Raw genomic sequence first — 72089 nt, forward strand, 5'->3', positions numbered from 1 at the left:
CAGCGGATCCTAAGGCTCCTGACGTCGGCCATCACAGCCTTTGCTCGTTCCATGTAAAGCACGGAGATGGATCCCTGCCAGCAGGATGTGCTGGCACTGATGTGCAACACACAATTTGAGATCAATAATCTCCGACGGGATATCATAAGACCTGCCCTCAATCCCAAATTTGCGGGGTTGTGCAAAGCCCCAGCTGCAGAAGCAGACGCTCTACTATTTGGGAAAGACCTCAACAAGAAACTGAGGGACATAGAGGAGGCAGCGAAAACCTTTGGCCTCATGAGGGCAGGCCCCGGGACGAGCAAACCAAGGCCAACAATACCCAAGCGGCAGCACCCCACGGCATCCACCAGTCGACGTCCTCAATATGGGACTGGTGAAAGCTCGGGGACCGCATATTACTACCCCCAAAGGTCTTTTTTAGATCAGGGCCCAGAGCGGACCCCATGGAAAATGCGCCACCCCCCAACATCGCCAGCACGTCAGGCAAACAGAGCCTACAAGAAGAAACAGAGGAGACGCCAATAACCATGGAGGTAGGTGGGTCTGGTTCCTGCCAGCATATAGAGAATAAGGGTGCTTTACTAACAGGGGGGCGATTACACTTGTTTAAAAAAGCATGGGGTACTGTCACGAGTGACAAGTATATACTCAACAGCATTAGTGGATACAAAATTCAGTTTATATCAGAAAAATCGCCGCCAGTTCAACATTGGCCCCAAAGGGTATTTTCTCCCTCCGACAAAGACAAACGTGAGGGACAGGCTGAACTGGTGAGGCTTATCGCAAAGGGGGTCATCGAAAAGACCAAACATGAACCTTTGGAATTTGTATCAAATATATTCACTAAAACTAAAAAAGATGGTGGATGTCGCATCATCATTGACTTAACATCATTAAATAAGTTTGTTAAGTATATACATTTCAAAATGGAGACATTTGTTACTGCCAAACAACTGATTTCCAAAGGATACTTTATGGCAAGCATTGATCTTAAAGATGCTTACTATCTAATACCCATACACAAGGATCATTGCAGATACCTAAAATTTATCTGGTTGGGGCAGCTGTGGCAGTACAAAGCATTGCCCAATGGCCTAACTTCAGCCCCAAGATTATTCACCAAAATCTTGAAAATAGCCATGGGAATACTAAGGAAACAAAAACATATTGTCATGGCATATCTGGATGATATTCTGATAGTAGGGAAAACGAAGGAATTGGCTGTGGCAGCAGTATCAGCTACAAAACAGCTCCTCGAAACTCTGGGGTTCGTCCTACATCCAGATAAATCTAAGTTGAAGCCATCTACTATCATGGACTACCTGGGCTTCACAATTAACTCAGTCCATATGACTGTTACCTTGCCAAAGGGGAAAATGGTTGCATTAGCACAAGCATGCAACACTTTAATGGTCAACAAACGACCAACTATTCGACAAGTAGCAAGAGTGATTGGAAAAATGGTAGCAGCATTTCTGGCTACACAATTCGGACCTTTGCACTATCAAAATTTACAAAGAGCAAAGGTACAGGCAATAAAACGACATACAGGTCATTACGATCGGGTCATGAAATTACCCACTGAAGCAATATCAGAGCTACAGTGGTGGGCTGAAAATGTTTGGCATAGTTTCAGCTCTATCATCATCACTAACCCTACTTTAGTTATTCAAACAGATGCCAGTGCTCAAGGCTGGGGAGCAACTAACTCCATATCCAGCACAGGTGGTAGATGGACTAACCCAGAGTCATCATTACTACTTACACTGGGCATCAACTATCTAGAGATGTTGGGCGCCTTTTATGGTTTAAAAGCATATGTATCTAATTTGCAGCACTTGCATGTTCGGTTACAAATTGATAATACTACGGTGGTGGCTTATATTAACCATATGGGCGGCATAAAATCATTATCATGCGACAAATTGGTCAACGTGATTTGGCAATGGTGTGTCGAAAGACATATTTGACTATCAGCTACTTATCTACCAGGTAAGCTAAACATAGTGGCAGACACCAGGTCACGCAAATTTAATGATAACATCGAATGGATGTTAAACCCTAAAGTATTTGCTAAAGTTGTTAAGCAATATGGAACGCCAGATATCGATTTATTTGCATCAAGACTAAATCACCAGTTACCTATGTATGTCGCTTGGGAACCAGACCCAGAGGCAGCAGCGGTAGATGCCTTCACGCTGGATTGGGGAAATTTCTTCTTCTATGCTTTCCCTCCCTTCTGCCTCATCGGTCGGGTACTTCGCAAAATACAGATGGACTCTGCTTCTGGAATTTTGATGGTGCCCGACTGGCCTACACAGCCATGGTTCCCAGTTCTACACGACATGGTGGTTGAGTCACCTATGGTCTTCCCCAGTGACCCAGGATTATTAACTCACCCAGTATCAGGCATAAGCCACCCATGCCATGAAAAAATTAAACTCCTGGGTTGCAGGTTTTGAATAGACCTTACCTGGGACTGGGATTGTCCGAACGAACCATCACCACCATGTCGGCATCCCTGCGAGCATCCACCAGGAGGCAGTATTTAACCAGCATAAGAAAATGGGAGAAGTACTGCCAGGAAACAGGGACAACATATGCAACTACCACAGCCACCAACGTACTGGAGTTCCTGGCCCATCTACACCATGATAAAGGGATCAGTTACAGTGCCATCAACACAGCGCGGAGTGCCCTTTCTGCTTATCTCAAACCAGCAGGACAGCAGGCAATGGGATCCCATCCACTGGTGGTAAAACTGATGAAGGGCATTTATAATATCAAGCCCCCTAAACCCAGGTATACCCATATTTGGGATATCAGTGTGGTACTGACATACCTCAGGGAATGGCCACCAGCCAGATCCCTCAGCCTCGAGCAATCTACATTAAAGACGCTCATGTTGATGGCACTCGTATCCGCTCAGAGGGTCCAGTCACTACACAAGTTAAGATTGGACAACATGGTGATCACCCCAGACCAGATCACGTTCATCATTCAGGGTCTGGTGAAACAAAGCAGGCCAGGAACAGCTAATCCACTGGTGGTATTCCGGGCCTACCCACCAGAGCCACGGTTGTGTGTCGTGACCCATCTACAACAATACATAGACACAACCCACAATATCAGAGGGAGTGAAAAAGCCTTATGGGTCAGCCACAAGAAACCTCATGGCCGGGTAACGAGCCAAACCATTTCACGATGGCTCAAACAGGTACTGAAGGCTGCCGGAATAGACACTAATACATTCAAATCTCATTCCACTAGGGCAGCATCTACATCAGCGGCCGAGAGAATGGACGTACCGGTTGACCATATTCTCAATACAGCAGGATGGTCGAGGGAAACGACATTCAGAACTTTTTATAATAAGCCGTTGATGAAGCCTGACTTATTTGCAGACACAATATTACAAGCTGCAAATATTTAATTTAAGCCCGGGGGAGCAATTTAATTTTTTGTTATTGTTAATAAATACCTTTTGTTTCTTGGGAAAACAGATTCATTGGTTGATTACGATAACACTTCCTCCCTCAAGAACTTCGGCAGTGAGTGAAATAAACTGTTACACGGTTTGAAATCACAGAGCTTTGAAGTCTTCACGTAGTCACTCACGTGACTCCGAAGTAAAATAGTAAGATTAAACGAGAACTTACCAGTTTGAAGTTTGATCTGTATTTTATGAGGAGTTACGATGAGGGATTACGTGCCCTCCGCTCCCACCCTCATTATATGGATCAAACTAATAAACTGATGTCTCCTTGTCTTTACTATGTTTACTTCAAATAACTGTGTCTATCTGTGATTCCACACCGCTGCTTGGAAGTATGCCGCGCCTGCGCACTGAGCGGGTTCTTCACGTAATCCCTCATCGTAACTCCTCATAAAATACAGATCAAACTTCAAACTGGTAAGTTCTCGTTTAATCTTACTATTTTAGGGTAGTGCTCGTGTACGGGGTTATCGATGGTTGGCGCGGACGCAGTGGGCCGAATGGCCTGTTTCCACGCTGTATCTCTAAAGTTTAAAGTAAAGCCTAACGCATGACCACCCAAGACTTTGTCTGACCATTCTCTCTACAGATGCTGCCTGACACGCTGAGTTCCTCCAGTACTTTGAAAGGAGAAGAATTAGGCCATTCGGTCCATCAAGTCTACTCTGCCGTTCAATCATGGCTGATCTATCTCTCCCTCCTAACCCCATTCTCATGCCTTCCCCCCATAACCCATGACAACCATACTAATCAAGAATCTATCTATATCTGCCTTAAATATATCCACTGACTTGGCCTCCACAGCCTTCTATGGCAAAGAATTCCACAGATTCACCACCTTCTGACTAAAGAAATTCCACTTCATCTCCTTCCAAAAAGAAGGTCCTTTAATTCTGAGGCTATGACCTCTAGTCCTAGACTCTCCCACTAGTGGAAACATCCTCTCCACATCCACTATATCCAAGCCTTTCACTATTTTTGTACGTTTCAATGAGGTCCCCCTTCGTTATTCTAAACTCCAGCAGGTACAGCAGGCCGAGTGCTGTCAAACGCTGATCGTATGCTAATCTCCTCATTCCTGGGATCATTCATGTTTGTATAAAGCTGGTAATGCAGCCAAGCACCATGGGGAGGAGTGCTCGGTACAGGAAGGGAGGCTTCACTTAGTTTCACCTCGAGCTGTGAGATAACAGGGCAAGGCGGTGGATTTTACAGAGTGAAACAATGGTGCCAGATAGAGACAAAGTGATTTGGGAGGGGGAGAGATTTTCCGATGCTGGGACTACTGCCCTACTGCATTTCAGAGTAGGGCAGCAGGGCAAAGGAATCCTAACAGGCATCAAGCTATTAAACACTACAACCTCCAAATAAGCTCTGAACTACATAGATTTGAGTGCAATGGCTTTGTCTTTTTGCACGCTTGTTAGTTTATATATATAAATAAAATATATATATATAACACACACATAAAAACTAATATGTATATATACTGTCATAAAAACTATATATATATATACTGTATATACAGATGTATAATACACATAATATATTAAAACACATAATATTTACAGCATATATATAGTGTATATGTGTGTGTGTATAAAGTATATATGTATGTGTACATATATGTGTAGAAATATAAATATATTTAAAAATATACACACACACACATATATACACACATATAAATATCTTTCTATATTTAACATTTTTCATTTATGATATTGTGTACAGTGTACTATGTTTACTATGGTGGGCGGCGCGACTTTCGTCAGCAGCGGCCTCTGCAGTCCGTCTGCGTTTTTATTATTTTATGTCTATGTTTTTATGTAGTTTTTGTTATTTTTTGTTGGGGTATGTGTGTGGGGGGGGGGGGGGGGGGGGGGGGGGGGGGGGGGGGAGGGGGTAACTTTTAAATCTCTCCCTGCACGGGAGACCCGACCTTTTCTTTGGACCTCAAGGGGTCCAAATGACAATAAATTGAATTGTATTGTATTGTATTGTATTGTATTGTATGTTTCCATATTCTGTTGTGCTGCTGCAAGTAAGAATTTCATTGCTCGGTTTGGGACAGATGACGATAAAACACTCCTGACGCTTGACGTAGACACTAGGAACTGCAGATAGTGGAAACTTGAGTAAAAAACAGAGTGCTGGAGTAACTCAGAGGGCCAGGCCGCCTGACCTGCTGAGTTTCTCCAGCACTTTGTGTGTTAGAACAAAGGAAGTGGTGAATGAATCCAAGGTGGCGGTTGGACGGGGTGTTGAGTTCTTGAAATCTGGGTCGGCACGGTGGCGCAGCGGTAGAGTTGCTGCCTTGCAGTGCCGGTGACCAGGGTTCGATCTTGACTACGGGTGCTGTCTGTACGGAGTTTGTACATTCTCCCTGTGACCTACGTGGATTTTCTCCTGGTGCTCTGGTTTCCTCCCATTCTCCAAAGACGTACAGGGTTGTAGCTTGAATGGTTTCGGTAAAATTGTAAATGATCCCTAGTGGGTGTAGGATAGTGGTAGTGTGAGGGGATAGATGGTTGGCATGGACTCGGTGGGCCAAAGGGCCTGTTTCCGCACTGTATCTCCAAACTGAACTAAACTAGAATTGCATAGTTGTGGAATGCTAAAGCTATTTACTTAACATAGAAACATAGAAAATAGGTGCAGGAGTAGACCATTCTAATAATAATAATAATAATAATAATAATATCTTTTATTGTCATTGCACGTCAGTGTAACGAGATTTAGTATGCAGCGCAGCACATCATCGGTGCCCCGCTCCCTGCCATGGATGCCCTCCACCGAAAACGGTGTCTGAAACGAGCTGGGAAGATCATTAAAGACCCCTCCCACCCCAATCATGGACTGTTTGCCCTCCTCCCATCAGGGAGGCGGTACAGGAGCCTCAGGTCTCGTACCAGTAGGATGAGGAACAGCTTCTACAATCATACCGTCGCATTGCTGAACTCGGAGTCCCGCCGATAGATTCCTCCGGACCCTCCGTCCCCATTGTTTAATTATTCTGCATTTTCTATTGTTCTGTATCCTCTTTTTTTTTAAAATCTCTATATTGCACTACTACGGACTGACGCAAAACTGCATTTCGTTGTACCGATACTCAGTATTTGTGCAATGACATAAAAGTTGAATTGAATTGAATTAAAAAAAGCTCCAACCGATGAAAAAGAAAAGTAAAATAAATAAATAAGCTGTGCGTCGTGACCATCCGAGGGAGACAGTCCAGGGGGGATGGGGGGCACTCAGCAGGGCCGGTTCAGAGCCGCTATAGCTCTTGGAATAAAGCTGTTTCTGAGTCTGGAGGTTCGGGCGTAGAAGGCCTTGTAACGTCTGCCGGAGGGAAGTAGTTTGAACAGTCCGTTACACGGGTGTGAGGAGTCTTTATGGATGCTGACGGCCTTCCTGAGGCACCGTGTGTGGTAGATGCCCTCCAAGGCTGGTAGCTCTGTCCCAATGATCCTCTGCGCTCTGTGGACGACGCGCTGAAGAGCTCTCCTCTCCGCCTCCGTGCAGCTGAGATACCACACAGAGATGCCATACGTTAGTATGCTCTCTGTGGTGCAGCGGTAAAACGTTGTCAGCAGCTGTTGGGGCAGACCAGTCTTTTTTAATGTCCTCAGGAAGAACAGTCGTTGCTGTGCCTTCTTGACCAGCGCAGCGGTGTTGGTAGACCATGTGAGGTCCTCTGAAATGTGAGTGCCCAGAAACTTAAAGCTGGACACTCTCTCCACACTTTCCCCGTAAATGGAGATTGGGGCGTATTCTCCATTATGGGACCTCCTGAAGTCAATAATCAGCTCCTTGGTCTTGGAGGTGTTTAGTGACAAGTTGTTACGTGTGCACCAGTCCGCCAGGTTCTGCACCTCCGCTCTGTATTTTGTTTCATCACCGTTGGTGATCAGCCCAATCACTGTTGTGTCGTCTGCAAACCTCACGATGGTGTTGGTGTCGAATGCAGGAACACAGTCGTGAGTGAAGAGGGAGTAGAGCATGGGGCTTAGTACACAACCCTGTGGTGTGCCGGTGTTCAGGGTGATGGTGGAGGACAGGTGCGGGCCCTGTCTCACTGCCTGCGGTCGCTCCGTCAGAAAGTTCAGGATCCAATCGCATATCGGCGAGCTGAGGCCTAGCTGGTGGAGTTTGGTGGTGAGCTTGGTGGGGATGACCGTATTGAATGTAGAGCTATAGTCAATGAAGAGCATCCTCACATACGTGCCCTGTCTGTCCAGGTGAGTCAGGACAGTATGAAGAGCCAGAGAGATGGCATCCTCTGTTGATCTATTTGCCCTGTATGCAAATTAATGAGAGTCCAGTGAGGCAGGGATGCTGGATTTGATATGGGAGAGGAGCACTTCATTGGGATTGGAGTTAGGGCAACCGGGCGGTAGTCGTTCAGGTTGGTGACTTTGGACTTTTTCGGCACCGGCACTATGGTGGCTGTTTTCAGGCACTTGGGGACCGTTACCAGAGATAGAGATAGATTGAAGATTCTCGTGAATACCTCCGCCAGCTGTACAGCACAGTCCTTTAGTGCCCTTCCCTGGACTCCTTCCGGGCCTGCAGCCTTGCGTGGATTGATCCTACGCAGAGCGCACTGTACCTCCTGAGTGCTCAATGTTAAGGACTGTCCCTCCGCCTGCCCTTCAAACCAGCACTGCCATTCAATATGATCATGGCTGATCATCCAAAATCATTATGAAGAAGGGTTTCGGCCCGAAACGTCGCCTATTTCCTTCGCTCCATAGATGCTGCTGCACCCGCTGAGTTTCTCCAGCAATTTTGTGTACCATCCAAAATCATTACCCTGTTCCTGCTTTTCCCCCATATCCCTTGATTCATTTAGCCCTAAGAGATAAGTCTAACTCTCAGAGAATTAGCCACTAATTCTTAGCATTGTCTTAGCATTTTGGACATCTCCACTGAGAATTAGCAGCACATTGAGGGAAATAAATACTGCTTGTAACATCATTGATTCGTTACAATTTCAGATTTAACCCAGTGGATCTTGGATCGTTTTGGTTTTAAACGCTCACGTTTCCTCGGGAGTGTGTCTGGACACGGGAAGGGAAGCTTCCCACCAGCCCAGCTCTCCCCACCGCTGCCTGCAGCAACCTGTCAGCCTGGAAGCGGCGCTGCCTGCGAGACACCGCATCTCTCCTCGCATGATCCGAAACAAAGAAAGGCTGTGAGATCATTCATCCCATCTCTCCGGAAAGAAACGAAACACAATACCCGAATGAGTCTACACAGCAGTCCATCTCTGCAGGCTCCGCCACTCGGAGGTTGCAGGAAGCCACAACCCTGGCATTGTTCAAAGTCACGCATGCAAGAACACTTCACCTCCACCCTCCCACCTCCCCCACTATTCCTTCCACCAAATACTTTCGACACTACACTGGAGGAATGGGGTGGGGGAGGAGCCCCCTGTACTGACCACTTTAAACATTTCATTCACTCTCTGCTTCAGGCTGTGGGATCTTTGCTTCAGACATGCAAGATGGGCAGGGGGGGGGGGGAGAGAATTAAGGTCACGCCAACAACTCCTTATCTTTCACGTTCAGTTTATTTTCCAGACTCACCGTTTAAAACATTTCATTTAAAAAAAATCCAACTGCATTATTTAACGCAAATAATGATTTGTTTGTTCTAGCGATGTTTTAATTAATAGAATGATTTTCAATTGTAAAAGATCTGCACCCACTCTCTCTCTCTCTCTGTCTTTCTCACCCCACTGATATATGAAATTATATATTTGCTTGTAATTTTTTTTTGATACGGTTACAAAAATTGAGCAATTTTGCAACATTCTGAAACTTTAAATAAAAACACGCCTTTGTTTGTGCATCATCTGATCACGGTGTAGAAACAAAGAACTGCAGATGCCGGTTTACACCAAAGATAAGGCACAGAGTGCTGGAGTAACCCAGCTGGTCAGGAAGCAGGTACACAAAATTGCTGGGGAAACTCAGCGGGTGCAGCAGCATCTATGGAGCGAAGGAAATAGGCGACGTTTCGGGCCAAAACCCTTCTTCAGACTGATGGGGGGTGGGGGGGGGACGGAAGGAAAAGGGGAGGAGGAGGAGGAGCCCGAGGGCGGGCGGATGGGAGGGTGGGAGGAGACAGCTAGAGGGTTAAGGAAGGGGAGGAGACAGCAAGGGCTAGCAAAATTGGGAGAATTCAATGTTAATGTCATCCGGACGCAAGGTCCCCAGACGGAATATGAGGTGCTGTTCCTCCAATTTCCGCTGTTGCTCACTCTGGCAATGGAGGAGACGGAAGCATCTCTGGAGAAAATGGCTGGGTGACGTTTTGGGTCGGGACTCTTCTTCAGATTGAAGGTAGAGGATGGTGGTGGTGGTGGCGTAGGGGGGGGGGGGGGGGGGGGGGGGGGGGAGGGGAGGCTGAAGAGATCAAGATGCTTGTTTAGATGTAAACAAAAGAGAAATGTGTCTTTTAAATTAGCTGTTTAGCACCTCTATTTTCTTGGACTCTGTCTAAGCATTTTGGGCATTTTGAAGACAAGGGAAGCTGGAGATTGCTGCAATCCAATGGCCACCAAGGATACAGCAAATGTATCCTTGAATTGGTCCCTCATCAATCACAAAATACACCCCCATCAAAACAACATCACAGGAATGTGAAGTGGAAATAGATGAACAGAATGTAAGGCTGCAATTAGTGAGGAGAACGAGTTATCATTCGGTGCCTTAAAAAAAACTTGAGGCAAGAGAAATGTTTACAATTTTGGGATTCAAATTTAGGTGGCACGGTGGCGCAGCGGTAGAGTTGCTGCCTTGCAGCTCTTACAGCGCCGGAGACCCAGGTTCGATCCCGGCTACAGGTTCTGGGTTCTTGGTTTCTTGGTCCTCCAAAATATTCCAAATGGAATTTACACTGGAGGTGGTGGAGGGAGGGCTTAAGCCAGAACGGGATATTGGGAAGAAAGAGCTACTTTAAATTTAGTTGCATCTGGTTGGGTAACTATAGTTGGGTGGAGATTATTCCATGCTTTAATTGTGCGGGGGAAGAACGAATTGCTGTACACATCTGTCTTTGTAGCTGGGATCGCAAATTGGATCCAATGCCCTCGTCTGTCTGTCTGAATGGAGCTGTCTGTACGGAGTTTGTACGTTCTCCCCATGACCTGTGTGGGTTTTCTCCGAGATCTTCCGTTTCCTCCCACACTCCGAAGACGTGCAGGTCTGTAGGTTAATTGGCTTTGTGTAAGCGTAAATTGTCCCTAGTGTGTGTAGGATAGTGTTAGTGTGCTGGGATCGCTGGTTGGCACAGACTCGGTGGGCCGAAGGGCCTGTTTCCACGCTGTATCTCTAAACTAAACTGAACTAAATTAAACTAAACAAATTTACAAAATGTACAAAAAATTTGAATCGTCCTCTGCTGGCGTGAATTGAGATTTCAACGGCAAACCTGCATAATCTTTGCACAAAACAGGAAGACTATCTTGCCCGGCCGTTGATTTGCATCGACTGAATGGCAGTGACAGTGGAGGAAGGTGTCAGCATTTTCTTAGTTGGAGTTTGTTTCAATATGGAAAAGGAACAGAACTCCAATCTCTCGTGCTATCTTTACTTCTCCGAGATTCTCGCCCAAACGCTTGCTGGTCACGGCTGTTCCTGCTTTGGCACGACAAATAGATGGAATTTTTTTGCAGCATTTTAATTGGGATTGTTCGGAGACGAGAGGCAGTTTAGCGGGCATGGGCCAACAGTGAGGTGGCAGGTCACACAGGGGAGAAGAGGCTTGAGACAGATTCAAAGTGTCCTCTAATCACCAGCTATAATTAAAGCAAAGTGGACTGTCAGATTCCCTTGGTCTGGGTGGGAGAGAGATATGGGGGAGGGGAGAGGGGAGTGGGGGAGGGGATGGAAGCTGATGTTGGGGAAGGGGGTGTTCAGGAGGTGGGGGGAGGGGAAGCCAGCGATGAAGGGATGTACTGGGGGCTGTTCATCTGTGGTGATTTTCCGTTCTCAGATCTTGTCTTTGTCAGCTACAAATGAAACGAGGGCCTCAGGATGAAGCCTAGAAACAAAAGCTGTAATTTGGAGATTTCACAAGGGAGCAGCTGTACATTGCATGTGAGAACAAAGTGTGTGTGTGTGTGTGTGTGTGTGTGTGTGTGTGTGTGTGTGTGTGTGTGTGTGTGTGTGTGTGTGTGTGAGCGTGTGTGTAGGTGTGTGTGAGCATGTGTGTGTGACGTGTGTGTGTGTGTGTGTACAGGGAAGTGTGTGTGTGAGCGTGTGTGTGTGTACAGGGAAGTGTGCATGTGTGAGTGTGTGCGCGCAGGGAAGTGTGTGTGTGTGTTTGTGTGCGCGCAGGGAAGTGTGTGTGTGAGCGTGAGTGTGTGAGCGTGAATGTGTGAGCAGGGAAGTGTGTGTGAGCATGTGTTTGTGCGTGTGTGTGTATGTGCGTGTGAGTGTGCGAGTGTGTGAGCGTGAGTGTGTGAGCGTGAGTGTGTGAGCGTGTGTGTGTCTGTGTGAGCGTGTGTGTGTGAGCGTGAGTGTGTGTGTGCGCACAGGAACATAAAGGTACATGGTGTTTACAGGTGGAGGCATTTAGATTCACACTTGTTTTGTGCATATGGAAGAGTAGATTAGTACGCGTGGCAGGGGTTATGGGCAGAAGGCAGGAGAATGGGGTTAGGAGGGAAAGATAGATCAGCCATGATTGAATGGGTTGATGGGTCGAATGGTCTAATTCTACACTTATTCATGTCTTATGAGTCGAGCACAGGAACAGGCCCTTAGGCTCACAATGGTTTTCCATTTGCAGTCAAGAAAAAAGGGAAAGATAGCGGCCCAGCGGTGGAGTTCTTGCCTTACACAGCGCCAGAGACCCGGGCTTGATCCTGACTACGGGTGCTGCTGTAAGGAGTTGGTACATTCTTCCCGTAACTGCGTGAGTTTCCACCGGGTGCGCCTGTTTCCTCCCACACTCCAAAGACGTGCAGGTTAGTAGGTGAATTGGCTTTGGTAAAAAAATGTACTTTGCCCTCAGTGTGTAGGATAATGCTCGAGATCGCTGGTCGGCGCGGACTCGGTGGGCCGCAGGGCCTGTTTCCGCGCATTATCTCTAAAGCAAAGTCTAAAGTCTAACCAGTGCAACTGCATTATAAAGTGAGCATTCTGATAATCTAAGAACCAGAGGCCTTAAAATACCAGGCAGCTAAACAAAGTTAAACACAAAATGCTGGAGTAACCCAACGGGACAGGCAACATCTCTGGATTAGGACACAGCTACCAGCGTTGGAGGGCATCTACAATACACGGTGCCTCAGGAAGGCCATCAGCAAAGCATTCACAAAGACTCCTCACACCCTTGCAATGGTCTGTTCGAACCTCTACCTTCCGGCAGACGTTACAAGGCCTTCTACGCCCGCACCTCCAGACTTAAGAACAGTTTCATCCCCAGAGCTATAGCTGCTCTGAACCAGCCCTGCTGACTGCCTCCCCCCCCCCCCCCCCCCCCCATGAACTGTCTCCCTCGGATGGTCACGTCACACATCGACCCGGCACAGACATATTTGCACTTTATACTGTATTAACTGGGGTTTTTTTTAATCTTGTTTCTCTGGGTATCTAAATTTTTAGCTAAATAAGTTATTACATCGGTTGGAAGCTGCATACCAAATCTAGTTGTACCTATGCGCAATGACAATAAAATATATTATTATTATTATTATTATTATTAGAAGGAATGGATAATGTTTCGGGTCGAGACCCTTCTTCAGTGTCTGAAGAATACTGAAGAAGGCATTAAAGAAAGGTCTCGAACCCGAAGCGTCACCCATTCCTTCTATCCAGACATACTACCTGTCCCAAGGGTTTCGGCCCGAAACGTCGCCTATTTCCTTCGCTCCATAGATGCTGCTGCACCCGCTGAGTTTCTCCAGCATTTTTGTGTACCTTCGATCTTCCAGCATCTGCAGTTCCTTCTTGAATACTACCTGTCCCACTGAGTTACTCCAGGTGTAAGCCAGCATCTGCAGTTCCTTCCTGCACAGCTAAACAAAGTTTGGGTCATTGAACAAAGTTTGCCTGGTAACCAGTGCTGGCCAATGAGCGTGGTTGTAAGTATAGGGACCAGTACACAATACCTGCACATAGCATTTAAGAAGGAACTGCAGATGCTGGAAAATCGAAGGTACACAAAGATGCTGGAGAAACTCAGCGGGTTCTCCAGCATTTTTGTGTACCTGCACATAGCAATCCACTCCAGTACGGCCATGCGCGGAAACTGTTCCAAAAAGAGGTATGCTTTGCAATAAAACATTTGAAACAACCTATTAACTCCTGCTGGTTACCTCATACAGGAGCCTTGCGTGCCCAAGGTAAAGGTGAGGTTACATACAGCCTGCTCCACCTTTTCCGCTCCACAGCCAACTGCTCTGCCTCTTGTTATTTGTTTCATGCGAGGAGTTGGCAGAGTCCCACAACCAGCAGAACCTGATCGGGAGGTCAGCATTCCACCTCGCAAGCAAGTCACACCTTGCTGTGTCACACACTGAGCTGTACAGGCAAGCGAAAACAAAGACTAAACCTCCTGGTCCGGGGGCAATGTTCCTGCGTCTGCTCTTCCTGACCGACAAAACCCCTCTGTTGACGGCACTTTGGGAGGGAAGAAGGATTGTTGGATCTTTCCCAAGTCGACCATGAGTTTGAGGAGGAAGCTGGTGGTGGTGGGAGACGGGGGCTGCGGGAAGACCAGCCTGTTGATCGTGTTGAGTCGCGACGAGTTCCCCGAGGGCTACGTCCCCACCATCTTCGACACGTACGTGGCGGACATCGTGGTGGACGAGAAGCCGGTGGAGCTGGCCCTGTGGGACACGGCCGGCCAGGAGGACTACGACCGCCTACGACCCCTCTCCTACCCGGACACCCACGTCCTGCTGCTCTGCTTCTCGGTGGACAGCCCCGACTCCCTGTGGAACATCCCCGAGAGGTGGATGCCCGAGGTGAGGCACTTCTGCCCCGGGGTGCCCGTGGTGCTGGTTGGCAACAAGAAGGACCTGCGCCAGGACGAGAGGACCCGGCGGGAGCTGGCGAGGAGCAAGAAGGAGCCGGTCAAGTGGGAGGAGGGACGGGCAGTGGCCGAGAAGATCGGGGCCCACGCTTACCTCGAGTGCTCGGCTAAGACCAAGGACGGCGTGTGGGAGGTCTTCCAGACGGCCACTCGGGCCACACTCTACAACAAAGAGCCAGGGTGCCTCGACTGCAAGTGTACATTGATGTAGCAAAGAGCTAAATCCTTCATCTGGTTAAGACCTGGAGTGTGATGGTGGGATTCATACATTCATGAATCATTGGAGCGGAATTGGACCATTCGGCCCATCGAGTCTACTCCGCCATCTGTCTTTCCCTCTCAACCCCATTCTCCTGCCTTCTCCCTGTAACCTTTGGCACCCGTACTAATCAAGAACATGTCAGTCTCCGCTTTGAAAATACCTCCAATGACTTGGCCACCACCTCCCTTTGTGGCAATGAATTCCACAGATTCACCACCCTCTGACTCAGGATATCCTTCCTCATCTCCATTCTAAAGGTATGTCGTTTTATTCGGAAGCCGAGAGAGGGGGAGAAGGGAGGATCGTTGAAGGGAGCAGAGACTATTGAACAAAATGTGCATTCGGTGTGAAGATAGAGATTCCCGCCGAAGTTCATGGGGCATCAGTCTTGCCCCCCAAACCACAAGGATGCGGGTTCAAGCAGGCACGGAAATCACCCTCAAAACATGGGGGGGTCGGGGGCACAATTTCTTGGCGGCCGCGCGCGCATTCCCACACACGCGAGGTTTTGGCCGTGGATCCTGTGGACGGCATCGTGAGCTGACCTGGTTGGTGACCGACTCCGAACTCCAGCAACAGCAGCTTCGTCCGCCCCGAGTCGTGGGGCTTCAATCGGCCCGTTCGCGGGGGCTTCAACATCGGGAGCCTTGATCGCCTCGATGCAGCAATTTGACCGCCGGGCCGGGCGATGAAAAGCCCCGCGAACTGGCCGATTCAAGCTCCGCTCTATGATCTTTGCTCCAGGGACATCTCCCCCCTCCAATCACCGCGCTGTATACTCAGTCTCACCACCTCTGACCGACACCCCTCTCCTCCAATCATCGCGCTGAATCATCATGGTCCTCCACTGCCTGCTGACCGACGTCTCTCTCGTCCAATCGGCGCCCTCGATCATTGGTCCCACCACCACTGTCTCGCGGAAAGCGGAGATTTTTAATAGATTTTTTTACCGAATTTTAAAATGCGGATTACAAAACATGGGGGGGATCGCCCCCCACCTCTCAAAACCTCTCAAATCCCTCCCGGGATTTCCGCCCCTGAAGTCCCACCTGGGAGACTTAACCACAAAATCAATGCTGATTCTCCAATTAGAGGGCACAGATCTTTCCTAAACGAGAGAATTAACCACTTGTGAGGTGGATCCGTCACTACTTTGAGGAACAAGGCCATTCCCTCCAAGCATCTCCCCAGAACAATGGTTCATCCCAAGCCAACTCTACTTGACATTGAGTAGGAAAGAACTGCAGATGCTGGTTTAAAATCAAAGAGAGACACAGTTACTCCAGCACTTTGTGTCTTCTTGAAAGTGATATGGATTCTCTGGTTATTTATTTAATCTTGTCTATGGGACTCGCTGCACAGAAAATGGCCGCCCTGTTTCTTCAACTTTAAGAGCACTTTAAAATTTCTCAAATGGCGATAAAGGCACTGGACACCATGAGATAGTAGAAATGCAAATATTCCCTTTTATTTTAGCAAATGCTTTAGGTTATACTTCTTGTGGTTAAAATTTTACTCCTGTTAATGCAATAAAATAGTTTGGTATGATGCCAGATTGTTATTATTCAATTGAAGGACAACTTTTCAAGACAGTACAATGACTACATTTTCTCTTAAAGAGACAGACCACAGGTAAACGACTATATTTTTTTGGCTGTTTAACTTTCTTGCCTTTCTCCTTTATATTATCTAAAACATAAAAAGTGAAATGTATACTTGCAGTGTCTTATCAAGCACTTAGTCTTGTAAGTAAAAAATGTGGGAAAGATATAACCAATGGATCTTGGGCATCGCTGGCTAATATTTGTACAAAATTAGATTGCATCCCCATTGATAAATGGTGGGTAAAGCCTGTAAGTTGTTAGATTTTAGACTTTAGAGATACAGCGTGGAAACAGGCCCTTCGGCCCACACCCCGTACACTAGCCCCTTCCTACACGCTAGGGACAATTTACAATTTTCCCCAAAGCCATTAACCTATAAACCTGTACGTCTTTCAGTTTAATTTAGAGATCCAGCACGGTAACAAGCCCATCAGTCCACCATCAACCTACAACCCTGTACCTCTTTGGAGTGTGGGAGGAAACTGGGGTACCCGGAGAAATCCCACGCAGTCACAGAAAGAAAGTACAAACTCCGTACAGACAGCACCCGTGGTCAGTATCGAACCCGGGTCTCTGGCGCTGTAAGGCAGCAACTCTACCACTGCGCCACCGTGCTGTTCCCCGGCTGCCAAGGTGGGATTTGAACTCTCCGCCACCCTCAACAAATAATCCTGAATCCAGGCCCGTACTCGAGTCACACGACCCCTTTGTTACTGCACAGCGGGCATCAGGCCGACAGCTTTGAGGGCTGGAGGAATGGAAGGTTACACCCCAGCGGTATGAATATTGACTTCTCTAACTTCAAGTGGCCCTTGCTTTCCCTTTCTCTCCATCCCCTCCCCCTTCCCAGTTCTCCCACCAGTCCTACTGTCTCCGACTACATGTTATTTCTGTCCCGCCCACTCCCCTGACATCAGTCTGAAGAAGGGCTTCAACCCGAAACGTCACCCATTCTATCTCTCCAGAGATGCTGCCTGTCCCACCGAATTACTCCAGCATTTTGTGTCTACCTTTGAAGGCTCTCAGGGTCGGTAGTGGATGCTGGCTTGGTAAAAAGACCAATCTCGCATGAAGAAGTGAACAGGATGGGGAGGAAATGGAGGTAACAGACTCTGCATGGGGCAGGGGGAGAGGGGTGTATGGTGAGGGGGGAGCTTGGAGGGAAGAGCAACACCAAGTGAGGCTACGAGAGGTGTGATGTATACGTAATGTAATATGTAATGTAAATGCCAGTGCCCCTTGAGGCCAAAAGCAGAAGCTGCCAAATGTACGTGTGCCTCGTGACTGAGGTCAAGTGACCTTCTGGAAGTTTCAGTAATTGCAGATTAAACCTTTCCTACAAGATGTCGGACGTGTATTCATTGTGCTAGTCACAACAAGATCTTAAGGATGACATTACATGATGTCAGAAATGCCTCAGTCACGAGGCACAGGTACATTTGGCAGCTTCTGCTTTTGGCCTCAAGTGGCACTGCCATTTACATTACATTACATATACATCACATCTCCCCCTTCACTTTAATTACATCACATCTCCCCCTTCACTTCACATCACATCACAAGAGGGATACACGGAACAAGAGTGGTGGCTGCTCCTCTGATTTTCTTTACCGGTGAGTAGGGTTGCCAACTTTCTCACTCCCGAATAAGGGACAAAAGGTCAAAATAAGGGCCAAATTCCCGACGGCAATTTGTTGACCGACTCGGCCGTGGCTGGGTGAATGATGAGTTGGCCCGGGTGCTGGACTGCACACAAAGCCCAGCCGGCGGGCCAGCTGAGGAGTTTTGATCTGGCACCCCATCCAACTCACGAACCGACGATCGGCCATGAGAAGGAGGGGCGGTGGTGTCGGCGGTAAGCGAAAGTCGCGAAGGTCGGACAGCTGGGCAGGCTGCCGACCGACGGGGCCACGGGCGAGGCGCTGCTGCTGCTGCACTCCATGGGCTGCACTACGTCGGGACGGGTGAGGCGGGGCCGGACGCGACGCTCCGACCCGAGAAGTAGCAATCAAATACGGGACAAGTGTGGTCCCGTACGGAACAAATCAATTTAGCCCAATATACGGGATGTCCCGGCTAATACGGGACAGTTGGCAACCCTACCGGTGAGGCTGGCATTGGTGGATGTACAGTGGGCTTTGTTCAGCAGTAAAAGTTTGGCCGAGCAGAGGGAGATGACAAAGGTGGGGGGGGGGGGGGGGGGGGGGGGGGGTGTGAATGTGGGGAGAAGAGCAGAGAGTTATGGTGCAGAATTACGTGGTCTTATGTTGACGAAGCACTCGTTCCTCTTAAATAGGGAGCAGCAAGAGTTATGATTAGCCTGTTTACTTTACAGGGATTATGTCACGGGTAACAACATTCACTGGAAAGTTACACTGTCGATGTAGACTCATGAAGACTCACAGGTTCACAAGTGATAGGAGTAGAATTAGGCCATTCGGCCCATCGAGTCTACTCCGCCATTCAATCATGGCTGATCTCTGCCACCTAATCTCATTTTCCTGCCTTCTCCCCATAACCCTGGACACCCGTTCTAATCAAGAGCCTGTCTATCTCTGCCATAAAAATATCCACTGACTTGGCCTCCACAGCCCTCGGCAGCAATGAGTTCCACAGATTAACTGCCCACTGACTAATGAAGTTCCTCCTCACCTCCTTTCTATAAGAGTGCCCAGATGAAGCTGCACAGTCCAAGGTTCAAGAGCATTTATTTGTCCTCTACAAACATTGTGAACAGGAGCAATTACATTTTCCCTTGCTGCAGTTTTACAGCTCGATTGGATGCAACGACAACACACAAAAGCGATAATCTCCAGGTTATTCTAAACAAGTCTATGATAGCGCAGAGACCAAAGTGCACGGAGCAACAATAGTGGTGCAAAGTCCGTAATGGTTTAGAGGTGTGTAGCATTGTGGTCAGATTTGTGCAATGGTGGTTCAGGAATCTGGGGGGAAGCTGGTCTTGAACTTGGAGTTAACAAATTCTCAGGCTCCTGCATCTCCTTCCTGATGGTGGCAGTGAGAAGAGAACATGGCTAGGGTTGTAGAAACAAGACACTGCAGGGCGAGTCATAGAGTCACACAGATTAGAAACAGGCCCTTTGGCCCAACTTGCCCATGCCGACCAACATGCCCCATCTACCTAGTTACACCTGCCTGCATTTGGCCCATATCCTTCGAAGCCTATACTATGCAGATGCTGGTTAACCTGTTCACTGCCAACATTTTTTTTACACTATTGGCCATGACCCTAGTCTACTCAGGAGTTTCACTGAACAGGTTAATACACAAATGGACACAAAGTACTGGAGTAACTCAGCAGGTCAGGCAGCTCCGGAGAACATGGATTTGTGACGCTTTGGGTCAGGGTGTTGTGATTGTATTTTTTTTAAAATTATATTAGCTGCTGACCTGAGGCATGGGGGGTATTTATAGGATCTGGTCCAGAATTGCAACAGGTTCTCGCTCACCATCAATTTCAAATAATAATGCCTCACTGCGACCATGTTCAATGCAATTCTGCAACTTCCATGAAACACTTCCAGAAATACACTGCAAGCACCATCTTCCAAAATCTGGTCTTAAAATCTCAGAACTACTGAAGATTCCCCCACTTTTGTAGCCAATACATATCTCTCGGCTTACATCTATCCGGAATCCATCTATGTATTAGTTTAAAGGACGACAGATGGCACAATGGGCTAAGTGTTCGGCTGGCGACCGGATGTGGCCGGTTCGAATCCCGCTTGGAGTGCATACTGTCGTTGTGTCCTTGGGCAAGACACTTCACCCACCTTTGCCTGTGTGTGAATGTGTGTGAGTGATTGGTGGTGGTCGGAGGGGCCGTAGGCGCAGATTGGCAGCCACGCTTCCGTCAGTCTGCCCCAGGGCAGCTGTGGCTACAGAAATAGCTTACCACCACCGAGTGTGACTGAGGAGTGAATGAATAATGCGATGTAAAGCGCCTTGAGTATTAGAAAGGCGCTATATAAATCCCATCCATTATTATTAAAGGTAGACAAAAATGCTGGAGAAACTCAGCGGGTGAGGCAGCATCTATGGAGCGAAGGAAATGGTGAAGTTTCGGGTCTTGCATTCCTTCGCTCCATAGGCAATACTCTACTGGATTGTTTGTAAGGAAAGAGCTTCACTGTGCGTTTGCACTTTGCACGTGAGATAATAAAAACACCACTGACCATTTCTGAGCATTAACCACATTTCAACATTGAACTCCATCCCAGTATAAAGGGCCTGTCCCACTGTACCAGGTAATTCAAGAGTTCTCCCGAGTTCTCCCCATGATTCGAGCTCGTGTAATGTACGTAGCGGGTACGTAGGAGCTCGTGGATGTCACGTAGCGGCTCGTACGAGTAACGGTAGGTGCTCGGGAAAATCCGGTAAACTCGTGACGTTTTTTCAACACTGTGAAAAATGACCACGAGTAAAAAAATACTCGTGATGAAAAAAATGGTTACTTTTTACTCGTACGAGCCGCTACGTATCCGCTACGTACATAACACGAGCTCGAATCAGGGGAGAACTCAGGAGAACTCTTGAATGACCTCGTACAGTGGGACAGGCCCTTAAATCACCTCCAAACTTGGAACTGTGTCCCAGTATAAATCATCCCCCCAGCAGTTCCCTTTCCCCAGTATCAATCATGTCACACCATGGAACCATCCCCACTATTAATCATCAGGCAGACAAACACCAACCTAAACCATCTTTCATGAGGGACCGCCACTCGTTTGTGAACAGTTTTTCCCCCCCAATTTTTGTGGAAGTAAAGTATCTCTTTTTAATTCTCTTTTGAAAGTGACAAATGAATCGGCCTCCGTTCATCTTCCCAGGTCAAAAGAGTTTGATGTGCAATGTGTGCCTTATTGAAATTATTCATGACTATCTGACCTCCAGCTGCCCGACATCCCGATCAGTCTCTCATATTTCTTTGTCAAACCCCTCCGTAATTTGGAATAACTCAATTCACTATCATTTAACCTTTGGGACGGCGCGTTGGGGGAGGGGTAGAGTTGCTGCCTTACGGCGCCAGAGACCTGGGTTCGGATCTGACTACTGCCTGGTGCTGTCTGTACGGAGTTTGTACGTTCTCCCCGTGACTTGCGTAGGTTTTCTCCGAGATCTTCGGTTTCCTTCCACACTCGAAAGACGTACAGGTTTGTAGGTTAATTTGGCTTGACATAATTGTAAAATTGTCCCTAGTGTGTGTGTGGGATACTGTTAAGGGCCTGTCCCACTTGCCGATTTTTTCGGCGTCTGCCGGCGTCATATTTAGATTAGATTAGATTAGATAGCCTTTATTGTCATTCAGACCGAAGTCTGAACGAAATTGAAGCAGTCATACATACAATACAATACAATAAAAAACAACAATAAACATCCACCACAGTGAGTCCACCCAGCATCTCCTCACTGTGATGGAGGCAAAAGTCTTAGGTCTGCAGTCTCTTCCCTCCTCTTCTCCCTCTGCGCTGAGGCGATACCCCCCGGGCGATGTTACAACTGTCCCGCGGCTCAAACACCGCAGCCCGGGGTGGTCGAAGCTGCCGCCCACCAGTCCTGCTGACGCAGCCGCTGGCCCACGGCCGAACCCCGGACTCAGGCCACCGCCGCCAGAACACCGTCCCAGCCACCGGAGCACCGTTCCAGCCCCGAGCCGGATTGCCCTCACGTGAGTACCGTTACCGTCTCAGCCTCGCGCCAGGCCGCCCCGACATGGGCGCCGCTCCTCCCTCGGGCTGGGAACGCCGTACCTCCCCGAGCCCGGCCACTCCGACGGGAGCACCGTTCCTTCCTCGGGCCGGCCGCCCTTCCGGGAGCGTCACAGCCCCTCACGAAAGCACTGTTCCAGCCCCGAGCCGGGCCGTCCTCACGGGAGCGAGCCCAGTGCGAGTCCTGGCGGGCTCTGCCTCCTGAGCCTCGAGGTCGCCAGCTCCGCCATTAGGCCTCAGCGCAGACGGAGGCAGAGAAGGGGAATACGACAAAAAAGTCGCATTTCCCCGCAGGGAGAGACAGCAAGCCCCGTTTCAACCCCCCCCCCTCCCAAAACACAAACTAAAAACCAAAACTAGACTAACCAAAACGAAAATAAATAACACAAAAAACACAAAACAAACAGGACTGCCGGAGAGCCGCTGCAGCCAGAGCCGCGCCGCCACTGTAATGTAGCATTGTATCAGTGTCGCCAAAAGATTTTGAACATTTCAAAATCCAGCGGCGACAAAAAAATGGTGTAACACTTGAAAAAACTCCACGTGTCAATACGTCATCACGCCGCGTCATGCCGCATATTTTTCGGTGACCTGATACGTCAGTCAATGATGCCGGCAGTCGCCGAAAAAAATCGGCAAGTGGGACAGGCCCTTTAATGTGCGGGGATTACCGGTCGGTGAGCCGAAGGGCCCGAATTCTGTAAACTACACTAGTTTACAGGAATCACCTGTAAACTGCCCTAACCTGTACCTGTAAACGACACTAACCTATCCTCCAAAGAAGTTATCATATTCATCAGCTGTATATATTTTTCTCAGACAAGTAATCCAGTTCCTCCGGTCTTTCTTCATTCCATCCCATGCTGTTACCATTGGATACATTTTCTCTGCACCCTCCCTCATGATTTCCTTCGTAACATGCGGGGTGCCTTAAATTGGGCACAAAATTCCGCCAGAGGACTGGCATTCGTCCTTGAACAAGGATGTGGGAGGAATATTTTTTCCCTCCATAAAGGGCCTGTCCCACTTGGACCATTAGCGAGCCCCTGGCTCTGTGCTGGAATAATAAAGATACAAAACGCAACCTCACCGGGTGTGGACTTGGAACCTGTTTCCTGCTCTCTGTTCATATCATTGTCAAATTCAGATGTGCTCGAGGGCCCCAAATGCTTCGTGACGTTCGGTATCTGGGCATAGCAGCAACTTGGGGACACAGGAGACGTCAGACGCTGGAATGTTGAGCAAAAGACAAGGTGCTGGAAAAACTCAGCAGGTCAGGTAGCATCTGCGGAAGGAAATGGACAAATGATGTTTCAAGCCGGGAATAGACGCAAAAAGCTGGAGTAGCTCAGCGGGACAGGTAGCATCTCTGGAGAGAAGGAATGGGTAACGTTTTTCGGGTCGAGGCCCTTCTTCAGACTGGTTCGGGATAAGTGAAACGAGGGATAGAGGCGATGATGCAGAGAGATACAGAACAAATGAATGAAAGATCTGCAAAAAAGTAACAATGATAAAGGAAACAGCCCATTGTTAGCTGTTTGTCAGGTGAGAAAGAGAAGCTGGTGCGACTTGGGTGGGGGAGGGATAGAGAGAGAGGGAATGTCGGGGTTACCTGAAGTTAGAGAACCTGGATCCTATTTCAGACTGAAGAACGCTGCTGACCAGAAACGTTGTCTGTCCATATCCCTCCGCAGATGCTGCCTGATCCGTTGAGTTCCTCCAGCACTTTATTTTATATTAATAATAATAATAATGGATGGGATTTATATAGCGCCTTTCTAATACTCAAGGCGCTTTACATCGCATTATTCATTCACTCCTCAGTCACACTCGGTGGTGGTAAGCTACTTCTGTAGCCACAGCTGCCCTGGGGCAGACTGACGGAAGCGTGGCTGCCAATCTGCGCCTACGGCCCCTCCGACCACCACCAATCACTCACACACATTCACACACAGGCAAAGGTGGGTGAAGTGTCTTGCCCAAGGACACAACGAGTAGTATGCACTCCAAGCGGGATTCGAACCGGCTACCTTCCGGTTGCCAGTCGAACACTTAGCCCATTGTGCCATCTGTCGTCCCAATTAACAGCTCTGCAGGTAGCAACAACAGAGGGCATAGGTTCAGGATAACAGGATAGCGATTGAAGGGGATCGGAGGAGGTATATTTTCACCCAGAGGGTAGCTGAAACCTTGGACACACTGCCTGAGCTGATGGTGGTGGAGGCAGATCTCCACACATCAGGAAGAGATACGTAGATGAGAACTTGGATCATCAGTGATTCCTGCTGCTCCCCTGGTCTTCACCCATGTGCTGACCCAGACCCGTTACTCAATCTAACCCCCTTAACTGTATCCACCTATCACTTGTCAGGCTTTGTTCACCCCCCCCTCCCTCCCCACCTCCCCTCACCGCCACCTCTCTTTGTCCAGCTTTCTTTCCCCTACTACAATAAGTCTGAAGAGAAATCCCGACCTGAATCATTGCCTGTCCATTCCTTGTCTAGATGCTGCCCGATTCATTGAGTTGGTCCAGCACTTTGAGTTTTGCTTGTGATTCCAGCATCCGCAGTTCCTCTTGTCTCCATCTTGCCTGTATTCAGAGGAGCCTCAGATCAGAATGACACCAATGAGTGCAAGCAGTGTTGTAAACCTTTGTGATGCACGCAGGTGTATGACATCTGAAGAAGAGTCCCAATCCTTAGGGGTCATAGCATATGATGAGCGTTTTTGACGGCACTGGGCCTCGACTGGCTGGAGTTTAGGTGAGGAGGAACTTCTTTAGTCAGAGGGTAGTTAATCTGTGGAACTCATTGCCACAAAGAAGGCTGTGGAGGCCAAGTCAGTGGATAATTTTAAGGCAGAGATTGACAAATTTGTGATTAAAACAGGTGTCAAGGGTTGTGGGGAGAAGGCAGAAAAATGGGGTTAGGAGGCCGAGATCAGCCATGATTGAATGGCGGAGTAAACTGGATGGGCCGAATGGCCTAATCCTACTCCTATAACTTGTGAACCTAAAACTTCGGCCTATCCATGTTCTCCAGGAATACTGCCTGACCCACTGAGTTACTCCAGCATTTTGTGTCTACCTATGGTTTCAACTGCTGGAGCTCCTGCTTGCTAACCATTTTAACCCCCATTCCCATACTGTCCCTTCTGTCCTGGACCTCCTCCAATTGGCAGAGTGAGGCCACTCACAGAAACTGGAGAGGGTGGAAGATTGCAACCTTCACGTGGCCCGCCCTGTTTCGACTAATGCAATCAACTCGACGTGCAGAAACGGACGATCAAATAGAACAAGTTGTCCAACAACTTTAGGCTGTGCACGCCACACGAAAGAAGAAGAGGAACTGGAGGAGCCTCATGTTCCAATTGGGCTGCTGCTTACTTCCCAAAGGTATTAACTTTGAATTCTCTATTTTTGGTAAACAACCTCCCATCCTTTTTCCCCCTCCTTTCCCTGTCCCCCACCTGGATGCAAGCCTATTTCTCCCATTTCCTCTGTCCTCTGGCTTCACAATTAATGCCTATCTCACAATTCTATCCCTATCTCCTTATCTCACAATTTGCATCCTTTTATCTTGGGTCTTTGTCCAACCATCTGCCAATCTAAACCTCCCCCCCCCCCCCTCCAGCCCTCCTCACCTGTATCCACCTATCACTCTCCAGGCTTTGTCCCATCCCCACCTCTCTTCCAGGTTCCTTCCTGCGGCCCCAGTCAGTGTCAAGAAGGGTCCCAACCAGAAACGTCACCGAGCCACGTTCTCCAGAGCGGCTGCCTGACCCGCTGAGCTACTCCAGCACTTTGTGTCTTCTTTGATATTGGATGAAAAGGCTTTACAGAGCTTAAAGCATACGAGGCCAAGCAAGCCTTTGCTTCTTTCAGCTGTCAGAACCTATTAAGACAGAAGCAAAAGCAGAAATACGACAGCGCAAACAAGTGGGGGAGGTCAGAACAACAGGGGCTGAGAAAGAAAGGAAATGAGTTGACAGGAAATGATGCATGGAGGAACTGCAAATGCTGGTTTAAACCGAAGATAGGCGCAAAACGCTGGAGTAGCTCAGCGGGACAGGCAGCATCTCTGGAGAAAAGGAATACATGATGTTTTGGGTCGAGACACTTCTTCAGACCTTCCTGAAGAAGGGAAAGGTCTCGACCCGAAACGTCACCTATCCCTTTTCTCCAGAGATGCTGCCTGACCCGCTGAGTTACTCCAGCATGTTGTGTCTGACAGGAAATAAAGTTACACAGTATGCATTGCTGGGGCATCAAAGGCACATTTGTCCATTGAATAACATTGCAGTATTTTTAAGACAACAAATAATTAACAATTTGCAAATGATGGTAGTGCATTTATATTTTATAAGTAGTGGCATTGTAAACATTTGCAAAATCTTTGATTAATGTATTTCACCTTTATTTTTATTTTTCTTGTTGACACTCAGTTTCCTGTCCGCCACAAACATGGATTATTGCTGGTTCCTTGTTCCAAAGGTGCTGCTACCCAAACCATTCTCTCCCCCCTGTTGCCCATTCTTATGCAGGGCATCATCAAAATATTTGACCGCAAAGGCCGTCTCCTTGGAGCACCATCACAGCTAAACAGAGGCCCAGTCGGCACAGAAGGCGGACACAACATGCAGGGGGAGCTCAGCGGGTCAGGCAGCATCTCTGCAGACAATGAATGGGGTGACGTTTCGGGTTGAGAAGCTTCTTCAGACTGACCAAAACTGACTGACCCATTCCTTCTCTCCAGAGATGCACAGAGTTGTGAATCTGTGGAATTCTCTGCCACAGAAGGCAGTGGAAGCCAATTCATTGGATGTTTTCAAGAGTTATATTTAGCTCTTAGGGCTAATGGAATCAAGGGATATGGGGAAAAAGCAGGAACGGTGGTGGGGGTACTGCAGACAAGGAATGTCTGAGAATGTCTGCAGACAACTGAATGATCAGCCATGATCATATTGAATGCCGCTGCTGGCTCGAAGGGCCGAATGGCCTACTCCTGCACCTATTTTCTATGTATCTATGCCTGTCCCACTGAATTACTCCAGCATTTTGTGTCTATCTTCCGCGTAAACCAGCATCTGCAGTTCCTTCCGACACATCCCATCTACACTGTCAGGCACATGTACAGAATGATTAGTACGGGTGTCAGGGGTTACGGGGAGAAGGGCAGGAGAATGGGGTTGAGAGGGAAAGATCTGCCATGATATAATGGCGGAGTAGACTTGATGGGCCGAATGGCCTAATTCTGCTACTAAAACATATGAACTTACATAAACAGTTGCAAAGCAGAATTGTCCCTGGAATCTGGGCCAATATCTCAGCCTCAATCAACCTCACTAAAACAAATAATCTTATCTCGACGGAGACACAAGGAACTGCAGGTGTTGGAATCTTGAACAAAACACAAAATGCTGGAGGAACTCAACGGGTCAAACAGCATCTGTGGAGGGAATGGACGGATGACATTTTGGGTCGGACCCTTTCATAAGTGATATCAGCAGGATTAGGCCATTTAGACCGTCAAGTCTACTCCGCCCTTCAATCACGGCTGATCTGTCTTTCCCCATCTTAACCTCATTCAAAGGTTCAAAGGTTCAAAGGTTGATTTATTGTCACATACACCTAGATGTAGTGAAATTCCTTTTGCCAATGCAGCACATAAAAAAAGAATACAAACATAACAATAATAAATAGCTTTAACACTATGAGGGAAGGCACAGAGTCCAGTCCCATCCCCAATGTCCACCCATAGTCAGGCCTATTGAGGCCTCCACAGTTGCCTCTACGGAGGCCCGATGTTCCAGGCCGTCCTCGCTGGGTGATGATGTTCCGGCGTCGGGAGAGTCCTCCCAGCGGCCTGGGAACCCTGGAATGGCCGCCTCCCTACTCGAGACCGTGGCTTCCGGAGCCGACAAGGCCGCGCCGAATGGAGCTCAACTGGCGATCTCGTCGCGAGATCCCAGGCTCCCGATGTAAGTTCAGCGCCACCGCCCGCAGCTCCGCGATGTTTTTAACGCCGGACCCAGCTCACCGGAGTTCCAGCGCGGCGACTCAGGCAAGGCACCGCCCGCCCCGCAATGGCGCTCCAGCGCTGCACCGCCGTCCTCAGACCCGCAGCTCCGCCGCCGCCGATGCCGGTGCCGCCGCCGCCGATGCCGGTGCCGCCGATGCCGGTGCCGCCGATGCCGAGGCTCCCGATTCTGCTGCCTTCTCCCCATAACCCCTGACACCCATACTAATCAAGAATCTATCCTAGCCTTAAAAACATCCACTGACTTGACCTCCACAGCCTTCCACAGTAAAGAATTTCCACAGATTCACCAGACCCTTCAGACTAATCGAGATGTTGCCACGTTCATATTTGTGAGACTACTACAGTGATTGGGCCTCAAAAGTACTTCATTGGATTAAAATGCCTTGGAATGACCCGAGAGGAACATCATAGGTGTGATATAAATGCAAATCATTCTGTCCTCATCCAATTCCCACAAATTGCACTTGTTGCTAAGGTCACTAGGTGGAGTTGAAAGGCAGAAATGCCAGCTGATATCATGTTCACTCTAAGTGGAGCTTCTGTGGTGAAAGTCCTCACTTGGAATGGAGGTGGAGTTTGGCAAAGGATGTTCTACTCCATGTGCCAACAATCTCTGGCATCAGCCCGAGAGGTATTTGACACTGACAGCGCAGGTCTGCAGCTCGTCCAATGGGTCCTAATGCAGGCACTCAGTCGGATTATCAAACCAGGCAAACTCCAGGTGGTGAGAGAGGGCAGCAGTCTGAGGAAGGGTCTCGACCTGAAACGTCCAGAGATGCTACCTGCCCCACTGAGTTACTCCAGCATTTTGTGTCTATCTTCAGGAAAATCTCAGATGGGTTCGATTTACAGCTTCTGGTGAACAGATTAATATTCACACCCTCCATCTCTGAAGAAGGGTTTCGGCCCGAAACGTTGCCTATTTCCTTCGCTCCATAGATGCTGCTGCACCCGCTGAGTTTCTCCAGCACTTTTGTCTACCTTCGATTTTCCAGCATCTGCAGTTCCTTCTTAAACAGATTAATATTCTCAACAGGAGTGCAAGTAGGGATGCTGTTATTGGCCAGAGCTCAGCTGGACTGATGCAAGGGGGTCAATTATTGGCCGTGGAGCTGGAATGCTGGAACAGGGGCTGCAATTATAACCATATAACCATATAACAATTACAGCACGGAAACAGGCCATCTCGACCCTTCTAGTCCGTGCCGAACACTATGGCCAGAATACCCAGCGTTGGAGGGGAAGAATTAGGCGGCGCGCGGTGGTAGATTTGCTGCCTCACAGAGCCAGAGACCCCGGTTCGATGCTGACCATGGGTGCTGTCTGTACGGAGTTTGTACGTTCTCACCGTGACCTGCGTGGGTTTTCTCCAGGTGCTCCAGTTTCCTCCCACACTCCAAAGATATCCAGGTTTGAGGGTTAATTGGCTTTGGTAAAATTGTAAATTATCCCTAGTGTGTGTAGGATCGTGTTAGTGAGTGGAGATCGCAGGTCGGTGCGGACTGGGTGGGCCGAAGGGCCTGTTTCCGCGCTGTATCTCTGAACTAAAACTAAAACTTAACTAAGTAGACTCTGCTCCTGACACAGTTCACTACTGAGTGATGGTTGTAAGTGTGGACGTGTGAGCTGGTCTTTAGTGGTCACGTCAGCCAACCCCACCCCACATTCTTGTTGGATGATTAAGGACAAATTATAACTATAAGATTGTGAAGCAAGTAAAGAACTTCATACGCCTTGAAATAATATAGAGGGGCAGTCTTTTAATTTAGTTTAGTTTTGAGATATAGCACGGCAACAGGCCCTTCAGCCCACCGCGGATAGTGCTGGTGTACCGATGATCGCTGGTCGGCACAGGCTCGGTGGGCCGAAGGGCCTGTTTCCATGCTGTATCTCCAATCTAATCTGTGTCTGTCGGCTCCACCCATTCTAGCTTGGCATAGAACCACCTCCTGTCTCATGCCAACCGGAAACCTTCAATCTCAACCCATCCGGCAGAGAACCGCTGTGGCCACAAATGAGTAGCCACCCCCAAGTAAACAAATGGCAGGTTCTAAAGGTCAAAGACGTCTCACATAATGGGTAATAATTAACACAGTCTCAATACAGCGACCACAAAGGAGTCAGGGGACCCGAACAAAGAGCGAAGCACGTTAACATAATCTATAGAAGCAAGGAACTGCAGATGCTGGTTTACACAAGTGGACACAAAGTGCTGGAGTACCTCAGTTTGGTCAGACTGCACCTCTGGAGAATATGGACAGGTGACAATTTGGGTCAGGACCCTTCTTCATTCATGTTTTAATATAAATTAACACTGCATTGTGAAGTAAACAGATCAATATTGAATGGGTTCCACTCTCCTCATCATACAACTCCTCACACTGCTAGGAGATAGGATTCATGATATTGTGCACACTGTGGGTCTAGCCTTTCTGTCGGGAAGGATGAAAGTAAGAGGAGGTAAAGAAAGTAAGAAAACCCCGTGACTGCGTGGGTTTTCTCTGGGTGCTCCGGTTTCCTCCCACAATCCAATGACGTGTGGGTTTGTAGATTAATTCGTTTGTGTAAATTGTCGCTGGTGTGTAGGATCATGCAGGCGTACTGGTGATCGATGGGCGGAGTGCTCTGTTGGGTGATCGGCCTGGAATTTAGGAGATTGAGGGGGGATCTTATAGAAACTTACAAAATTCTTAAGGGGTTGGACAATGCAGGGGTTAGATGCAGGAAGGTTGTTCCCGATGTTGGGGAAGTCCAGGACAAGGGGTCACAGCTTAAGGATAGAGGGGAAATCCTTTAGGTCCGAGATGAGAAAAACATTATTCACACAGAGAGTGGTGAATCTCTGGAATTCTCTGCCACAGAAGGTAGTTGAGGCCAGTTCATTGGCTATGTTTAAGAGGGAGTTAGATGTGGCCCTTGTGGCTAAAGGGATCAGGGGGTATGGAGAGAAGGCAGGTACGGGATACTGAGTTGGATGATCAGCCATAATCATATTGAATGGCGGTGCAGGCTCGAAGGGCCGAATGGCCTACTCCTGCACCTATTTTCTATGTTTCTATGTTTCCAGGCTGCACCTCTAAACTAAACAAAACTACTCTCTTCACACAGAGAAGGTGATGGCCCCCATTTTCTCAAGGGTAGGTCAGGGTGGGCAATACATGACGACATCCACATCCCAAAAATAATTTTATTCAAAAGCACATCGCATTCTTTTGGAAGAATTTAATAATTTCTTCGATTTAGTCCCGATTCAGTTTATGTTTAGTTTAGTTTAGAGATACAGAGCAGAAACAGGCCCTTCGGCCCACCGGGTCCGTGCCGACCTGCGATCCCCACACATTAACACTATCCTGCACACACTAGGAACATTTTTTACATTTACCAAGTCAATTAACCTACATACCTGCACGTCTTTGTAGTGTGGGAGGAAACCGAAGATCTCGGAGAAAACCAGCGCAGGTCACGGGGAGAACGGAAAACTCCGTACAGACAGCGCCCGTAGTCGGGATCGAACCCGGGTCTCCTGCGCTGCATTTGCTGTAAGGCAGCACCTCTACCGCTGCGCCACCGTGCCACACAAAACTCATGCCGATGGCCAGGTTTGGTCCTGTGCCACATTTCTCTCACCATCACTCTCTCTTCTCATGTCTGGCTTCCTGCCCTTGCTTGGCAGGAAGTTGAAGCACACTTCCAGACAGCAATCCCACTTTTATCTCAGCCATATTGTCCGTTATGTTCAGCCACACAGCTCCTCAATAGGAGAGTGGTCAGAGAGTCAGCCAGTACGGAAACAGGCCCTTCGGCCCAACGCATCCATGCCAACCAAGATGCCCCATCTGAGCAAGTCCCATTTTGCCGCGTTTGGCTCATATCATGGTAGGAGTAGGGTTAGAACATTCGGCCCATCCAGTCTACTCTGCCATTCTATCATGGCTGATCGATCTCTCCCTCCTAACCCCATTCTCCTGCCTTCTCCCCATAACCTCTGACACTTGTACTAATCAAGAATCTATCCCTTAAAAATATCCACTGATTTTGCCTCTAAAGCCTTCTGTGGCAAAGAATTCCACCGATTCACCACCCTCTAAAGAAATTTCTCCTCATCTTCTTTCTGAAAGAACGTCCTTTAATTGTGAGGCTATGATATGACCTCTAGTCCCAGACTCTCCCACTGGTGGAAACACCTTCTCCACATCCAAGCCTGCACAAGACATCCGGTGGCGCTGTTGCTAGCTGACTGCACCCACGGTCTGGTTGTTTTTTTAAATTTTGGTATGTTTAGAGTGTGTTTTTTGGGGGGTTTTCGGTATTTTATGTGGGGGGGAAGCGGGTAGGTTACGGGGGAAACCGTCCTTCAGTCCCTTCCTGGCGAGGATGCGGCTATTGTCCGAGTCGCGTCCTCGCCCCCCCCGCCTCCCCTCCCGCCTCCCCTCCCGCGGCCTACCAGCTGGATTGACACGGCCTTTCCTGCCGGGACCGGACCAGGGCTTCAGCAGCGGCGGCGGCAGGGCGCTGGAAACATCGTGGAGCGGGCGAGGCCCTCCTGGGATCGCCGCTTGGAGCTCCGGAGTGTTTGGCCGCTGCTCCAATATCGCGGAGCTCCCAACTGCGGGCGGCGCTGACTTTAACATCGCGGAGTCCTGGGACCCTTTGCCGGGGGTCGCCAGCGCGAATCTCCACCCAGCGCGGCCTGTGGACATCGGGAGCCGCGGACTCCGGTGGAAGGTGGCCGATGAGAGGTTCCTGGCGAGAGGGCGTGAACATCGGGCCACCCGTAGCGGCGACTACGGGGTGCTCGGGAGGCCCCGACCACGGGTGAACATTGGGGAACATCGGTGAGGAGGTTGACTGGACTTTGGTTCCTTCCCTCACAGTGGGGAACTTTGGTGCTGCTGTGGGGATGTTTGTGTTGTGGACTACTGGGTTCTGGGTTTTGTGTTTAAAAAAAATTTTTTTGTATGACTGCAAGGGAAAAAGAATTTCATTGTCTCTTCATTGAAGACAATGACAATAAATTAAATCAAAATCAAATCAAGACAGACACCATTGTATGCAGATGCCGAGATGTGTGTTCAGCTCCGGCTGAACAACTTCTAATCTTGTGTGTGGACTCGATAAGAAGACTATTCTGTACGTTTCAATGAGGTCCCCCCTCATTCTTCGAAACTCCAGTGAGTACAGGCCCAGTGCAGACAAATGCTCATCATAGGTTAACCCACTCATTCCTGGGATCATTCTTGTCAACCTCCTCCAGACCCTCTCCAGAGCCAGCACATCCTTCCTCGGATATGGTGCCCAAAATGGCTCACAATATTCCAAATACCTGCGGGCCTGGAGCACCGTTTCCTGGCGGGGACAGCACAGCGTTGGAGCGGAGTGGAGCGGAGCGGAGCAGGCGATGCCTTGCCTGGGTCGCCGCGCTGGAGCTCTGGCGAGCTGGACCGCCGAGAGCAACATCTCCGGGCTGCGGGTCTGCGGAGCGGAGAGGCGGCGTGCGGAGAGGCGGCAGTGCGGCAAGGTGGCAGTGCGGAGAGGCGGCGCCGTCTTTTTCATCGGGAGCCTGGGAGCTCCAAACCGGCGCGGCCTTGTCGGCTTCGGAAGCCGCGGGCTCCAACCAGCAAGCGGCCGTTCCAGGTGGCCCAGCCGCTGAAAGGACTCTTGGAACGGCCGGCTTGGAAGATGCTGCCTGATCTTTGGGGTTGAAAGATGAACCGATTTTTCTGAGCCACAGTGAACCTGGTAGAGAACAGAATAGGATACTGGCCCATGTCAGGGAAGGATACGATTGAGTCTGAAGAAGGGTTTCGGCCTGAAACGTTGCCTATTTCCTTCGCTCCATAGATGCTGCTGCACCCGGTGAGTTTCTCCAGCATTTTTGTCTACCTTCAGGGAAGGATAATGTGGCTCCCTTTGTCTTTAGGTGAAGGTGTGGGTCTGTTGTGATGGAGGGTGGGGGATGGGGGAGATGGGTCGACCAATGTTAGTGGCATTCAATGTCCAGGCACCAGCTGCAGGCAAGACTCGTTTAACTTGAACACCCGCCATGCCCAGTGCCCAGTGCCAACGGGCAAGTAACAAAGAAAAAGAACAAACAAGACAGGAAATGGGCACAAAGCGTAACTCTGAAAGGGAAACATTAAGGGGGGAGATGAGAGAGCAGTTGGATGATGCTTCTTCCTGTCGGGGGAGGACAGTGCCTTGTTTGTTTTACAGCGCGGTGGGTAGTTTTTGCGCTTTCCGAGGTTCACAGCATTCACTGAATACTTCCAGCTGGAGAGGAGCTTTAGAGAGAGCTGCAGTGGAACAGTAACATCACATCAGGAGGAAGACATCAGGGCAAAGAGACTTATGCGACTGGCGAATGCTGTCACTTTAGCTCAGAATTCCTGCTTAGTTCAGTTTAGAGACACAGCATGGAAACAGGCCCTTCACCGAGCGCGCATACACACACACACACACACACACACGCGCACACGCACACGCACACGCACACGCACACACACACGCACACGCACACGCACACGCGAATCAATTTACATTTACAACAAGACAATTAGTCTACAAACCTGTACGTCTTTGGATTGTGGGAGGAAACCAAAGATCTCGGAGAAAACCCACGCAGGTCACGGGGAGAACATACAAACTCCGTACAGACAGCAACTGTAGTCAGGATCAAACCCGGGTCACTGGCGCTGTGAGGCGGCAACTCTACCGCTGCGCCACCGTGGCGCCATTTTAGACGTTTCTTCATCTCGTAACATAGAACAGTACAGCACAGGAACAGGCCTTTCGGCCCACGATGTCTGTGCCAGCCCCGATGCCAAGACCAACTCCTATCATCCATACCCCTCCATTCCCTGCACATCCATGTTACAAAGCACGGTGCAGGAAGGATCTGGTTTAAACTGAAGACAGTCACAAAATACTGGAGTAACTCAGCGAGACACGCAGCAGCATCTCTGGAAAGAAGGAATGGGTGTCGTTTCGGGTTGAGACCCTTCTCTCCAGAGATGCTGCCTGCCCCGCTGAGTTACTCCAGCATTTTGTGTCTACCTTACAAAGCACTGTGTGTGATCCATTGACTGCAGGCAAGAGGGGTGATAAGACTCAGCTTCCCCGGACAAGATGGTTGCTGCACTAGGGTATGATGAGATCAGCCTGGGTGGTTACGGCGATCACAGCATCAACAGGATATACTGTAGTGGATGTCAAGCAGCATCTCCCTGCCTTTGGCAGCTAAATTTAGCCTGTCAATTTTGTGTTGAAAAGGAACAGCTGATTCATAGCTCACACCAGCAGCCTCCCCATTGAACAGAACGCCTCACATTCCACATCAGCCCAGTGGCAGCTGTTCCCCAGCCCTGGCCATCTCAAATATCACCCACAACACACCCAGAACCAAAATATGAAACAAGTCCATCCACTGTTAAATGATGGGACAAATGAAAATTCCCTCCTGATCAGCTAATTTGGACGGCAGAGAGGCACAGCTCAGAGAGTGACAATCGAGACACAAGAGGCTTTTGGGTTGGCGTGGTGGCGCTGGCTTATGGACGTGTCCCAGTTAGGCGACTCCTTAGGCGTCTGCCAGGGACTAGTTTTAATGGAATTCTCCGCCACCTGGCGACAACCTACAGCAGCACCCGCGTCAATCCACGACAGCAGAAATTGTCGTCACTGTCGCCGAAATTTTTCAACACGTTAAAAATTCAGCGGTGACCAGAAAGACGCTACGACGCATTGGAGACCTCTCACGGCCATAGGAGACCTCTCACGACATACTGTCTCCTATGGTGGTGAGAGGTCTCCTATGGTCGTGAGCTGTCTCCAAAGAGTCGTGGCCGCCGCTGAATTTTCAACATGTTGAAAATTTTCGGCGACCTACGACGGGTGCCGGCAGTCGCCAAAAAGGTCGCGTAAGTGGGACAGGCCCTTTACAGCACCGGAGACCCTGGTTCGATCCCGACTACGGGTGCTGTCTGTACGGAGTTTTCCCAGCGTGGGTTTTTTTTCCGAGATCTTCGGTTTCCTCCCACACTCCAAAGACGTACAGGTATGTAGGTTAATTGGCTTGGTGTAATATGTGTGTCGACTAGACACACAATGGGCTTGGTACAAGTTGTCTCTAGTGTGCTGGTCGGCGTGGACTCAATAGCTCTAAAACTAAAAAGTGTAAACATGGTATGAGTCTGCCACCTTGTGGCGTGTGTTCACTATTACGGCGGGCGAGGAGGAAACAATTTCACTCCAGAGAGTCTAGTCTAGAGAGTTTTATTGTCAAATACCTAAACAGAACAATGAAATTCACACTCGCGGCAGCACAACAGGGTTGTAAACACAGCACCCAATAGATAATATAATAAATAAATATTTAAAAAGTTCAATTTAAAAAAAAGCCCAACCCAACATCGTGCCAAGGTACACAAAAATGCTGGAGAAACTCAGCGGGTGCAGCAGCATCTATGATGCTGCTGCACCCGCTGAGTTTCTCCAGCATTTTTGTGTACCTTCGATCTTCCAGCATCTGCAGTTCCTTCTTGAACCCAATATCGTGCCATTCTGAAGAAGGGTCTCGACCCCGAAACGTCGCCCATTCCTTCTCTCCAGAGATGCTGCCTGTCCCGCTGAGTTACTCCAGCATTTTGTGTCCATCTTCAAAGCCAAGCCAGAAGTCCCGAATGCAGAAGTTAGCAGTTTCGGGTAATGTTTTATTTTTAATTGTCGACTGTATATCGTGTTGCTACTTACGAGCAGTGCACCACGGCAAATTCCTTGCATGTATACATACTTGGCTAATTAAATGTATTCAATTCAGAACCTCTTCAGACATTCTCAGCGTCTGTACATCCATTAGTGCCGTTTCAGTAATGTCCGCACCTATCTTTAAGCAAATCATAGAAACATAGAAATTAGGTGCAGGAGTAGGCCATTCGGCCCTTCGAGCCTGCACCGCTATTCAATATGATCATGGCTGATCATCCAACTCAGTATCCTGTACCTGCCTTCTCTCCATACTCCCTGATCCCTTTAGCCACAAGGGCCACATCTAACTCCCTCTTAAATATAGCCAATGAACTGGCCTCAACTACCCTCTGTGGCAGAGAGTTCCAGAGATTCACCATGTTTGCCACCCAAGATAGACACAACGTGCTGGAGTAACTCAGCGGGTCGGGCAGCATCTCTGGAGAAAAGGGAATGGGTGACATTTCGGGTCGGGATCCTCTTTTACCACCGAGCCGAAATGTCACCCATCCTTTTTCTCCAGAGATGCTGCCCGACCCGCTGAGTTACTCCAGCATTTTGTGTCTATCTTTGGTATAAACCAGCATCTGCAATTCCTCGTTATTACATTAGGTCACCTATCCATGATCTCCAGAGATGCTTCCCTGATCTGCTGAGTTTCTCCAGCACTTTGTGTCCTATCTTCGGGATTAAACCAGCGCCTGCAGTTCCTTCCTGTACGCTTGCCGCCCATGTGGGACAGCCCAGGAGAAACGTCAGTGAAGGGAGGTGGGTAAAAAAACAACGTAGGCTGGTTTTAAATCTCGTTTCCTGGAGGAGGCGGATAGGTTGGGAGTGGTTTCGTTGCCTTTGTGAACGAACGGGCCAGTTATTGAGCAGGGAGGGGGGAGGATGAGTCACAGAGACAGGGCTACCTGATAGACCTGTAGATCCAGCCGGGTGTCATAAAAGTCCCGGTGCGGGCGAGGTGGCTACATTTGTCAAGAGAGGAACAACTTTTCTAGAAGCAACCTTCATCAGAGTGACTCCAGATTCTATCCCTCCTTCCTGCACGTTTGCCATCACGGGGAGAGGAGCAACAGCAACAAGCCAGGAGCAGGCAATGGGGACGGTGAGGAGGAAGCTGGTGGTGGTGGGAGACGGGGGCTGCGGGAAGACCAGCCTGCTGTTCGTGCTGAGTCGCGACGAGTTCCCCGAGGACTACGTCCCCACCGTCTTCGAGACGTACGTGGCCGACCTGGAGGTGGACGGGAGGCAGGTGGAGCTGGCCCTGTGGGACACGGCCGGCCAGGAGGACTACGACCGCCTACGACCCCTCTCCTACCCGGACACCCACGTCCTGCTGCTCTGCTTCTCGGTGGACAGCCCCGACTCCCTGTGGAACATCCCCGAGAGGTGGATGCCCGAGGTGAGGCACTTCTGCCCCGGGGTGCCCGTGGTGCTGGTTGGCAACAAGAAGGACCTGCGCCAGGACGAGAGGACCCGGCGGGAGCTGGCGAGGAGCAAGAAGGAGCCGGTCAAGTGGGAGGAGGGACGGGCCGTGGCCGAGAAGATCGGGGCCCACGCTTACCTCGAGTGCTCGGCCAAGACCAAGGACGGCGTGTGGGAGGTGTTCCAGACGGCCACTCGGGCCACACTCAAGACGCCCCGGCAAGGCTGCTTTGACTGCGGCGAGTGCATTGTGTTGTAACGCACTGGGCATGAGAGGAGAAGACAGACTGGACTTCACTCAGGTTGAACCCACCTGGTGAATGGGTAACGAGGGGGAACATAACTACATCACACCCCACCCCCAGCTGAAGAATTCAAGCATGGAATAATCTCCACCCTACTATAGTTACCCAACCAGATGCAACTACATTTAAAGTAGCTCTTTCTTCCCAATAGCCCTTTCTGGCTTAAGACATTTGGAATATTTTGGAGGACCAAGGAACCAAGGCATGTCACAGGACTACAATCAGGATGTCATTCGGACAAATAGGTTTGGCTGCCGACTCATCTATATTCCAATCAATTGCCAATTGAAATCAATCGAACATTTAAAGAGTAATTGTGCGCATCTTGGTTAAGTTAATCTGACATGGTTGCAATGCAATGAAGGGTGTTATGGGGTTAGGAGGGAGAGATAGATCAGCCACGATGGAATGGCGGAGTAGACTTGATGGGCCGAATGGCTTAATTCTACTCCTATCACATGACCTTATGAAGGGACGTGTTTAAGAAGGAACTGCAGATGCTGGGAAATCGAAGATAGACAAAAAAAAAAGCTGGAGAAACTCAGCGGGTGCAGCAGCATCTATGGAGCGAAGGAAATGGGCAACGTTTCGGGCCGAAACCCTTCTTCAGACTGATGGGGGGGGAGGCGGGGAGAAGAAAGGAAAAAGGAGGAGGAGGAGGCTGAGGGAGAGGTAGGAAGGGGAGGAGACAGCAAGGGCTAACAAAATTGTGAGAATTCAATGTTCATGCCGCCAGGATGCAGACTGCCCAAGCGGAATATGAGGTGCTGTTCCTCCAATTTCCGGTGGTGCTCATTAATTTAAGCTGCTTTGAGCCTTTGAGGTAGAAAGGGTGGATGAGATGGACGCACGGACTGCTACATCGTTCCATTACCATCCCCCAATATCAACGTACCAGATCTGAAGGCCAACGCTATCAGCGGTTATGGGGGAGAAGGGGGTTGAAAGGGAAAGATGGAGATGCAACATGGTAATAGACCCGTGAGTGAATGGCAGACTAGGCTCGATGGGCCGAATGGCCTAAATTCTGCTCTTAGAAAGGCTCGACTGAGGTTGAAGCTCAGATGGCTTCCATCTCCTGGACTGGCTGATAGAAGATGAGGGAGGGGTGGAGGTGTCTGATCTATCCCGGAATCCCTGTCCACTTCCCTACAGGTACAGCTATATGTTGAAATGGGTTCAGCCCTCTGCAGTTATTAAGAGCCTGCAGACTCTTTCAATGGGTACACAACATGCGGGGATTTGCTCGTTCAGAGTTCAGCAAAGATTATGTGTGGAAAATGTCCGTCCATCACGTGCAGTTATTTACTTGTCCAAAGTGCATTAGACTCGTGTTATTCATGGGACTGGATCCCAGTGTGTACAGTAAAGAATACATTACTCTGTGCACAAATGATCGTTAAAGAATATTTATTAAGTAATTATTTATGTTTTTTCTTGTAAGAGTATGTTAAACAACTTTTTTAACTGAATGTTAACTTTTTTAACTGAAAAAAGCTGCTGAAAGGAAAATAAAGACTTTATGCTGACCTTTATAAATGCTTGTGTGGCTTTCGTTTAAATGCTTTAATAGAATTTTAGCCTGTGAGGTGCATTGCAAGTGTAATGTGCTGGTTTGTAGGTTAATCGTTCTCTGTAAATTGCCTCTGGTGTGTAAGGAGTGGATGACAAAGGGATAATATCGAACTAGGGCAGCAGGGTGGCGCAGCGGTAGAGTTGCTGCCTTACAGCGCCAGAGACTATGGTTCGATCCTGACTATGGGTGCTGTCTGTATGGAGCTTGCACGTTCTCCCCGTGATCTACGTGGGTTCCCCCATTTTTTTTCAGGAAAGGTTTTTTATTGGATTTTTAAACAAATGTACAATTTACAAGGGAAGGTAGAAAGCTCAAACAATTAAAAAAAAAAAAACCACTTAAACAAAATTATCAAATTAAAATATTAACATTTTTATCTATAATATATTCAACCTCCTGCGGTGACCAGCGTTCACAGAAGGCCTCCAGAGTCCCCATGGACACCGCGTGTTCCACTCCAGGGACACGCGAGCACGGACGTAGCCCCGGGAAGGGGGCAGGCAGCCGACCGCTGTGCGGCCATCGACTGCCCGCTGCCTGGACCGCGCGAATGGCCATCTTGGCCAGGCCCAACGTGGGTTTCCTCTGGGAGCTCTGGTTTCCTCCCACACTCCAAAGCCGTACAGGTTTGTAGGGTAATTGGCTTTGGTAAATATCGTAAATTGTCCCTAGAGTGTGTAGGATAGCGCTAACAATGTACGGGGATCGCAGGTCGGCGCGGACTCGGTGGGCCGAAGGGCCTGTTTCTGCGGTGTACCTCTAAACTAAGCTAGTGTGAATGGGTGATCAAAAGCCGATGTGGACTCGGTGGGCCACATGGGTCTATCTCCAAACTAAACTAAACACCTCTCTTAAATCTATGCGAGATCAGAAGAAGAGTCTCGAACCGAAATTTCACCTATTCTTTCCCTCCATAGATGCTGCCTCACCCGCTGAGTTTCTCCAGCATTTTTGTCCACCTTCGATTTTTCCAGCATCTGCAATTCTTTCTTAAACCTTTATCTATGCTGGTATTTGCTTAATAACTCCCGAGAAGCAACTTTGTACCACATTAATGGTTTAATATCGATACGAGATGTTGTCCGAAGGGCGCACACACCAAGAAGATGCTGCGTGTCTAACTGAGTCTTTACCAGTACTGCTGTACAAGACATGAAGGACCTTCTGAAGAAGTGTCGCCACCTGAAACGTCACTTATTCATTTTCTCCAAAGATGCTGATTGACCCGCTGAGTTACTCCAGCTTTTTGTGTCTGTCTTTGCTAGTGTAAACCGGCACCTGCAGTTCCTTCCTACACATGAAGGAGCTGTTCTTGCTTCATCTTCCCTGCGATCCCACCTGCAATCCTTGGCTATTTACGGCGTTAGCTTGTCCTGCCACAAACATTTCAACACCATTTTAAACGGCTGCAGGTATTTGTGGAGAATTGATGAAGTCATTCTGGTTGACTGTGTGGGCGAGAGACAATATTGAACGTTGGAAGAAAAGTACATGGATTGGATCCCAAGAATAAGGGATAAAAATTCTTCCTTGAGAAGGCACAAAATGCTGGAGTAATTCAATGGGTCAGGCAACATCCCGGGGAAAAGATGGATACATGTTGTTTTGGGTCAGGATTTATTTACAGAAGGGGTCTGAAGAAGGGTCCTGACCTGAAACGTCACCTATCCATCCATGTTCTCCTGTCTAACTCGCTAAGTTACTCCAAATATTTTAGTTTTGTTTATTGTCACGTGTACCGAGGTACTGTGATAATGTGCTCTCCAGTCAGCAGAAAGACAATACATGATTCCAATCGAGCCATTTACAGTGCATTGTTACATGATAAGGGAATAACGTTTAGTGAAAGGTAAAGCCAGCAAAGTCCGATCAAGGATAGTCCAAAGCGGTAGATGGTAGTTCAGCACCGCTCTCTGGTTGTGGTAGGATGGTTCAGTTGCCTGATAACAGCTGGGAAGAAATCTGAATCTGTAGGTGTGCGTTTTCACACTTCTATACCTTCTGCCCGATGGGAGATGGGAGAAGAGGGAGTGGCCGGGGTGCGACTCGTCCTTGATTATGCTGCTGGCCTTGCCGAGGCAGAGTGAGGTATAAATGGAGTCAATGTTTGTGGTGATGGTCTGGGCATTTTGTGTCTTTCCTTGGTAAACCAGCATCTACTGTTCCTTATTTCTCAAAGATTCTTCCTTATTCTCTTTCAGATCCCAAGGGCTTGAGAGAGCAGTTAAAATATACTGAAAGAATGCGGTTGAATAATAGATGGTGTAATATTAGCGTATGGGGCTGAAAGGCATTTGGTTTCTGTGAACTGGTCCTGCCAGTTTCTTCATTCTTGTCCTCCCAGAGTCTGCCAACTGTTCATGACTTCCATCCCTCCACTGGCTTCTCCTCTCCACACCCATGCCTTCTCATTCCACCCACTTTCCACAAATGCCGGATCATCCGCGCTGATTATTACCCGCTCGGCAGGCCCGATGGCCCCCCCCACAGGCCTCCCAGGAGGTATATTTTTTTAATTTTATTTTTATTAGAAGCAATTGTACAAGGATAAGACGATCGACATAACAATTATGTACAGCTTCATTTTTAACCTTATAACCTAAATTTAAATTAAAAATAAAATAGAAAAAAAAAGGAAAACGAGGAAAGAAGAAAAGAAAGAATAAAGAGATAAAGTAGAAAAGAGCAGGAAAAAGACTCCTAAGCTACCAAAGCAGTGCAGAAGAAAGAAAAGGAATTAAGAAAAAAAAAGATGGAGATATACCTTCCCCCCCCCACCCTCGCCTCACCCTCCCAGGGGGCCGTGGTGAAGCTGGGCGGCAAAGCCTGCCTGGGCCGGTGGAGCCTCGGTGAAGGTGGTGGTGGAGCCTCAGCGGCGGTGGTGGTGGAGCCTCGGTGACGGTGGTGGAGCCTCGGCGGTTCAACTGGCGGTGAGGGGGGGGGGGGGGGGGGGGGGGAGAGGGGGAACAACCTTTAAAGAGGAACTTTATCAAATGCCTTCCTAAAATCCACCATCATCATGCTTCTTCATCGCCACTTCAAAAACCACACAGCCGTCCTTTGATCACTTGTTCCAATAGCTCAGTTTGGATCTCCCACTCAGCATCTAATGGCTTTTTAAACCATTCTAGGCCTTTGCGACCTTCTCCAGAGCTGGAACACAGAGCCCTGGCCAATTTAAGCTGCTTCACGAATCTTGCAGTGACTAAATAGTTTGGCTTGGTTTAGTTTGGAGATCCAGCGCAGAAACTGACCGTTCGGCCCACGCCAATCAGCGATCCCCATGCGCTGCAACTATTCAACACACTCGGGACAATTTACAATCTTTACCAAAGCCAATTAACCTACAAACCTGCACGTCTTTGGAGAGTGGGAGGAAACCGGAACACCCGGAGAACGAATAAACTCCGAACAGACAGCACCCGTAGTCAGGATCGAACCCGGGTCTCTGGTGCTGTAAGGCAGCACTCTACCGCTGCACCACCGTGCCAACTATAGACTAATGACAACTATGCCCTTACATTACAACACTGATGGCAAATCAACCTCAGTTACCTTGCTGTGTGTAAAGAATGGCCTAAGGTTCCAAGTTATATTAAAAATATACAAGTTTATTATATCCAGGTTTCCAACTTCCTGTGTTGCTTCTCACAGGAGACTGGTCCTAATGAAAGTTTATTTTCGCTGAGATTGTGAAGGCTGGGACTCTATTCCTTGGAGCGCTGGAGGATGAGCGGCGATCTTATAGAGGGGTATAAAATCATGAGAGGAATAGATCGGGGAGACGCACAGAGTCTCTTGCCCAGAGTAGGAGAATCGAGAACCAGAGGACATAGGTTTAATAGGAATCTCAAGGGTAACTTTTTCACACAAAGGGTGGTGGGTGTATGGAACGAGCTGGCGGAGGAGGTAGTCGAGGCAGGGACTATTGCAATGTTTAAGGATCAATTACACAGGTACATGGATAGTGTAGGAAGGAACTGCAGATGCTGGTATAAACCTAAGATAGACACATAAAGGAGGAGTTAATCAGCGTGAAGAAGGGTCTCGACCCGAAACGTCATCTATTCCTTTTCTCCAGTGATGCTGTCTGATCCACCGAGTTGCTCCAGCTTTTTGAATCTGTCTTAAGTGCATGGATTGGGCAGGTTTAGTGGGACATGGGTCAAACACAGGCAGGTGGAACTAGTGTAGATGGGACATGTTAGCCGGTGTGGGCAAGCTGGGCCGATGGGTCTGTTTCCACGCTGTGTGCCTCTATGACACCAAGGACAATTAAATTATTTTTTAGCAGACAGTTCAGTGACAATCCTGCTGCACATTGGGCACAGTCCTACTAAGGTAGACAAAAATGCTGGAGAAACTCAGCGGGTGCAGCAGCATTAAGGGAGCGAAGGAAATAGGCAACGTTTCGAACCAAAACCCTTCTTCAGACTGATGTAGGGTGGGGGGGAGGGAGAGAAGAAAGGAGAAAGGAAGAGCAGGAGCCAGAGGGCTGAGGAAGAGCTGAGAAGGGGAGAAGACAGCAAGGGCTACCGGAAATTGGAGAAGTCAGTGTTTATGCCGCTGGGGTGCAGACTGCCCAAGCGGAATATGAGGTGCTGCTCCTCCAATTTCCGGTGGTGCTCACTCTGGCCATGGAGGAGGCCCAGGACAGAAAGGTCGGATTCGGAATGGGAGGGGGAGTTGAAGTGCGGAGCCACAGGGAGATCAGGTTGTTATAAAGCGGACCGAGCGGAGGTGTTGGGCGAAACGATGGCCAAGCCTATGCTTAGTCTCACCGATGTAGATCACTGATGTAGATCTCCTCCGAAGATAAGTCACACTAAGTACAAGACTGTAAAACAGTTGACCACACTGGGTCAGTACACAGGAGTCGCCACGTTTCAGCCGCTATCTTGTCCGATTCAAGTTCAAATGAGAAATAGCTGCAGAGTGTGGTGACAGAAATGTTTGGTTTGAAGGGACTGCTAGATATCCCTCTTAATAATAATGGATGGGATTTATATAGCGCCTTTCTAGAATACTCAAGGCGCTTTACATCGCATTATTCATACACTCCTCAGTCACACTCGGTGGTGGTAAGCTACTTCTGTAGCCACAGCTGCCCTGGGGCAGACTGACGGAAGCGTGGCTGCCAATCTGCGCCTACGGCCCCTCCGACCACCACCAATCACTCACACACATTCACACACAGGCAAAGGTGGGTGAAGTATCTTGCCCAAGGACACAACGACAGTATGCACTCCAAGCGGGATTCGAACCGGCTACCTTCCCGGTCGCCAGCCGAACACTTAGCCCATTGTGCCATCTGTCGTCCCGATGGCGAATGGAATCAAGGAATATGGGGGGGAAGGCAGGAACGGGGTACTGATTTTGGATGATCAGCCAAGATCATATCGAAGGGCCAAATGGCCAACCTGTACCTATTTTCTATGTTCCTATGACTCTGATTGAAACTATTCAGGTGGAGGGGAAATCTTATTTTATGACATAAATGCACAGCAGTTATTTGAAAAGGTAGTAAATTATATCCGTTAGGAGGATGCACTGAAACCCTCTCAGGAATTTCAAGGCAAGCTGGAACGAAATTATTTTAAACGAGTTAAAATTGAGATAATGTTAAATGTTCCTGAGAGACTGACTCTAAGCACGTTGTTCGTTACTTAATCACCACCACCAATCAATCAGCACTGGGTTCTAATCTTAACTCCCGCCTCGTGGAGTTCTTCCAGCCTCTAATGGCCGTGCCGAGCTCACTGCTGTCCCCAAGCCTGTTCAAGGGCGGCACGGTGGCGCAGCGGTAGAGTTGCTGCCTCACAGCACCAGCGACACGGGTTCGATCCTGATCCTGTCTGTACAGAATTTGTACGTTCCCCCCGTACTCGCTAGAATTTTAAGATTGAGGGGGGATCTTATAGAAACGTACAAAATTCTTAAGGGGTTGGACAGGCTAGATGCAGGAAGATTGTTCCCGATGTTGGGGAAGTCCAGAACAAGGGGTCACAGTTTAAGGTTAAAGGGGAAATATTTTAGGACTGAGATGAGAAAAACATTTTTCACACAGAGAGTTGTGAATCTCTGGAATTCTCTGCCACAGAATGTAGTTGAGGCCAGTTCATTGGCTATATTTAAGAGGGAGTTAGATGTGGCCCTTGTGGCTAAAGGGATCAGGGGGTATGGAGAGAAGGCAGGTACAGGATACTGAGTTGGATGATCAGCCATGATCATATTGAATGGCGGTGCAGGCTCGAAGGGCCGAATGGCCTACTCCTGCACCTATTTTCTATGTTTCTATGTGACCTGCGTGACTTTTCTCTGGGTGCTTCGGTTTCCTCCCACACTCCAAAGACGTACAGGTTTGTAGGTTAATTGGTTTGGTATAAGTTTGAAAACTGTCCCTAGTAGGAGTGTGTTAGTGTGCGGAGATTGCTGGTCGGTGGGTCGAAGGTCCTGTTTCCACGCCGTGTCTAATCTAAACTAAACAACAAAGCCTTGCCTGATCCAGCCCACGGACCCGCTTGGTCTCTGCAATAATCGGGGGCACAATGAGTAATGGTTTAAAAATAAAGGATGAGTCATACCTGCCTTTCCCACGTCTCCAGGTGCCAAGTGTTTTGAGAGCACGTCAGATGTGACAATTCCCCAGGTATCTGGCTGTGGAGACCAACCATTGGTGTGTGAATCCCTCAGCCCGCTCCTGACACAAGTCATTCGGGGACCTTCTCAGGCACGTCGTCACCAGGCTGGCAATCAGTGGCCAGGATACACAAGGAATTCACAGGGACAGGGTCTGAAGAAGGGTTTTGGCCCGAAACGTTGCCTATTTTCTTCGCTCCATAGATGCTGCTGCACCCGCTGAGTTTCTCCAGCACTTTTGTCTACCTTTGATTTTCCAGCATCTGCAGTTCCTTCTTATACACAGGGAATTAACAAGTCCTGGCACTCGGTTGGAAGTGGGGGTGAGGAGCAGGGAGTGGGGGTGGAGGTGGGGGGTGGGGAGCAGGGTGTGGGGGTGGAGAGCAGGGGGTGGGGGTGGAGAGCAGGGGGTGGGGGTGGAGAGCAGGGGGTGGGGGTGGAAGTTGATGAACCACATTTTGCTTCCACAAGAAAGGCACGCTGAGAATGGCATTGAACCCTCTACACCGTCACAAACAAGAGGCACGTGACGTAAACTTTAGCACAAGGAGGGTCTGATACACACTGACCAAGAGTCCGATGCTCCAGCCCTTGCTCCATGCTCATTTAATCACTAGGCCAGACTGTGGATTATGCTAGAGGACTTTAGACTTTAGACTTTTAGAAACTGGCCCACCGAGTCGGTGCCGACCAGTGACCAGCCCCAGTACACTAGCACTATCCTACACACTAGGGACAATATTGCCGAAGCCAAGTAACAATTGACAATAGACAATAGGTGCAGGAGTAGGCCATTTGGCCCTTCGAGCCAGCACCGCCATTCAATGTGATCATGGCTGATCATCCACAATCAGTACCCCGTTCCTGCCTTCTCCCCATATCCCCTTCTCCCCATATTTCAAGAGAGAGCTAGATAGGGCTCTTAAAAATAGCGGATTTTAAGAGCCCTATCTAGCTCTCTCTTGAGAGCATCCAGAGAACCTGCCTCCACCGCCCTCTGAGGCAGAGAATTCCACGGACTCACCACTCTCTGTGAGAAAAAGTGTTTCCTCGTCTCCGTCCTAAATGGCTTACTCCTTATTCTTAAACTGTGGCCCCTGGTTCTGGACTCCCCCAACATCGGGAACATGTTTCCTGCCCCTAGCGTGTCCAAGCCCTTAACAATCTTATATGTTTCAAACCTATAAACCAGCACATCTATGGAGTGTGGGAGGAAACCGGAGCACCCGGAGAAAACCCACGTTGTCACAGGGAGAACGTACAAACTTTGTTCAGGCAGCACCCGTCGTCAAGATCGAACCCGGGTCTCTGAACCCGGGTGTAAGACAGCAACTCTTGCACATGGTCAATATCTGCAAACGGGTCCTTTTCACAATGGCAGGCAGTGACTAGTGGGGTACCGCAAAGCTCAGTGCTGGGACCCCAGCTATTTACAATATATATTAATGATCTGGATGAGGGAATTGAAGGCAATATCTCCAAGTTTGCGGATGACACTAAGCTGGGGGGCAGTGTTAGCTGTGAGGAGGATGCTAGGAGACTGCAAGGTGACTTGGATAGGCTGGATGAGTGGGCAAATGTTTGGCAGATGCAGTATAATGTGGATAAATGTGAGGTTATCCATTTTGGTGGCAAAAACAGGAAAGCAGACTATTATCTAAATGGTGGCCGACTAGGAAAAGGGGAGATGCAGCGAGACCTGGGTGTCATGGTACACCAGTCATTGAAAGTGGGCATGCAGGTGCAGCAGGCAGTGAAGAAAGCGAATGGTATGTTAGCTTTCATAGCAAAAGGATTTGAGTATAGGAGCAGGGAGGTTCTACTGCAGTTGTACAGGGTCTTGGTGAGACCACACCTGGAGTAGTGCGTACAGTTTTGGTCTCCAAATCTGAGGAAGGACATTATTGCCATAGAGGGAGTGCAGAGAAGGTTCATCAGACTGATTCCTGGGATGTCAGGACTGTCTTATGAAGAAAGACTGGATAGACTTGGTTTATACTCTCTAGAATTTAGGAGATTGAGAGGGGATCTTATAGAAACTTACAAAATTCTTAAGGGGTTGGACAGGCTAGATGCAGGAAGATTGCTCCCGATGTTGGGGAAGTCCAGGACAAGGGGTCACAGCTTAAGGATAAGGGGGAAATCCTTTAAAACCGAGATGAGAAGAACTTTTTTCACACAGAGAGTGGTGAATCTCTGGAACTCCCTGCCACAGAGGGTAGTCGAGGCCAGTTCATTGGCTATATTTAAGAGGGAGTTAGATGTGGCCCTTGTGGCTAAGGGGATCAGAGGGTATGGAGAGAAGGCAGGTACGGGATACTGAGTTGGATGATCAGCCATGATCATATTGAATGGCGGTGCAGGCTCGAAGGGCCGAATGGCCTACTCCTGCACCTAATTTCTATGTTTCTATGTTTCTATCTCTCCATTCCCTGCCTGTCGCTGAGTCTGTCTCAATGTCTCTTGAATTTTAGTATTGTTGCTGTTATCTTCACTGCCCCAGGCAGCGTGTTCCAGGCACCGACCCATCTCTGTGTAAAAAAAAAAGCCTTATAAATGTAATAATTCCTTCCCTTCCCTTAATGACATGCCCGCGAGTATTTGACATTTCCATCCAACGAAAAATACTCTGCCTGTCTTATTTATCGCTCCCATAATCTTCCATTACAATACTTCTGACTAGTCTTCCTCAGTCTCTGACGCTCCAGAAAACACAATCCAAATTTGCCCAACATCCCCTTACAGCTAATATCTTACTAATCCAGGCAGCATCATGGAGAACCTCTTCTGCACTATCTCCAAATGCACATAGAATGTTTAACGTGTGCAGGAAAGAACTGCAGATGCTGGTTTAAATCGAAGATACACACAAAATGCTGGAGTAACTCAGCGGGACAGGCAGCATCTCTGGAGAGGAGGAATGGGTTTCAGGTCGAGACCCTTCTTCAGACTTCAGAATGAAGAAATAACACCCATCCCTTCTCTCCAGAGATGCTGCCTGTCCCGCTGAGTTACTCCAGCGCTTTGTGTCTAACAACGATTTGTTTACATAAGTAAGTAAGTAAGTTTATTGGCCAAGTATTCACATACAAGGAATTTACCTTGGTGCTCCGCCCACAACATGACATACAGTGACAGTTACGAATGACTCAGAAAACACTAAACAATAATAAAACATTAATATGCATGCATTAATAAACATGCTACATGCATGTAAGACTGCTCCTTTGTAGAAGTGAGTACACGTGTGTGCTGTTGTGCTCCTGTGGATATTCAGGTGGGAGGTGGTTTGTCTGGGATATGACTCCCGAAAGATTTTAGTTCAGCTCAGAGCTACAGCGTGGAAACAGACCCTTCGGCCCAACGAGTCCATGCCATATCCTTTGGCTGCTCCCTCTTCACACTGTGTTTTTGATTTTCTGTTTTTGGATTGAATTCTGTTTTTAATTTGTGTCTCTGTGATGTCTTTATTACTTGTTATATTCCGATTGTATGTTATTCCGATTACTATGTAAGGTGTCCTTGAGATGTCTGAAAGGCGCCCATTAAATAAAATTTATTATTATTATTATTATATCCTGGCTCTTTCCTACACAGGAGGGGCATTTTACTGAAGTCAATGAACCTACAAGCCTTTGGAATGTGGGGGGAAACTGGAGCACCCAGAGAAAACCCACGCGGTCACAGGGAGAACGTGCAAACGCCGTACAGACGACACCCATAGTCAGGAATGAACCCGGGTCTCTGGCGCTGTAAGGCAGCAACTCTACCGCTGCGCCACCGTACCGCATTGCACTTTAATGCTGCCCCGACATTTTCATGGTTGAGGTCACCGACCATTCCTCGCACCCCTCCAGAGATACCGGAGACTCTGGAGTCTCTCTCTCTCTCTCTCTCTCTCTCTCTCGGATCGGGAGTAAGCCTTTGTGAAAAGTTCCAGTGGATCCACAGCCGGGAAAGGAGTCAGTACTTCGAGGAAGAGAGTTTTATTAGCGAGCAAAGAATGACATGACGCAAGGTAAATTGGGAAATTGGAAGTCCGGGAATCATATCGGGAAACATTCCTGCGTGCAGAGTAATTATTATCGGAGTTGGTTTCCGGAGACATTTAAGGTGCAGGGACAGGTTGGAATGATCTGAAATTCCCAGCACCCTGCATCATGGAAGATGGACCAAGCCCGGGTTAGTCCTTGTTGGGACCAAGTGGCATCACATTGTACGTCTGAATGTGGTAACACCAGTGCTAAGGGAACGTTGAGTGGAGGTATAGAGCCATCCAGCGAGGAAACAGTCCATTCGGCCCATCCTGCCCATGACAACCAAATCGGTTTAGTTTATTGTCACATGTACCGAGGTACAGTGGAAATACTTTTGTTGCATGCTAACCAGTCAGCGGAATGACAATACATGATCACAATCAATCCATTCACCTTGTACTGATACATAACGTGAATAACATTTAGATAAAGCCAGTAGTCCGATCACAGGTAGTCTGAGGGTTTCTAATGAGGTAGATAGTAGTTCAGGACTGCATTTCGTTGTCTCTGTATTGTACACTGACAATGACAATTAAAGTTGAATCTGAATCTGAAGGACTGCTCTCTAGTTGTGGTAGGATGGTTCAATTGCCTGATGACAGCTGGGAAGAAACTGTCCCTGAATCTGGAGGTGCAGGTTCTCACACTTCTGTACCTTTTGCCCGATGGGAGAGGGGAGAAGAGGGAGTGTCCAGGGTGCGACTCGTCCTTGATGATGCTGCTGGCCTTGCCGAGGCAGCGTGAGGTGTAGATGGAGACAAAGAAAGGGAGGTTGCTTGGTGTGATGGTCTGGGCTGAGACCACAACTCTCTACAATTTCATGTGGTCTTGGATGGAGCTGTTCCAAAATCAGGCTGTGATGCATCCCGATAAAATGCTTCCGACGGCGCATCTGTAGAAGTTGGAGAGAGTTGGCCTATTGGGCCAGTTCCATTTGCCTACATTTGGCCCATAGCCCTCTAAACCATTCCTTTACGTAATTATCTCCAAATGTTGTAATAGTCATAATTTCTTCCGCTTCTGTTACTTCCTCTGGCAGCTCTTTCCTGATACAGTCCACACCCCCTCCCAGAGTAAAATAATTCTGCTGAGGACCCTGTTAAATCTCTCCCCTCTCTTAAATCTCTGCCCTCTAGTTTTAGAATAGCCAACACCTCAATGAGGTCACCCCTCAACTTCCTACGGCCCAATGCAGAAAGTGCCGGCTTATCCAGTCAGCCTGGGAACATCACGGTGAATTTCCTCTACCCTTTTCTCAGGAAAGCTCCTGAAATTCCTTGTATGTGAATACTCGGCTAATAAACTTACTTACTACTGAACAGTTGTTTCAGGCACAAAATGGCTGGAATTGTCCAACATGTCCCATACTTGGTCGCGAGTAAGTGAGATTTGAGCCGTATCTCAAGACTAAAGTAATGTCTTACGGTCAAATGCTGGAAACACTGTCAGCAGGTCAGACAGATAACATCAGTGAAGAGGAAACAGAGTTAATGTTTGAGATTGATTCCCTTCATAAGGTCATGTGATAGGAGTAGAATTAGGCCATTCGGCCCATCAAGTCCACTCCGCCATTCAATCATGGCTGATCTATCTCTCCATCCTAACCCCATTCTCCTGCCTTCTCCCCATAACCTCTGACACCTGCACTAATCAAGAATCTATCTATCTCTGCCTTAAAAATATCCACTGACTTGGCCTCCACAGCCTTCTGTGGCAAAGAATTCCACAGATTCACCACCCTCTGACTAGAGAAATTTCTCCTCATCACCTTCCTAAAAGAACATCCTTTAATGCTGGATTCCCTCACCTTGAACTCATACAATGGATAGATCATAGGCCATTAAGTGCGGCCTTTTGAATGAATCCAAATTTTGTAGAACAAATCCTTTTATTTTTATTTTATTAATATGTTTTTGTTCGTCTCTATTATTCTTATTTTAATCTTAAAATGAACGTATTTAAAACACCAAAGAGTAAAAGAAGATTCAACGAAATAATCCTCAGACAATGTCCATTCAACGCCATGGGTGTCGAGGTGAATTGGAATGTAGCCTGGCTTATGGAAGGACCGCTCAGAAGAACAGAGAGGAAAGGCTGACCCTTCTCTCCCTCAGGAACAGATGGCAAGGTCTCAGATGGTCACGAGGCCAGGAATGACCAGAAGAGACTGACCAAGCTTCTGAGAATGATGGGGACGAGAGCCAAGTCTGACAAAGGGTCTCGACCCGAAACGTCGCCTGTCCTTTCTCTCCAGAGATGCTGCCTGACCCGCCCACTGGGTCACTCCAGCTTTTTGTGTCCACCTTCAGTGTAAAAGCAGTTCCTTCCTCCACATTCATTCACAGGTGGGCTGGAGGAGTGAGGCAGTGGGTGGGGGAAAGGCAATGGTTAAATAGGAAGAGCTGCTTGCAGAAAGAGTGCAATCGTTTTGCCATGAGTCATGTAGGCTTGCACATTCACGCAGGGAGAAAAGTAAAATGCAGAATAACAAATTGGAGTGTGACGTCATCCTCTCTGCTTGCACACCCCTGTGGTGGCCTCCACACCTACTAATTACCTGCAGGAAGTCTCCGCGCAGGTTAAATTCTGTCCACTGCCCGTAACCGCGTGTCCTTCTCACGGGACGCACCAGGCATCAGAGGCCCAGAGTAAAGATCCTACAGCGAGCAAGATAGATCACTCGAGGAAAAAGACGTAGTACGGTCATGGGCAGATTCATGGGTAATTTTCGGCCCCATTTCCGTAACCGGCTTCCGTCTCCGCACCAAAGATCCCGTAGCGGAGCAAAGATACTAGTGCGGAGACGGAAGCCGGTTACGGAAACATCCTCGTAAAAATAAAAGTTATTTGTGAAAAATCTTCTCCTCGTTTTCAGAATTTAAATTTATTAACACAAACTGTTCCCCCGCAACGATGATTACACTGCGAGTCGGGTCGGGTTACGGAAATGGATGAAAAAAAGACCCACGTTCTGCTCCGTTGCGTACTACACGTCAGCCCATTGCATTTAGAAGGAGTGGTCTATCTTGCTCCACTCTAGGATCTTTGGCCCAGAGAAGGAGTCAAAGTTCCTCACCTGTGAATCCCAAAGTACCGGAGTAACTCAGCGGATCGGGCAGCGTCTCTGGAGCAAAAGGATGGGCTGCGTTTAGTTTTGCTTCATTTCCAGATACAACCGTGAAAAAGGGGCCCTTCGGCCCATTGAGTCCGTGCCGACCTACGGCCACCACGTTCTATCCAACACACACACACACACACACACGAGGGACAATTTACAGAAGACAATTAACACGACAAACCTGCACGTCTTCGGAGTGCGGGATAAATCCGGAGCACCCGGACCAAACCCACGCGGCCACGGGGATTACGTACAAACTCCGTACAGGCAGCACCTGCAGTCAGGATCGAACCCGGGTCTCAAGTCAAGTCAAGTCAAGTTTATTCGTCACATACACATACGAGATGTGCAGTGAAATAAAAAGTGGCATAACATAACAATAAAAAAAGCCACATAACACCAGCAACATACTATGTTGCTCAACAGAGTGTTACACAACCTGCCATAAACAAGGATTCTTTTAAAAAATAAAAGTGAGGAATTGTCCATCCACTTGAAAGAAAACATCCAAAGGTTTTCTTGAATCGACAAATTTGTGCAAAAAGACAAACAATCAAACAACCAAACAACTACAAACAGAATGGAACAGATTCACATATTATTTTACATGCGGTCTTTGGCCGCATATTGTCTCATATCTCGTATTGTTCATTATTGTCACATATTCGATGAAAAGCTTTGTTTCGCATGCTATCCATTGTACAGATGATTAAACCATGCATGGATACAACCATGACAGGCAGGGCCATGGGGAAGATATCTGAGATGAGATTAAGGAGAACACAGTGGGAAATGCTGCTGTCGGAGTAGAGATTGAAAGGACTGGAGCGATTGTAATGCGCGATGGCGGATCCACTCCTTTGACCCGCACACAAAGAGTCGCTTGGCCTGGGCGCCGTTGCTACCACGCAGACAGGGCCCGTAGTCAGGATTGAACCTGGGACTGTGAGGCAGCAAATCTACCCCAGCGCCACTGTGCCGCCTAGGTCTGGAAAGGGAAGATTTCAGGTACATGGATAGGGCAGGTTTAGAGAATTATGGGCTGAACGCAGGCAGGGGGGACTAGTGTAGACGGGGCATGTTGGTTGGTGTGGGCAAGTTGGGCCAAAGGGCCTGTTTCTATGTTTGTATGACTTTTTAACTCTAGGGTGGCACGGTGGCGCAGCGGTAGAGTTGCTGCCTTACATAGAAACATAGAAAATAGGTGCAGGAGTAGGCCATTCGGCCCTTCGAGCCTGCACCGCCATTCAATATGATCATGGCCGATCATCCAACTCAGTATCCTGTACCTGCCTTCTCTCCATACCCCCTGATCCCTTTAGCCACAAGGGCCACATCTAACTCCCTCTTAAATGTAGCCAATGAACTGGCCTCAACTACCTTGTCACATATCAAGCGGTTCGGTGAAAAGCTTTGCTATCCATTGTACAGATGAATAAACCATACATGGATACAATCATGAGAGGCAGGGCCAAGGGGAAGATATCTGAGGTGAGATTAAGAAGAACATAATGGGAAATACTGCTGTTGGAGTAGAGATTTAAAGGACTGGAGCGATTGTAAAGGATTGGAGGATGGCGGATCCACTCCTTTGATCCGCACACAAAGAGTCGCCAGGGACCCGGGTTCAATCCTGACTACGGGTGCTGTCTGTGCAGAGTTTGGTACGCGGTTCTCCCTGAGACCTGCGTGGCTTTTCTCTGGGATCTCCGGTTTCCTCCCACACTCCAAAGGCGTACAGGTTTGTAGGCCAACTGCCTTTGGTAAAATTGTAAATTGTCCCTGGTGAGTAGGAAAGTGTTAGTGTGCGGGAACACTGGTTGGCGTGGACCCGGTGGGCCCAGGGGCCTATTTCCCCACTGTATCTCCAAACTAAAGTCTCTATATCTTCCCTTGCCTTAACATGTATCTGTACACTGTAGTGGCTCAATTGTAATCATGTATTGTCTTTCTGTTGACTGGTTTGCATGCACGCAACAAAAGCTTTTCACTGTACCTCGGTACACATGACAATAAAGCAAACTAAACTGAACTGAATTAGTTCCCAGGCCTGTGCTGATCTATCAGTAAGTCTGCCACTGAACTAATCTTCAAAGCGACAGATATCTCTGATACTGCACAGGAACATCGAGCTGCAGACTGAGCAACTGGCTGCCTGCAAGCAGCAAGTTCCCACTATTACACAACAGCAGTTGTAATGAAATGTTTACCGCTTGGAGGAGACTTTCGTTCCGCCGTGCCAGAAACGAGCCGGGCTGGGTGATGGCTCATCGGTTCTGAGCCCCGAGGCGGGAGGATTAGGGAAATGCAGACACAATAACATCGCCCCCGCTTCATGTTACAAGCGTGGGCTGAGAACAGACTGCAGCAACGGGCAAGGCATTGTGTTCTGGCACTCAGTATATGGTAATTCTGGTTCATTGATACAAACGTCACAGTGAAATTCTATGTGTTGCGTACCTTACACAAGGTATGCAACCAGTCGCTACGTAAAGGGCACCGACAAGGTAACTAAGTCCCCGACAGTCCCCCTTTGTTCACAGCGGTCCCCCCCCCACGCACGCGCCAGGTCCCTCGTCATTCTCGGCGCCCCCCACAAACCCCCCCCCCCCCCCCCCCACTCTGGGAGTCTTTATGTTCTTGGCAGAGCGTCCTCGACCGAATCCCGGCATTCACCTTGTGGCCCTGATTTCAGCAAGGACCTTTCTTGGACGGCTCTGCAGTGCTCACCGGGAGCTTCTTACACGCCCCCACCCCCCCCCCCCCCCCCGGATCAGCTTTCAGTCAGATTTCCTAAAACAACAAACATTGAGGGTCCTTCTGCTTGACCGCGTGGGTTTTCTCCGGGTGCTGCAGTTTCATTGTCCCTCGTGTGTAGGATATTACGAGTGTACGAGGATCACGGGCAGCACGGACTCCGTTGGCTGAAGGGCCCGTTTCCAGCTGTGTCTCTAATCTGATGTGTAAATCTAAAAGCAAATGATGTCATGCCAGATCACATAGAGAATTAGAAAAGGCTGCAATTAACCTGACGAGGTTAACATCAGGCGGGTAACATTCCTGGAGTCTTTCTGGAGCCATTTGAAATAAATTAGCTCTTGATTGCGTTAGAAAATAGCAAAGGATTCTTGTCTGAACGAGGCCTCTTGCAAATGTCCCGCCCTCTATTATTCAGCCTTTCAGCTCATTGAGTTTTGTAAACCCTAATCTTGCACCATTCTTAACGGGATTGAGAGATAAACCCAGACATTACTGAGTGAATGGGTCTTCTGATATCATGGAATCAAAGAACGATACTCCTCAGAGGGAGGCCATTCAGCCCATCACCTCGTGCTGGCTTTTTAAAGTAAATATATTCCATCTATCCTCTTTCTTTTGTTGGGCGAAATTGTATTTCCCATTGATCGGGGAGAGAAGGAATGGGTGATGTTTTGGGTCGAGACCCTTCCTCAGACAGAGTCAGGGGAGAGGGAGTCAGGAGATATGTGGAAGGGTTAGGTGTGAAAAAGACAGATCAAAGGAGGCGGTGAACACGGAAATGTAGAATGGATCATTGTGAGCTGAGGGGAAGGTGACAACGAGGGGAAGGTGACATGGTTTCCTCCAGTTTCCTCCAGAACATGCTGGTTTGTAGCAAAGATCCTGCAGCGAGCAAGATGGATCACTCGACGAAAAAGACGTAGTACGGTCATGGGCAGATTCATGTGTAATTTTCGGCCCCATTTCCGTAACCGGCTTCCGTCTCCGCACCAAAGATCCCGTAGCGGAGCAAAGATACTAGTGCGGAGACGGAAGCCGGTTACGGAAACATCCTCGTAAAAATAAAAAGTTATTTGGTAAAAATCTTCTCCCCATTTTCAGAATTATAATTTATTAACACAAACTGTTCCCCCGCAACGTTGATTACACTGCGAGTCGGGTCGGGTCGGGTTACGGAAATGGATGAAAGAAAGGCCCACGTTCCGCTCCGTTGCGTACTACACGTCAGCCCATTGCATTTAGCAGGAGTGGCCTATCTTGCTCCGCTATAGGATCTTTGGTTTGTAGGTTCTTTGGCCCCATGGTGCGTAGGGGAGTGGATGCGATAAGTGGAACAACATAGAACTAATGTGGACAAAAATGCTGGAGAAACTCAGCGGGTGAGGCAGCATCTATGGAGCGAAGGAAATAGGCAACGTTTCGTCCCGAAACGTTGCCTATTTCCTTCGCTCCATAGATGCTGCCTCTCCTGCTGAGTTTCTCCAGCACTTTTGTCTACCTTTGGTTTTCCAGCATCTGCAGTTCCTACTCAAACATAGAACTAATGTGACCGGGTGAAGGGCCGGTTTTCATGCTGTATCTTTCAATCAATCGAAAGAGTGGATCTGCGTGAGTCAGTATTTGAAAACAACAGGGATTTTCTCCTTTCTGGACCTTTCATGGTTCTTTGTGTAGGAAGGAACTGCAGATGCTGGTTTAAACCGAAGATAGAGACAAAAAGGCTGGAGTAACTCAGCGGGACAGGCAGCATCTCTGGAGAGAAGGAACGGGTGACGTTTCGGGTCGAGACCCAACAAGGTAATTAGAGAGGATGCTTGGAAATGTATAGCATGTCAGATGATACGAAACAGGAATGTGGAAGGTTCACATTTACCCACGTTCCCGCAACCTCACATCATGGTAATTTCAGTTACCCTCCCCCATGCGCTGTCTAATGAGAAGTTGCAGTAGGGATACAGAGCGGAAACAGGCCCTTCTGCCCACCGAGCAGCGATCCCCGCACACTAACCCTCTCCTACACACACTAGGGACAATTTTACACGTACACCAAGCCAATCGGCCTGTACGTCTTCAGAGTGTGGGAGGAAACAGAAGATCTCGGAGAAAACCCACGGGGAGAAAGAACGTACAAACTCCGTACAGACAGCGCCCGTAGTCGGGATCGAACCCGGGTCTCTGGCGCTGTAAGCACTGTAAGGCAGCAACTCTACCGCTGCGCCACCGAGCCGTCTTATCTTCACTTCGACAGTGTCAGCTGCAACATTCGGTCATCCAAAGGCCTTCTCAGCTGGCCATGAGCTTGCGAAGTGTTGCGCATCTCAAGGCCACGGTCATTGTTCCCTGGTTGTCCCATGGACAAGTTGGGCCAAAGGGCCTGATTCCATAATGTGTGACTCTAATGTAGGAATGTCAATGAAAGTGCCTGGGTGCAGGGGTGGCGCAGTGGTAGAGTTGGTGCCTCACAGCTCCAGAGACCTAGGTTAGATCCACAGATGCTGTCGGTACAGAGTTAGTACGTTCTCCCTGTGACCATGTGGGTTTTCTCTGGGTGCTCCGGTTTCCACCAACACTCTAAAGACCTACAGGTTTGTAGGTTAATTGGCTTCGGTAAGTTGTAAAAGTCGTGGCCCATTATGACGCACTGTAACACTGGTCAATGCCCATTTATTACGCACTATAGCATGGTCCTGTGGTCAATTATAGTGGACAATCCTCCAGCCCATTCTCATGCATTGTCACACTGGGCCCCTGGGTCCAGGCTCAGCTGCCAGACAGCAACGAGCTGCAGACAGGGAGAGGGACACAATGTTACATCCCATCTGTGGGAGGTGTTGCTTAATCGGACGGAAGGAGGTTGCCTTGACCATGTCTGGAATGTAGATGCGTGGGTGAGTGAGTGCTTTGAGCTCTGGTCTATGTCACGTTTGCCTGTGGCTCAGACAACTCAGAAATTCTAAAAACAGAAAGGTTTCAAAACGGTGGAAAATAAGTAATTCCGTCATTAATGTTGGGAGCGGCCACAGTGCAAGAGTGAAGGGCCAGCGCCCAGAGGGCTAGGCTGAGAATGTAGAAAACAGGAATGACCGTGACGTGGGGTTCCAGGTACGTGGGTAAATGTGAAACCTGCCACGTTCCTGTTTCGTGTCACCTGACCACATTTCTGAGCATCCTCCCTAATGACCTTGTTGCACGAGCCAGCACAGTCTCACCTTGCTAGATATGGGAGAGGCATACATTTATCTCTCGTAAGGCAGCAACTCTAGAGGTGGGATGGCTTATTCTCATTGCTACTCAGCGATGGCTCCTTTCATCTGGCTGCCCTCGACTACACCTTTAATCCCTTCTTGTCAGTAAATTCATTAGGTCATAAGATCATAAGTGACAGGCGTAGCATTAGGCCATTCGGCCCATCAAGTCTACTCCGCCATTCAATTATGACTGATCTATCTCTCCCTCTTAACCCCATTCTCCTGTCTTCTCCCCATAACCTCTGACATAGATCAGCCATGATTGAATGGTGGACTAGACGAAGGGCCGAATGGCCTAATTCTACTCCTATCACTTATGATCTTAGGGGCCCGGTTCAATCCTGACTACGGGCGCTGTCTGTACGGAGTTTGCACGTTCTCCCGCAAGGTTTTTCTCCGAGATCTCCGGTTTCCTCCCACACCCCCAAAGACGTACAGGTCTGCAGGCTAATTGGCTTGGTGTAAATGTAAATTGCTCCCAAGTGTGTGTGGGATAGTGTTAGTGTGTGGGGATCGCTGGTCGGCACAAACGCAGTGGGCCGAAGGGCCTGTTCGTCTAAAACGAAAAAAAACTAAACCTCTCAGACCTCATCCTTTCAATTCGACAGAAGCACTGTAAAATGATAAGCCGGGAGGAGCGTGTTTGACTTCTCGAACCTGTGACCTTAAACAGTGTTAGGAGTCGTGAAGAATTAAAAAAAAAACATGCCAGGCCACTATTCTGCAGAGGCAGAGAGTGATGAAAGAAATACATTGTGAAGCTGATGTAACACAAGATACACTTTGAACTTTCTATTGTTAGACTCTTGTTCTCCTGCTCGACATCTCTGACGTTTCCAGACCCTGAAGTAAAACATAAACCGTCTGGAAACCGTGGAGTCACAAGGTCATCATTTTTTGCTCATTTAAAAAAAAAAATCTGCAATTGCAAAACGACCTTTAAACACTTTGGAATGCAGAAACAAGGAACTGCAGATGCGGGTCTGCAAAGAGAAAGACACAAAGTGCTGGAGTAACTCAGAGGGTCAGGCAGCATCTGTGGAGAACATGGATAGGTGATGTTTTGGGTCGGGACTGAACGGTGTCAGGGGTTATGGAGAGAAGGCAGGAGAATGAGATCAAGAGGGAAAGATAGATCAGTCATGATTGAATGGCGGGGAGTAGGCTTGATGGGCCGTATAGCCTAATTTTGCTCCTATAAATAATGAATTTAGGAATAAGGGTCCCAACCAGAATTATTGCCTACACATGTTCTCCTCAGATGCTGCCTGACCTGCTGAGTTACTCCAGCACTCTGTGAAACGTCACCTATCCATGTTCTCCACAGATGTTGCCTGACCCTCTGAGTTACTCCAGCACTCTGTGAAACGTTACCTATCCATGTTCTCCACAGATGCTGCCTGACCCGCTGAGTTACTCCAGCACTCTGTGAAACGTCACCTATCCATGTTCTCCACAGATGCTGCCTGACCCGCTGAGTTACTCCAGCACTCTGTGAAACGTCACCTATCCGTGTTCTCCACAGATGCTGCCTGACCCGCTGAGTTACTCCAGCACTCTGTGAAACGTCACCTATCCATGTTCTCCACAGATGCTGCCTGACCCTCTGAGTTACTTCAGCACTCTGTGAAACGTCACCTATCCATGTTCTCCACAGATGTTGCCTGATCCTCTGAGTTACTCCAGCACTTAGTGTCTTTTAAAAAAAAATAACATTGAACTCTCAGCAGAAGTCTCTGGCAGGGATATCAATTCAAACCAACTGGTAAACGCCGTTCAGTCAAGAAAAACTCATCATGTTTCACAAATGAATCCCTCAGAAGCTGCCAGCTTCCTTCCTGGTATGTAAAATACCTGGAGCTCACCTCCGCTGAAGCACAAGCACTCCCCCTTGTGGACATTCAGCACAATACACGATGAGAGGGGAAAGATATCCTTTTGTTAAGTGTTTTATTGCCATATGTAACGAAATATGAAACAAATATATATATATATATATGTAAATGTCCAGCCTTTACATATATATAAATACATTATAAACACACATATATATCAAGGGTGTTTTATTGTATACTACCCCGAGATATAGAACAATTACATATAATTCATATATATTCTATGCAAAAACCCCCCACATTTCATATGTAGACAAAAATGCTTGAGAAACTCAGCAGCTGCAGCAGCATCTATGGAGCGAGGGAAATAGGCAACGTTTCGGCCCGAAACGTTGCCTATTTCCTTCGCTCCATAGATGCTGCTGCACCCGCTGAGTTTCTCCAGCATTTTTGCCTACCTTCGATTTTCCAGGATCTGCAGTTCCTTCTTAACCACATTTCATATGTCCTGAAATATGGAATTATATATATATATATATATATATATATAAATATAGAGATATAAATATATATTTATAAATATAAAATTGTTCCATAATTCAGGACATATGACAATAAAACTCTCTTGAATATATACATCTAATATATATAAAAAGACTGGAAATTGATGGCTTGGAAGGCAGGCGACTGATGGAGGTTTGTAAAATCACGTGGGGAATAGAGTATTATATATATTACACACCTCCATAGGATCATCCTTCAGTCTCCTGTGTTCCAAGAAATACATTTCCAGTGTGCGAAGGAACTGCAGATGCTGGTTTAAACCGAAGATAGACACAAAGAGCTGTAGTAACTCAGTGGGTCAGGCAGCTTTGAAGCATCACCTATTCCTTTTCTCCAGATGCTGCCTGACCCACTGAGTTGCTCCAGCATTTTGTGCATTCTTCACAATCCACCTGTGGAAACACTATCAGGAAACAGTCCATGTGTTCCTAGATCCCTCTGCTCGACTACACTCTCCCCAGGGATCTACTATTCAAAGTGAAGAAACATGGAAGATAGGCGCAGGAGCAGGCCATTCGGCCCTTCGAGCCAGCACCACAATTCAAAAAGATCATGGCTGATCATCCAAAATCAGTACCCCATTCCTGCTTTCTCCTCATCAGTCGCTCCATAGATGCTGCCACACCCGCAGAGTTTCTCCAGCACTTTTGTCTACCTTATCCTCATACCCCATGGTTTCATTAGCCCTAAGAGCAATATCTACTCTCTCTAGAAAACATCCAGTGAATTGGCCTCCACTGCCTTCAGTGGCAGAGGATTCCACAGATTCCCAACTCTCAGCATCTCAGTCCTAAATGGCCTAGCCCGTATTCTGAACTTCACACGGACTTCACACGGACTTCTGAAACACTTGATTCCAAAGTGCTTTGTGGTGTGCTGAAGGGTGCTTTAAGATTTGTAGTCTCTTTCATCCCAGCTGGTCATCTGCACCGTGCTAAACCAGTAATGTGTATAAGAAGGTACACAAAATTGCTGGAGAAACTCAGCGGGTGCAGCAGCATCTATGGAGCGAAGGAAATAGGCGACGTTTCGGGCCGAAACCCTTCTTCAGACTGATGGGGGGTGGGGGGGGGGGGGAAGAAGGAAGGAAAAGGGGAGGAGGAGGAGGAGCCCGAGGGCGGGCGGATGGGAGGGTGGGAGGAGACAGCTAGAGGGTTAAGGAAGGGGAGGAGACAGCAAGGGCTAGCAAAATCCCCTTTTCCTTCCTTCTTCCCCCCCCCCACCCCCCATCAGTCTGAAGAAGGGTTTCGGCCCGAAACGTCGCCTATTTCCTTCGCTCCATAGATGCTGCTGCACCCGCTGAGTTTCTCCAGCAATTTTGTGTACCTTCGATATTCCAGCATCTGCAGTTCCTTTTTGAACAGCAATGTGTATAGTTTGGTTACATCCAGGACAAGGCAGCTCCAAGCCAGACCATTGTGAAGCCTCTTAACATGAATCGGCAGAGACAGCTTGACTACTCCCTAATTAAAAGTACAATTACTCTTTAAACAGTGAGGCAACACACATTTTGGGAATGTTAATTCTTTTGCTCAATCAGAACAATATTGTCCTCGTGCCTTTTTAAATATTCAAACATCTGGTGCGTTAATGAATAGCAAGAAAACTGAAATTCAGCTTTTCCACGGATAATGATTTCAAAAGGTTCGACATGGATGCTCGACATCAACATCTGTTTTTCTGCGATTGAAGGTGTTTTAATTCAATATTGCATTGTGCCATTATTTGTTGCTATTTTATGAGTATTTTTGTCTAAACTGCCGGGACAAATTGGGAACAGAGCAGTCAATCAGCAGTTGGGGCAACAGATGGTTCAAAGCTATTCATTTTCACAAATATCCTGACAAGTAACTTCCCATTGAATCCCCCATTTTGACAGACGATTACCAGTTTGTGGATGATGCAAGTGTGTTTAAGGTACTGAGCTGGCCTTTTCAATTGTCGCCGTTTGCCCTAAACCCCAACCCAAAATCCTTCTCTGAAACTTGCTACTTTGTCAACTGTTTCATTATTGTCACCTCCACCACGGTATCAGCAGTAAACTTTGTTTTACAGGCTATCTGACCAGATAATGCTACATGTAGTGCTGGCATGGTGGCAGAGTTGCTGCCTTACAGCGCCAGAGACACGGGTTCGATCCTGACCACGGGCGCTGTCCGTACGCAGTTTGTACGTTTGCCTGGGCTTCCTCCGGGCGCTCCGGCTTCCTCCCGTGACGTGCAGGTTTATTGGCTACTTTGTAGGCTAACGGATAGGATAGAACCACGGGTGATCAATGGCCAGCATAGACTCGGTGGGCCGAAGGGCCTGTGTCCACGCTGTATCTCTAAACTAAACTAAGCGTAAATATAATCACGTCAAACTCAAGTACAACTGTAGAGCAAAAGGGTGCAGAGTGCATTGTAGCACATCAGCTCCATAGACAGAGTCCAATGTCTACAATGGGGTAAATTGGACTGGACCCCAAGCTGATGGTGGGAGCGTTCAAAAGCCCGATAACCGAAGGAAAGAAACTGTTAGACGATCTGGAGTTCTGCATTTTTGCGTTTGATCACCTCATCTAAATGCTCCTCCATTCTCCTGATGTCCACCTTGTGCAGGTGTATGAGCACACAGAATGGCCCTATCACCATGCGCAGGCTCGGCGATCGTTTCGCTGAACACCTCCGCTCTGTCCATCTTAACCTACCTGATCTCCGATGATGGCTCAGTCTCCTCCATTGCCAGAGGCCCAGCGCAAATTGGAGGAACAGCACCTCATATTTCGCTTGGGTAGCTTACACCCCAGCGGTATGAACATTGACTTCTCTAACTTCAGATAGCCCTTGCTTTCCCTCTCTCTATCCATGCCCTTCCCAGTTCTCCCACTAATCTTACTATTCTACATTCTACTCGCCCACATTCTATCTTTGTCCCTGACATCAGTCTGGAGAAGGGTCTCGGCCCAAAACGTCGCCCATTCCTTTTCTCCAGAGATGCTGCCTCACCCGCTGAGTTACTCCAGCATTTGTATCACCGCCTTGGTCATCAACTTGAAAGCTCAGGAACGAAGGAGGGGAGACGATAGAGAGTTGTAGAACAGCGCATTCCATCACAGGTACTGACCTCCCCACCACCGCTAGGGATCTCTCGGAGTCACTCCTGGAAAAATCTCCCCTCTCCGCCCCAAGAAGATTAATCCTAGCTTCTCTGGTTGACTTCTCTCTGCTTAAAACAGGAATGCGGAAGGCGAATTCCCTCTGCTGTCATCTGCAGTCCAGGGCTCACAATTTAGATGTCTTTACTGTGTAAACTGCTACTATTAAATCTCCATTAAAGCGCTCGCTTTCACACTTCAGGCACACAGAATCATCGCAGGCAGGCTGCCAGCACCATGTTATTCTTCAAAATCAATTGATTGGAAAATCCCGGATGAAAGGGCGTCTTACAGCTTGGGAGAGCGCATTCGGAAAAGATGCTCCTGAAATATTCCGGTCCACCCTCACTCGACCTAAAGGCGTTAGTTACACTGCACTGTTGCTCAACACATTATTCGCGATGACCTCGATGCGAACCACAAAAAGACAATCATTTCATAGGTTCTAGGAGCGGATTTAGGCCATTCAGCCCATCAAGTCTACTCTGCCATTCAATCATGGCAGATCTGTCTTACCCTTCCCACAGACGGCTGTGGGGGCCAAGTCAATGGATATTTTTAAGGCAGAGATAGATAGACCCTTGATTAGTGCGGGTGTCAGGGGTTATGGGGCGAAGGCAGGAGAATGGGGTTGGGAGGGAGAGATAGTTCAGCCATGATTGAACGGCATAGCTTTGATGGGCCGAATGGCTTAATTCTGCACTTATGACCTTATGACCATTCTCCCCATAAGCCCTGACACCCGTACTAATCAAGAATCATTCAATCTCTGCCTTAAAAATATCCACTGACTTGGCCTCCACAGTCATCTGTGGCAATGAATTCATGGCTGATCTATCTCTTCCTCCTAACCCCATTCGCCTGCCTTCTCCCCACAGCCCCTGACACCCACACTAATCAAGAATCTATCTATCTATCTCTAACTGAAGAAATTCCTCCTCATCTCCTTCCTAAAGGAACATCCTTTAATTTTGAGGCTATGACCTCTGGCCCTGGGCTCTCCCACATCTTTTCCACATCCACTCTATCTAGGCCTTTCTCTAGTCATGAATAGTGGTGGTGAGAGATACTTGGTTTTGCTTCAAAGAAGTTTCACAAGCTTGCCCAAGTACTCGAGATCAGTATTTATTTTCCCATCCAACAATCAGCCATGATCATATTGAATGGCGGTGCTGGCTCGAAGGGCCGAATGGCCTACTCCTGCACCTATTTTATATGTTTCTAACAACACTAAATACAAGTCTCTCCATTAATTCATTATGGTCCATGGGAGCTTAATTTGACAACAGCCCATAGGTATTCCATTGTTATAAATCACTTTGGGACATGTGGCAGTAATTTAGATAAGGGATACAGCACGGAAACAGGCCCTTCGGCCCACCGAGTCCGCACCCACCAGCGATCCCTGCACATTAACACTATCCTACACACACTAAGGGCAATTTACATTTTATACCAAGCCAATTAAGCTACAGGTGGAGTGTGGGAGGAAACCAAAGATCTCGGAGAAAACCCACGCGGTCACAGGGAGAACGTACAAACTCCGTCCAGACAGTACCCGTAGTTGGGATCGAACCGGGGTCTCTGGCGCTGTGAGCGCTGTAAGGCAGTGACACTACCACTGTGCCACCGTGTCGCCCGTGGTAATGGAATGTAACACGCTCTCTTCTTTGGCTTGTGGTGAATCACGTGCAGGAAATTATTTTTCAAATCAACACACAATCTACTATTAAAACTGGCGGCAGCCTTCATTTTATTTTTCCATCAGCTATTACAAAATTCAGTGATAATCTTGTACACCAACATTTTCAAAGATAATGTGTGGCAGAAAAGCTGTGATACACATTCGGTAGGTTGTCAAAAAAAGTCTTAAGGCGTCTGGCCCGGTGGCTGTATTCACAAGACAGGTCTAAGCCTTGGAAAAGTGCTGGAACTGGAACAACATTCCTGCTCCCTCAGCCTCCCTGGTAAGCCCTACATCCAACCTGGCATTAAGTACCATCAGGGTCAGCTCGGTTTATTGACATTGGTGCATTGAGGTGGAGGCCAGGCATTTCATCATGGCAGGGCTGCTGGTCACCACCCATGCATCTCCTGCTCTCTACCAGGGCAGCATCTACGCAAGGAGATCGCCACAACTGGGGGTGTGCCCCCTCCATCTCGCACCTTCCCAACGTTGCGCCCCGTCGCTCCGCTGGCGTGGGTCTACGTGGCGGCATTTCTCCCCGACGGCACTGCGGGAGTACTTTCATCAGTCAGGCCACGGCAGTACACCAACTGGACTCCCCATCACCTTATCAAGGGCGATTAAAAATGGGCGTCGAATGCCACTCATGCCGAACAATGCCTACAGTGCCCACATGACGAAATAAACATTCCAGCTACCTTTCTGCCTACTGGGCTGTGGTTGTGTTACTGCAGGGTGACGCAAGCCAAGGGGGAAAGGTTCATCGCTGTTAAAAAGCCCAAGAACTGAATGACCTCTTCTTGAGGATGTTCCCATGGTATCTGTTGAACTTAGTGACAGTTCATGACCAATGTTCCCCGGCAACCCAATATAACAAACGCCTGCTCTTCATAGAAACATAGAAAATAGGTGCAGGAGTAGGCCATTCGGCCCTTTGAGCCAGCATCGCCATTCAATATGATCATCCAAAACCTGTACCCCATTCCTGTTTATTCCCTCATATCCCTTGATTCCGTTAGCCCCAAGAGCTAAATCTAACTCTCTCTTGAAAACATCCAGTGAATTGGCCTCCTTCTGTGGCAGAGAATCCCACAGATTCACAACTCTCTGGGTGAAAAAGATTTTCCTCATCTCAGTCCGAAAAAGCCTACCCCTTATTCTTCAACTGTGACCCCTGGTTCTGGACTCCCCCAACATCTGGAACATCTTTCCTGCAACCGGAGCTTACAAAGGCAACAATTTTTTTTGCAGGTTCCCATTTTCTTCTTGGGATGAGCGATGGAGGACAAGCAGGGAGGGGGAAAAGCACGACCCCGCCAACTGATGGGCCACAGGTGAACCTTCCAGCACCAAGAGCACTGCTCGCCAGAGTCACAGCGCACGTTCATCGGGCTCCTCAAACCACCCAACTCAGTAGAACTCCTGGAGTGTCCTCCAGATCTTCATGGGTGATGCAAGAAGCATCTCCACCTTGCCCACCCCCCTAGCACTAATCCCACCCCAGCCCTGATAGCTTCGAAACGTCAAACAGCACAACGACCTAAAGGACCGGATACAAACCATCGGCAGGACATCAAGAATGGGCTGGAGGTACCACCCTCCCAACCTTGACCCCGCTCACCATTCACCCTGTGGCCCGGTCACCTCAAATGCATAGACAAGGCCACAAAACCCCAACAACATGGACCATGAGGTCAACTGGGTTACTCTTACCCCTACCACAAATGACAACCATTTATCCAGAAAATACATCATGGAACAATAAACTCCCCCCTCTCCCCCCCAAAAATATCGGATGATACCTCAGAGGTTATCTGCCTCCTGAAATATCTTATATCCTCTCAGACAATAGGTATCACTGAACATTGGGGACATTGGAACCCCACTTCATCCCAGTTGACATTTCTTCATTCAGGCTTGCTGTTGCAATGGAAACCATTTGGGGAGTGACAGTCAAACCAAAGCCAAGGGGGACAGGCCTACTGACTTGAGATGGTTTGGAATCCACTTATGGGTTCATAAGTTGTAGGAGCCGAATTAGGCCATTCGGCCCATCAAGTCTACTTTGCCATCCAATCATGGCTGGTCTATCTTTCCCTCAACCCCATTCTCCTGCCTTCTCCCCATAAACCTTGGCACTCTTACTAATCGATCAAACTCCACCTTAAAAACATCCATCGATTTGGTCACCACAGCTTTCTGTGGCAATGAATTCCACAGATTCACCACCCTCTGACTAAATAAAAATGTCCTTATCTCCTTTCTAAAGGTATGTCCTGTTATTCTGAGGCTATGGCCTCTGGACCTAGACTATCCCACTAGTGGAAACATCCTCTCCACATCCATTCTATCCAGACCTTTCACGATTACGTCGGTCATTTCTTGGCTAAGGAGGGGGAGGGGACGAGGGGGGGGGGGGGGGGAGAGGCAAATTGTGTGGTAACTGCTTTTATGGCACCAAATCCTGTTTATCTGTGGAATGGATTCCGAAGAGTGGAAAACTATTGCCAAAGTCATGAGTTTGAGTTTAGTTCATTGCCACCTGTACCGAGGTACAGTGAAAAGCTTTAGTCCTGAAACGGAGATCACCAGAATAAACGCTGACGCTAACCACAAAACCGCCAGGAAATTAGATAAAGAAAGGGATTGGGGGGGACAATCGATTTCATTTGGACTTGCAGTGACATAAGACTGAATCACAGTGGTCCTTTAGAAGAAAGAAAATTGGTGCAATGTAGACACACCCGGGTAAGCATGTAGTGAACCTCAAACACAAACTGAACCGGAGAATTCTCCCAACCAGCCTTTTCTTGCATCGCATCCAGTCGACGGCCTTGCCTGTGTCCACATCTTGGTGCTCATGACTTTAAAACCGTGAAAGGCCAGTTGGAGTTGGAAGTGTTGCAGCAATCTTTGCAACTCAGCTTCAGCTTGGACTGAAGTCTTTGGTAAAAGAGAGATCAAAAAAAAAAAAAACCCTCCAAAAAAACTGCACATACTTTCTTTTCCAACTGGACAATGGGAGCAGACACCATCCCCTCTCTTGGCTGGTTACAAAGTAAAACGCTGGGGCCCACAACACCAACTGCTCCACTTGTCCTTGGCCTGAGTCGGTGGTGGCGCCACCTGCCTGTAAGTGTTAAAACATTCCTCATTCCATGGGCGTTCACCTTGCATGGGGGGAGATGGACTGCTTTGTGAATACAGCCAGTCGCATTGGACATCCAACATCAGAGGGCGCCACTGTACCTGCCTAATCCTAAAAGTACCAAAATTCTCTGTTGTTCTGTGAAGTTTCAATGACATTTATAACTGGTTACCACTGAGGTTTCTTTGTCTGAATTCCCTACAATCCTCCTGTACGTCGCTCCCTCTCCCTCTCCCTCACTCCGTGCCTCATGGAGCGTTCTGATTCTTCGACAATATCCCCAAACAGTGTCTGCTCTTGGTGCTCGGTTGCAGACCGTGCCTGTGGCCCTTGTTTTCTGCGCCCCGGCTCCCTACGACCAGGAAGTCCCCTGTTTACCCTGACCTGGAGAGGAAAAAAAGCTGCAGTCAATTAAACACGCAACTGAAAAAAAAAAATGTTTTTTAAAAATGGTTTTACGAGGATGGATGTTGCCAGGGCTCGAGGGTGTGAGCAGTAGGGAGAGGTTGAGCAGGCTGGGACTCTATGCCTTGGAGCGCAGGAGGATGAAGGGGGTGATCTTATAGAGGTGTACACAATCATGAGAGGAATAGATCGGGTAGAAGCAGAGTCTCTTGCCCAGAGTAGGTGAATCGAGGACCAGAGGACACATAGGTTTAAGGTGAAGCGGAAAAGATTTAATAGGAATCTGAGGGGTAACATTTTTCACACAAAGGGTGGTGGGAGTATGGAACAAGCTGTCAGAGGAGGTAGTTGAGGCAGGGACTATCCCAAAGTTTAAGAAAGAATTAGACAGGTACATGGATAGGGCACGTTTGGAGGGCCATATGCAGGCAGGTGGGACTAGTGTAGCTGGGACATGTTGGATGGTGTGGGCAAGTTGGGCTGAAGGGCCACGGTGTCACTCTAACACTCTATGTTAAATGTTTGTGATAGACACAAAACGCAGAGATGCTGAAGAGAGTGATTTTCTCCAGTTCTCCGAATAAAATGGATCTCTGGAGAAAGGGAAATAGGTGACGTTTCGGTTTGACAGCCATCTTCAGACGATAATAAGAATAGATCGAACATCCAGTCTGGCCACTGCCCCTCTAACCAGAACACAGAGAATGAAAGACGTCATAAATAGACAGATGGGAGTTACCTACCAGTGCTCCTGGATGGAATCCTGAAAGAGAAATGAATTAATTCAGTAAATTTGTTGGATATTCAGCCACCATTTTCATCACATTCTACAAAGTACCATTAACGTGGCTCATGCCGCAGAGCTTTACGGATGTGTTTCACAACCTTTCCTGTTCTTTAAAGGGTGACCACTCAACTAGAAATGTGTTTGGGAAAGTCTCCCCCCATTTGTAATGAGCCGATGTGAATGGTAGAAAATATGCCATCGTGCCACATATACGCCTGAATGGAAGTATTATCCCACTTTTACTCTCTGATCATAGCTGATCGAGCTGATTTTCACTGGGACAGAATTCCTTTAAGTAGCCTCGTGGCTAGCGTATGATTCAATGTTGCACTTAAGTAAAAATAACTTTTGTATCGAGAGTCACTCGTGCATTGATAAAGGAATGATGGACAAAACGCAAGCAGGTGGGGCGAATGTAGATGGAGCATTTTTGTCGGCATGGGCAAGGTGGGCCAACAGGCCTGTTTCCATGCCCCATTGACGT

At 48.3% G+C, this 72089-nt stretch overlaps 2 protein-coding genes across 2 annotated transcripts in view; one reads left to right on the plus strand and one right to left on the minus strand.

Moving 5' to 3' along the window:
- Positions 1-13928: 13928 nt before the first annotated feature.
- LOC116988353 (ras-like GTP-binding protein RHO) lies at positions 13929-39149 on the plus strand. Its single transcript, XM_033044989.1, has 2 exons — positions 13929-14731; positions 38184-39149. The coding sequence occupies exons 1-2, from the start codon at positions 14181-14183 to the stop codon at positions 38617-38619; spliced, it is 987 nt and encodes a 328-aa protein (XP_032900880.1). The 5' UTR covers positions 13929-14180; the 3' UTR covers positions 38620-39149.
- A 28153-nt stretch (positions 39150-67302) lies between these two features.
- Positions 67303-72089, minus strand: part of nkain1 (sodium/potassium transporting ATPase interacting 1) — a 331689-nt gene continuing 326902 nt past the window's right edge. Inside the window, exons 8-9 of the mRNA XM_033044991.1 lie at positions 71562-71581; positions 67303-70797 (exon numbers count right to left, since the gene is read on the minus strand). Of these exons, the coding sequence (XP_032900882.1) occupies positions 70766-70797; positions 71562-71581 (52 nt within the window). The 3' untranslated portion in view covers positions 67303-70765. The remainder of the gene's footprint in view (positions 70798-71561; positions 71582-72089) is intronic.

The sequence above is a fragment of the Amblyraja radiata genome, chromosome 27 (genome assembly GCF_010909765.2).
Source record: "Amblyraja radiata isolate CabotCenter1 chromosome 27, sAmbRad1.1.pri, whole genome shotgun sequence".
Lineage (NCBI taxonomy): Eukaryota > Metazoa > Chordata > Chondrichthyes > Rajiformes > Rajidae > Amblyraja > Amblyraja radiata.

What these genes read in the sequence shown, in the direction of transcription:
- LOC116988353 (XM_033044989.1), top strand. Translation starts at nt 14,181, where the DNA reads ATGAGTTTGAGGAGGAAGCTGGTGGTGGTGGGAGACGGGGGCTGCGGG. An exon ending in CTCTACAACAAAGAGCCAGG is followed by an intron (nt 14,732 to 38,183) that starts GTGCCTCGACTG and finishes GGTGGACGGGAG; the next exon opens with GCAGGTGGAGCTGGCCCTGT.